Source organism: Pezoporus wallicus, unplaced genomic scaffold (genome assembly GCF_028554395.1).
Source record: "Pezoporus wallicus isolate ANWC-B61680 ecotype Strahan unplaced genomic scaffold, APGP_CSIRO_Pwel_v1 contig_4055, whole genome shotgun sequence".
Lineage (NCBI taxonomy): Eukaryota > Metazoa > Chordata > Aves > Psittaciformes > Psittacidae > Pezoporus > Pezoporus wallicus.
Genome location: NW_026642952.1, coordinates 953,797 through 1,025,885, shown reverse-complemented (window position 1 = coordinate 1,025,885; position 72,089 = coordinate 953,797).

The following is a 72,089-nucleotide window of genomic DNA, read 5'->3' as shown; positions in this document are numbered from 1 at the left end:
TTTAGAAAATATAGATTATTGTGGCTCAAGGGATGTATGGGAAGGTAATCCATGGAAGTAAGACTTTTCATATGACACCACCATTGCAACTTTTTCTTCAAATAAACTTAACCATATCCTTTTATTTTGATGCACTGCTGCAAAGGTAAAAGACAACTGTGAACTAACTGAAATGATCAGTGGCAAAATTACAGGCTGAATTACTGTCTGGTTTTTGTTGTACTAAAATTAACAGATGGTACACACATTACAGAGCAGATTTTAGTAAAATGGGGTGCCTAATCAGTTCACTGCTAATAGTACCTGCCTTATAGAGAATATAAAATGTCTGAGTTAGAGATCCCTAGGAAACCAGTAATTTTTACATAAAAATATATTTTATTCCCAGGCTGCTTGTATTTGAACCAGACTGTGCCAAGCTGGAAGAATAAGACACTCAAGCTGCCCGTGACAACCTCATAAATAAGTCTTTCAGATATGACAGGATACAACAAAAGTTCTGATATGTACTGCCAAGTAGTAGTTAAAGCACTAAATTCTTCACTGGCATTTGGCAATGTTTTTTTAACTTCCATATACCTAATTTTAAAACCAGTCAACAGGTTTTTTTTTAATCCAGAACAGAAACATTGCTGACAACTGCATAAGATCAGTACATATATAACAGAAGATCTGGTCTTGCTCTGTCTCAGTCACCTAACTGTCCAGATGTCAAGAATCAAATGCTGGTTTTCTCCACCCACAGACGACCCACAGCAAATTTCTAGAGCATGAGGTCACTAACTGTCAATTTAGTAGTCTTGTCTGTAAGGAAAACACTGAAGATTTTGACACAGAGATGTGTTTTCTTATTTTAGCCTGTGAGAAGAAGCCTGTTCTGTACTCACAGACAGGATTTTCTGGAGCTGTGTGGAGCCACTGTCATGGCTTTACAACAAAGATAGCTAGCAGGTTGGAACTATCCCCCTTCACTCTGCACTCCTTAGGCCATATTTGAGCTCACCAATGCGAGAAAGACTTCAGTGAAACAAAGTGAGCTCTGCAGAAGGCCATCAAGAGGTGGTCGGGGCTGGAGCATTGTCCCTGTGAGGAGAGGGTGAAGGACAGGCCAATTCAGCCTAAAGAAAGCTATTAGTAGAAAAAGGTTAAGCTCTTCTCATATGTATTACACCATAAGAGTTACACAAATATTCAAGATAGGGTCTAGCAATTGAAAAGATACTGTGAAAACTTCTTGTGCATGCCTGAAGGGTCACTGGAAAGCAATAAATGACTGTATTTTTATATGCTTCCCTTTCCCAGAGAGTTTCTTGTTTCATTTCTATAATAACTACATTATCTTATTGTTTAGTTCTCTCGTTATACACATGCACTGAAATCTTATTCTTCCCCATTTTGAAGGTTCCAGTTATTTCTTACAAATTTGCTTGTGTTACCAATGTGCACTCAACTTAACTTGATTTCAGTGATAAAGTTAAGAAAAAATTGCAATTGGAAAAAAAAAATAAAGGAGGAACAAAATTGTTTAATGCATTTTGTCAGGCTATTCTTTGTGAAGAGTACCTTGTCATAGTTTTTGGTTTCATACAAATAAAAAATTTTTTTTTAAAAAATCACTGAAGTAGGATAAATACCTGCTATGGACACATAATGTTTAAAACTATATAATTTTTTTTTTACCCTCTCTGTTCTGGACATACCTATAGAAGTAGTAATTCTATATGGACAGCTAAAATGGTGCAATTTTGTTGATGGAAAGAAAGAGAGAGGCGCAAAGATATTATTTATTCCGAATTATTACTTGTATGAATTTCAGTAGAAAAGGAAGCATATAACTTAAGCTTAATTTTTTGGTTTGGTTTGTGGCAGGGTTTTTTACTCTTTTCTCCTCAGACTAATATTCTACTGTGTTTCTTTAAAGTTCATATCATGGATCATCTCACAAAAATTCAATTCTTGAAATAAAGTAATAAGAAGTAATAAGAAAAATATATCATGAACATCAGCTTGGGAGAGAAAGGGAAATTAGGTCAATACTAATGAAAAATGAAATTAAAAAGACTGATATTTTCTGAAGTACTTCAGTAGAAGTGCTGTGGATTTTATATTAAAAGTACCCTTAAAGTCTCTTCTGTTTCCATTTCACCCAAAAGGGACCTAGTTTGTGCAGTCAAGCCTGCTTTAAAATGTACACAAAATTATGTTTAAAGGTGCACTCGTAATCAAAATTAAAATCTTAATGTATATGAGCTCTTATATACTCTTCCTGAAGTCAGTAGGGTTATTCCTGTGTTTAAAAGCACACTTAAACAGCCCTCTGTACTTTATTAACCCTAGGCTTTATTTTCTGAGGCATCACAGGCAATGAAGGATGAAGACTGAGCTATAACTATTCCTTCTAATTTTTATAAACTCATAAACTCTTTTTTACTAAGCTGGACTTTATCTCAAAGAGAGTATAGGAATAACAATGCAGGAAGACATGATGTGCTAAAACGAATGCAAATGATTTCAAAACTTCTCTAATAACTAACCAGTCCCAGCAATATAGTGGAGAAACACTGTTTCATTTACAGTACTGCTCGAGCAACATTAGCCTCTGAGCAGTCACTGATCATCAGCAGACTTAGCTGTGGTGGACTCCGTTGTGCAGTGTTACAGTGGAGGCTGCTGTTAGACAAATGGAAATCAGATTTCTCTGTACAGCTCTGGCTGCTTTGATAAAGTGTATGGAGTAGTGAAAGACTAGGAAAAACACGTGTGAAGGAGCAGGGACACAAAACATGCCTCAATCATCCGAATGTAGAAAAAAAATAAAATAGAAAAAGAAACGTAAATCCTGTAAGTAAACCATACTTCAAAGGAGTCTCATTTGTCATTCCAATCTTTCAGCAGTAATAGCTCATACATTGTATTTACTTGTGAAACTTGTTTTCTCTTACATATAAAACTTGATTTGTTTCATTTGAGTTATTGATTTATTTATTAACACTTATGTGTAGTCCCACTGTGCTTAGCATGAAAATAAACTCTTAAACTGAGGCGCTGAAGATAGTAAAAACATGCATCCAATAAGCTTTTTATCTAACACACTTTTTCGAAGAAAGCTGAGAATATTGTTAGGCTGATTCATCAGCTGCCGATAAGACCTGACCTGTCAGCTGTGGAAACAGGATTATGAAGATCTTAACAGTAAACCTATATTCACTACTACTATGCCTAACATCACACTAGGGGAAAATAGCTGTAAAAGGCAGTTTTCTGACTAGGTTTGGATGTTTGAAAACTTCAGTGTGGCAGTGGAGAGGGAATATTGGAATATTGGAATATTAGGGGAGCCAAGAATGTCAATTCTGAACAAAATATAATTGTTCTAATCTGTTTGCATAGAGTGTAAAAAATCAATCAGCAGGTCCTATTTTTCCAAGAATAAAATTTTTTAAGACACTCTATTTCATAGCCTCATTTCAATGTTCTCATTTGTTAGCCTACTTAGTCCTCTAAAGTTGCTGCTCATTTGAAAGACAACATTAACAATTTGTTATTCACTTGGAGACCCATCACTAGATTGCTGTAATTCTTTTAGAATTCTCCATGAAAACTGCAGCTGACTGTGTAAAGTAATTTGTAAAGCTCTGGTGACACATTGTTTATTACATAAATTTTAGTGGTAAACAAACTGCCTAAATAATGAGAGTGACAATAAAATTGCATGTAATACTTTAGTACAAATGAGATAATATTCAGAGGAAAAAATGCTGTTTTGAAAGTATATATTTGACAAAAGTATCTTATTTTTAATGCAAATGGATAGAAGATGCTTCTGACTTAGAAGACAGATATAGATACAAATGGGGAAACTTACAGCTATAGAAACAAAGGGACTTCTATATTGTTGTGCTTCACAGCACTGAAACTTATAGTATCTGAGAACTTTGTGCACATTTGGGAAGATAATTTTGGGGGTTGGGTACTAAAGTCCTTCTAGAGCTTTAGGTCTAATGATCAGCTCAAAAACACTTTTGTGACAATCACCTATATTGTAGTCCATATAAAGTAAGAGTAACTGCTTTTATACACATGTAAACATAGCTTATCATTTCATCTTCCCTATAAAGCAAGCTCGTCCTACCAAACAGAGTATCCTCAATCAAAAGGACACACAAGTGTGAAGATTATTGAATACCAAAATTCCTCTGAATATATTGGATAAAAAAATCAAATTGGATTTCAAGGTGAAGCACAAAATGCCCTCTACAAATTTGTAAAATCTAGCTCTTCCTTACAGAATGACATATTTCTTTGTCTCTGTTCCTGAAGGTGAAAGATACACAGGCTACAAACATATGCTTCTTTGTAGAGAATTTATTTTAAATACAACACATAATTATTAAAACCATATCCGCTTAAATAGCTCATACAATACTAGGTTTAAGCTGAAAGAGTGGCAGTAAAATATGTGCATATCTATCAAGGAGATATATAGTATCTTTTCTTTAGGCACATGTAAACATCTGTCTAAAATGAGGACAGCTTGTTTTCAACAGTGGATGGTAATCACCATAAAGCTATGTATGGAAAGAAGTCTCAAGTCCAGAGGGTACCTGTGGAAAGGTCAGAAACAGCTAAAACAGTTAAAGTGATAATATAATGGTATAATTTATGGACACCATTTTCCAAATTTTCTGAAGAATTTGCAAAATTAAACCAGACTGATGTACCATTATCTGAAGTTGCAACAACAAAGTCAAGAATACTATCCCAATTTCCTATATGCATGTTCATGACTGAACTCAAATTCATTATTAATGTTCTCCTAAAGGATATTTTGAGAAGTATTTCAACAATTCAACCTACATTTGAGTTATCTGGGGAATTTTTAAAGGGAAAAGCCTGACTGTTAAATGAGCTTTTGTATATATATATATATATATATATATATATATATATGTACAAGTGAAAAATATGGAGCTTACTCCATTAGCTACTGTTCAATGAACATTATTATATTATATTATAAAAAATTTGTTTTCACATCTGGCAAAACAAGTTGTTTCATTAAATATTCATATATTACCAAGTAAAGGAGAGGAGACACAGCTCCACAACACTCAATAGTGGAGTTCTGTCATTACACTACATATTTACATGAATTAATTTATATATTTGGTTCCTATTAATATCTAAATGCAGCAAATGTTAATTGTGTTCTCAGAAGTATCACTTTCAGGAAAGAAAAACAATCATAAATGCTCCAAAAACATGCTACAAACCCCAGAAACTAATCAATTCTTGGAAAGGTGACATGCTGTATATAACTTATCTTATAGAAACGTAATCACAGTCTCCTCCAATAACATCACAGACATAGCTGGTACTTCTTGCATCTGTGGAATTCACAAACTTAAAAAAACTGATTTGAACAGGTCAATTACCATTAATGTACAGGCCCAATATCAAGTTTTCAGAGGGGCAAGGGGAGAGAAATTCATAAGTAGTAGGCAACCACTTTCAATAACACCTACTCTTTCCTAATAGTCTAGAAATTTCATGTTGGTATGATCCAGTTTCACTTGCACATGGTTGTGGAGAGAGAAAATAAAGCATCTGTTACATTAAAATAGATAGTAATATGGGATCAAATAGAAGTACAGTCTATTACATGATTCAGGTAGCTTGAATAACTAACAGTTACAAAGAATAGTTGTTTCCTTCCTTCTTAAACTAGAACATTTAAATCCTTTCTTTCCTGACTTCCCTTTCAGGCCTTGTGGTAAATGGCCAAAAGCCCTTAAACTGAAACACCAGTGACACTCAAGCAAATGGAACCACATCTGAACAGAAAAACAGGCATTCAAAGCAAAAGGAAAACAGGACCTTTCTAGAAATATATGTGAGGAAATCAGAGTCTCAGATCTAGAAAAGTCAATCATCAGTTGGCAGACAGTTGCGCACTTCAGCTGAGTGTCTTAATGAAAATTCCATCCTTGTCTGACCATCTAAGATATAAATTGCCTGCAAAAGTGTCAAATAATGTGTGCTGAAATATACACAAATTAATATTCTGATTGAAAAAGTGCTCTTCTAAAACACAATGTTCTTGATCATGTTGATCTAATACTTCCTCTGAAATTTCTAGGATGCCTCTCACTACATCTTTTACTGAAATAATACAGTCCACTTATTAGTCTTTTACAGTACAACTTCCTTGTGTTAAAAAAATGCAATATTGAACTAGCATATGTTGTTTCACATGCCTGTGTTAGTAGAGTGAAAAGAAGAATCAAAATAGTGCAATAAGCTAAAAGCAGAGGAAATTTTAAAATGAATTAATTTACAGGGAGAGTTCACCTTTCAGAGTAGCATTGAGTAGCTGTGTACCCATTTGGTATAAATAGCTATCATGTTAAGAAATTCTTTCATAATGTATCTATGATGAAGAAACAACATTAACATGAATAAGTATGTTGCTTTAACTCTCCATTTTATAAATGCATCTCTGTTAACTTCTCTGCTGGAAGAGGCTTTTCTACCACTCATTTAACTAATGCTGAAGAATTTTCTATTTCTTCTGATCTAGGTCTGATGTTGCAAACACATTCTCCAGTAAATTCTGTCTGAAATAACTGTGACAGCTTATGATCTGATTCTTTTTCTAGAGGGACTAGTGAAATGAAGGAGGGTTAGGGAAATAAAGATAATAAATAGGCATTTCTGAACTCAGTGGAGTCAATTGTATTTTTCAACATCTGTTTTAAAATAGGGAAAATTATTCTGGCTTATGTATCTAAAATTTCTGAAGCACAAGTAGTGGGGTAAAGGACTGATACTCTGTGTAAGAAACTAAAATAACCATGGCCTGTGGCATGCAGCTGCAATCTAGAAGACGTGAAGGCACTCTGAGCAAACTGATAAATTAGGAGGTGGCTGCTACTGGCTAGAGTACTTGCTGGCAACTAAATAAATGTCAGGGATGGTCTTTAAAAGATGTGAGGGTTTTTTTTTCTGTTTAATTTTTGTAGGCTATCCAAAAAACAGAGTAATCATAGGATTTTTTCAAAATATAAGTCTGTGTTGGTGTTTTCCAACTAATCTGTGATCAAAACCAGAATCAGTTTTCCATTGAAGACTGGGTTTTTTTCAGTATTGAGTATCAGAATAAAGTTTCATAGTATGACCAATTGCCATTAATTTTAATCTAATATTTTAATGTTGTTCATTTATTTCCCTGTGTATATATAACCTGATATTCTTTAGAGCATGAATACATACTGACTTTTGCACATAGCTTAATGCCCAGGTCCAATTAGCATGATACCTTTTAATAACTACTAAAGGTATGCACAACATATTTTATGTAAAGAACTAGGATACACATTTTAACCCCTCCCTCCCCCCAAATCACCAGTACATACATTTTTAATTCATTTGGCTAATAAAATAATTTGGTTACATTTATTTAAAAGAATTTGGTTACATTTATTAAGACGGTAGGTAATGGACAAGTTTTCAAGGAACATTGATAGGTCAAGCAGTCATGAATAACAGTTTCTATTGGTTCTGTTGCCCAAGGTACAAACCTTAGTGAAAACATGGCTAGAAGTCATTTCTGAATCTAATGTTAGTAGTAGTCTAGTTTAACTCTGCATTTGCCAAGAATACAGGTTCTGCTCTCTACTGTCATACCTTTAAGTTTTATACAGTTGTTTAAATAACAGATTATTAATTATAAATTGCTGAACACAAAGAATAGATCATCTAACATACAATAAAATTAAACAGCATGTGTATCAGAGCTACAAGGAAAACCTAAAAGAAAACACCATTCATACTCAGTTAAGACAAACATCCTAGAATGCAGGCAGCTTTAGTAGTGAGTGGAGTAGGGGGAAGAGAACAAAAAAACCTACAGGTCAAATAGGTACTCTGGGGTTCTGCATTTCTATGAAGCAACTTCAAGTTCTGGTCTTGTTGAACACTTAGAGGAAATTCCACAGGCAAAATAAAACTGTTCTTGATGAAGTTTCAGAATTCATAATTTATAATCTTACATAGACTTTGTCTCACCAGAGCAAGCTGTGTTGTCAGTTTCTGAAATACAGTATGTGAATGGCAGCATCAAATCTATGTTTTGTTTAAATCACAAAGCACAATGTAAAGACCCCCTGAAGTCTCACAAGATATATATATTTATGCAACATGACATGTTCCTATGCTACCTGCTCCAGATTTTTTTCTTTTCTATATCACTATCTCTTAATTTTTCTTCTAAGGCAACAACTATAGCTACATATGTGGTTTGCACTTAAATCTTCTCCAGGTTCTGTTTTCCATGTAGAAGGTAAAAATAGTGAGAAAAAGAAAAAGGAGAGAAGGACAATTTTGTAGTCTGATGTTCTAAACTGTTCCTAAAATACTGTCATATTTGCTTCATGTATCTCAAAAACTTTACCTAGAAAACAATGCTTTTGCATATAAAAAACATTGGTCTACCACATTTTGTGCAACATCACTGTAGAAAATTCAAGAGCAGAGGCCAGCAGTATCTTATTCAGTTGCAGTACTGAAATTTTAGCCCAACATAACCTGCAGGCATTGTGCTTAGAAGCTTTTTGGCACAGTGAGACAATCTGCTGGATGGGTGGAGGTACACAAATATGTGATACACAGATATGTTAAATAAGCTGCTGCCACTGAACACAATATATATGCATGGGAGGACAACTTTCTTCACTGTCCTGTGCGTCATTATCCCCTCTTTCAACGGGACCAAAGCATGTCCTCCACTATTTTGAAATAGAGACAGAAAACCAGTTTCATTCAAATCTTTTTCATAACTGCTACATTTAATACATTTTCAATTGCACATTTTTCTCTTTGTCCAGCAGTATCCTGCAACAACTCTTAGGTAATAAACAAAACCAGTTTTCTTTTAGTCTCTTTTCTTTGGTGTAGTATTTTGTATTGTTGATTTTTTTTTGTTGATTTTTTTAGGGTTGGTTTTATTTTTGGCCTTTTTTTTCTTTGTTTACTTTCCCTGATATTACTTTCTGTGAATTCCATTTCAAATAAGATTTACTGTCTTATAGTTTGGCACATATCTATGCTTTAATAATATATGTGAATTATCATTCAACCCTTGTGATGTAGAATTCCCAAGAGTATTTTGTTATCAGTTTGGATATATATATATTTACACTATATTATGCAACATGGAATACTTAAGATTACATTCAAGTTCTATAAACAACGTTATACAGAAGATTTGTAAAATACAAAATGAAACAGCAAATTACACCTCTGTTTGAGGTTTTCTTTGTCCCACCAAATATCTGAAAAACATTCATTTACAAATACATCAAAAGACTTATGGCTAATCTCAAAGCTGGTGAAATGAGGAATCATCTTTCCACAAGTTTCAAGGTTATTGAATCAAAAAGCCTTATGGTGATGGTCCCTCAGAATAAAAGGAATGTCAAAAAAAAAAAAAAGAAAAGAATGACAGTATATGTTTATAGGTAGCATGTGCCAGGAAATGAGACATGCCAAAATATAACACACTGGCACCTTTTTATGTGTGCAGCATCTGATGGCTACCTTTCCTAGGTTAGCTCTACTTTTAACAGAACAGCAAAAAATTAAGGATCCCCATCTGATTAAAACAAACACACACATTCTATTTCTCTAGTTTCTCCCTAATGAAAAACACACACACAAAGTCATGCTGAGTGAGAAAATCTTATTCATCTTTGCCTCAGATTTTCTCCCATGCTCTTTGTAGTTATTAAAAAAATATATTAAAAGCAGTAATTTCTTGTGTACATCAAAGCAGAATTCACTGCGTGTTACAAAAGAATAGTGTAAGCATAGTTAACTTCAGCATTACAACCCATAAGTAGAATACAAACTTCTCTCTAGGCAGTAAGATGGGTAACTTCACAAGTAAAAACATCTGACTGCAACACTTCAAATCCTGCAGCCTTTAATAGCAGAAAAGTTACACTACAAGACAATCTGTTTAAAATAACAAGCTAAAAGACTGATAAAGCATTCAATTAATGATGAGCTGACATTCTTTACATTGATTCTTTCCTCTCCACTAAACATTTTTGTCTTCAGTGTTTTATTTTCAACCTGATAGCATATGGTTTAAACCAGACTATTTGAGACTGTCTGTCTTGAGATATTTTCCTACTGGTCTGTTTTTCTTAAACTTCTGGGTAGCAATTTAAGATACGTTTTATTTATCATCATCAATGAAAGTACAAAATGCATCCTCTACTCAAGGAAGCACAGCTATGGAAGACAGAAAAAAATAGTAGATGCCTCTTAAAACAGCAAGTTACTTTTGTTGCATTAGTACGCAGAGATCTGTATGTGCTAGAAACCACAGGAATACGAATACAGAGAATCGAAGCAGATGTGGGGAAGCAGCCACACTAACTGTATGACAGCATGAGCAGCTGCAGATCTTTTGATTTCTATGAGTAGCACTTATAACACTCAGATGATTGTTTCTGCACAGTGATCCTTAAGCATTATTTTCCTCTACCCGTGTATAATTCAGTTTTATTGAAGAGAAATAGTTTTTAATTCTCTACTACTCAAGGATATACTGAAATAAAGACACAAATTATCTTTTTTTTTTTTTCACTAGAAACCCTAGACTGTTTCTTCTTTACTTTCTCCCAGTATATATATATATATATATACAATTCTATTTATAGTTTATATAAAAAAAAAAAAAATCTACGAATTTATAATAGAGGGATATGAGACATGGAGAGACAGACAGATCATCCCTATGTGTATGGGGCTGACCAATCAACGCAAGTGATCTAAAAATGACCGAAGTTATAGTCTTGTTTCCTCAATGTCCAAAACCGAACAGCAGACTTCCAGTTAAATATCAGCAGAAATAAAATGTTTTCTTTTTATCTTTTTATATTAATCTATTAAGCAAAGCAAGAGAAAAAGACAACATTTAGAAATACTTGGGGATATTAATAAATGAGTGGTAGTAAATGATAACTTTCATGTTTTCTGAACTCTTTAAGTTCTCAAAGGTCATCATTGCAGATGATAAAGAAAAATTATTTTAAAACCCCAGCAAACTAGAGTTGCTCTATTAAAGCATTGTTAAATAAAATGTCATGTAATGACATTGTATTATTTATAGAAACATAATAACAAATGGAGTTACTAAAAAAAAAAAGCCTTCTGTCAAACAGATATCATCTTTCCTCTTGTAACACAATTAATAAAACTGAAAATACAAGAAAAATTTTGTTCCGTATTAGTTTCCTGGTATTAGGAATTTGGGGTTGATCTAGATTGAAATAAAATCAGAGCTTTATGAATGATGTCACTGTAAAAGACTTATAAGAGAATGGCCATTTTTTTGATCAAAACCGCAGCTTTTCCTTTTGGAAAGGTTGAGAAGATAGAGAAGGGTGTTGTTTCAGCCTGGCTGGCTGAATCTGACAAATAAAGTGACTTGACTCAAGTATTCCCACAGCTCCCAGTCTGAAGAGCACGTTTTGAACCCAGATGTTCCAGAATGAGAAAATTCTGACCAACTGGTAATTTTGTAATTCCATTCTAACTATTCAAATTAAGTTGCTTTTTAAGCATATGTGTTTATATCACAGATTTTTTTCTCACAGATTTTTGCTCTATTTTGAAGTCTTCCTCTGTGAAATATTTTACCAGTCTGTTTCTTTCTTTCTCTAACCAATTGTACAATATAAAACCAAGAATTTGGCATCTTCATCTTAAATAATCCTTGAGTTGTTGCATGTGCCCTCTGCTGAAAGAATTCCTTTTTAAAGCTGAATTAGAATTTATATTTAAGTCCTTACGGTTAGCAGACTCCTAATCATCTAAATGCTATATAGTTTAGCCTCTTCTACTTAATGGAGTAGAGTAAGTGTAATCTCCTAGTGTGGGGTGGGGGAGGAAGGGCAGGAAGAAGGAAGAATCCCTAAGCACCAGAACCACTAAAATCTGTTTTCTGACAGATTAGTTTTGTGGATAATGGTCTTTTCTGAATTATACGAGTGTAGAATTAGCTTATTACATCCCAGCAATCACAAGAAATGTTCTGCATGAAATAATACTGAAAAGTTTATGATTCATTAAGACCTAGAGTATCCAAGCAAAAGAAAATGTTGTCTTTTGATGCCTCAAAAGGCAAGAGCTACATTTGCAGGTGTTTCTGCTGTGTTTATAACACCATTCTCTGTGTATGCATCCTTTGATGTCTTTTAGTGAAAAGTAAATTGATGAGAATTTAATGTCCTATGATGTGTGTTGGGTTGAAACGGGACAATTTTGCACAAACGTTTAGTCCCGTTCTGCTGTCTTTTTAAATATGTTTTGATAAGTTTTCACAATCCTCATTTTAATTTCCACATTATCTTGCCACAGTTTCAACTTCTGTGCCCATTTTTCCTTCTTATAATTCTTTTTATTGCTGTGAAGTAGGAAAGTTTTCTTGTGGATAAAAGGCATTGTACTAGGAAAATCATAGCATCATAGAATAGTTAGGGTTGGAAAGGACCTTAAGATCATCTAGTTAAGACCCCCCTGCCATGGGCAGGGACATGTCGCACTAAACCATCTCACCCAAGACTCCATCCACCCTGGTCTTGAACACTGCCAGGGATGGAGCATTCACAACTACCTTGAGCAACCCATTCAAGTGCCTCACCACCCTCACAGTAAAGAACTTCTTCCTTATATATAACCTAAACTTCAAACAAACAAACAAACAAAATTCTTTACATCTATTAGGGAAATGAAAATGAAAATAATTTTCCCTGGGTGTTACAAGAACAGGAGATAAACCAGAGTCTCTGCAGGAGCAAGACATTACTGATGCAACTTTATTTCATCTTGTTGTAAAAAACATATGATTTAACTGAAGTCTCTGTGATGTTTATACATGGAATGAATCAGTGCAGACTAGGTGCACCTCCAAACGCTGGCCTGGGGGAAATTCAGAATATGGTAGCTGATTGCCACATTAGAAAAATTAAATGATTTATTTTCTAAAGTGTTAGATACAATATGGTAATGCTATAGAGATATAAAATGTCCTTTCATGAATCATAAATTAACTATGAAATTTTTAAAATCTGATCTCCACACTATTTTTAAATTGTCTCCAGGAATAAAAACCTATACTTGAAGCTCAGATTTTTTGAAAGGGTTGCTTGATTGGCTTTCTTATAAACCAAGAGCTGAATTTTCCCTTGTTCTCCAGGCTCCATTTTCAGGCAACAGCCAGGCCCAGGGCAGGTTCAGTGTAGAGAATCCAGCCAGATCTTTAGATGGTAAGTACTACACCTTAATATTGCTGCTTTTAGTATCTTTAGTCTCAAAGAACTTGTCTTGGAACATAACATTCATTGCTATTTCTATGATGAAAATTAAAGGTATATTTACAGTGAATGTATTTACATACTGCATATTTCCAGAGAAATTCATCTTCAAGCTAAGTATTTTCAACACTACCTCCAGAAACATGCTTAAAAGGTCAGGAAAAGAATCACACTTTCTTATTACGAGGCATGGAACTGTTTAATTTTTAATATCATTCAGGATTGCAGCTATGTTATGGAATAGAGGCAATGTTATATACTTTGTCATGTGCAAGTGACTGTGTGGGAGCGTAACAGTCTGTCAAAGACAGAAGTATCTCATACTTCCGAAAATATATTTATGAAAATGAAAAAAAAGTCTTTGCTTTATGGTAGCTAAATAAAACTCTATTGTTGTTGTTTCAAAAAAAATCATTGGGATACAATTGATGATTTTAATTAATGTGAAATGAGTACACAACTTTCCTTTACACTGCTGAAGTAGATTAACATGTCCAAATTTCAGTGTTAATGTTATTTTCTTTTAAATAGGATGATACCTCGTTTCAGTCTTCTGCTGCTTTTCCAGAAAATAGCAAATAGTGTTTTTTTAACTAAAGCAATATTTTCAATTTCAAATCTACTCAAAAAAGAGCTTAAAGAAATAAGAATGGACAGATAATAATATATAGATTGCTTTTACTTATACTGCATTTTGTGAGTTGCAAGTACCTGATCAATAAAGAGACATTAGTGAAAAGTATAGTAATGACGCATTTCTGTCATTCTCAGTTGATTTCCTATTTCCTTTACACAGGCAATGTGAAGGAAAGGTGAAAGTAGAATTTTTATTTTGCTTCAGAACAACCCCACATGTACAAGATCTTCCTGATGAGACAGTTAGATCTCCTCACAGGAAGATGTAAAATGATGAGGCAATATAGTGCAGCTTTGTCTCTATATGCCAAGAGCACTGTCTATGTGTGAGTGAAAGAAACATTTACGAGGAGACCTACAGGGACAAAGGTCTCCCAGTTCATAAATGGTAAAATCATTTTTCAAAGTAGGCCAAATGGGAAACACTGATGTCTTTCAGCCATTGCCACAGTCCCTGAATTCATGTCTCTTCCAAAACTTTCAAGAATTTTATATCGAGATATAGTGCAACTCATATGAAGTTCTGTATCTATAGTGACGTTCTTCCCTCTGCCTGCCCAGAAACTGTTGAAATGGTCATGCCACTTTTTAAATTATTAAAATGTTTTCCATTAGTTATTTCATGTTCTTTACCAGAAGAACAGGAAAAATATATTTTCAAGTTAAAAGTCAAAAGTTTTAAGTCAAAAGATTCTCAGCTTCTTGGAACAGTTTTATAAGCATCAAATCATAGAATCATAGAATCATAGAAGATAGAATAGAATCATAGAATAGTCAGGGTTGGAAAGGGACCGTAAGACCATCTAGTTCCAAACCGCCTGCCATGGGCAGGGACACCTCACACTAAACCATGCCCCCAACAGCTTTGTCCAGCCTGGTCTTGAACACCACCAGCGATGGAGCATTCACAACCTCCCTGGGCAACCTGTTCCAGTGCCTCACCACCCTAACAGGAAAGAATTTCTTCTTTATATACAATCTAAACTTCCCCTGTTTAAATTTTAACCCATTACCCCTTGTCCTGTCACTATAGTCCCTAGTGAAGAGTCCCTCCCCAGCATCCCTATAGGCCCCCTTCAGATACTGGAAGGCTGCTATGAGGTCTCCACACAGCCTTCTCTTCTCCAGGCTGAACAGTCCCAACTTTCTCAGCCTATCTTCATACGGGAGGTGCTCCAGTCCCCTGATCATCCTCGTGGCCCTCCTCCGGACTTGTTCCAACAGTTCCATGTCCTTTTTATGTTGAGGACACCAGAACTGCACACAATACTCCAGGTGAGGTCTCACGAGAGCAGAGTAGAGGGGCAGGATCACCTCCTTTGACCTGCTGGTCACACTCCATTTGGTGCAGCCCAGGATAAGGTTGGCTTTCTAAATCAAGACAGTTTTGTCCCCTTCCTGTGCAACAAATTCTTAAGGAATCTCAGTGAAGATCAGAACTGGAGCAGAATTTCTCATCAGTTAATTCTGTTTTCAGCCCACAAGTCACCAGACTTTTCTATCCTGAGATGGAGATTTGAGAAGGGCAGAATAACTGTCAGAATTTAAGACTAAAGGAAGTACTCAGATACCAGCTTTAATTTTATCTTTGGTTCCTTTTGCAATAGTATTGTTTCTCACTAAATACAGTTTATTTGCCTAAACAAGAAAGCATACAGGATTTATGGGCTGTGGGTTCACCACTAGGAGTTTATTCCTGTTTAGGCAAATCTACACAGTAAAATTCTACTTACTACTTGACATAGCATCACTGCTTCCTGAGGTTATAATCCTGATAATCCTCAGCATATTCCTTCACAAGCTCTGCTTATAGGGAGTTGTAATTTGTAACAATGATTGTCCAAATAAGACACACTTACATATATTCTAATATTTAGAGGCACAAGACAACATGTGCAATCACAGTGGACTTTGTTTTTTCTGAAAATTGAGCAGTCAGTATGTCATATTTTGACAAGCAGAGTTTAGCAATGGGATAACAATCATGAGCATCATGGAATTCAGCATTGATTTGCTTTTCATTTCATGATAGCATATTGAGAGGCTGAATGACATGATTGCCATGAGAGAGAGTTAATTGTGTATTATTGAAAAGTAGATAACCAATATGAAGAAGAAGTGAGTTAAAGAACTCTTGTGCCTTATTAGTGATCCAGACTAGGGGGATCCAAGGGAAAAGTTGTTTTGGCATAAGTTAAATGAGTTAAAACACCCTAGATGGAACACTAATATAAAAGTAATTTAGTCCAAGATATCAGTGCTACAAAGATATTCTGAGAAACGTACTCTAGCTCTAGAGTTAAAAAAATGTTTATACAACATACAATACCATCAAATGTACAAGTCTATGTTTTTTTTAAGGATCTGTGATTTCAGCTGCGCCAGGGAGCTGTGTATGTATACCCAGTAGTTAGTTTTCCCATTACCAGTCACCTCATATAGCAAGACATTTGTCCCTGCACATGGAGGTACATGCATCTACTTCACACAAGTTGTGCACAAACTCTAAAAGCCTCTGAGTGGCGCATATCATCAATAGCCGCAATAGATTACCATTGTTCTATGAATTTCATGTCTAATGGCCATTCTCAAATTTATGCAATGAAAAAAAAAAAAAGGTTGGGAAGCTAAGTAAGTTAGCCCAAGTAACTGTGAATAGCACTAACCCTAAGTTAAGGACTTTTCAGTCTCTCATGCTTTGCCAGTGAGGAGGAGCACAAGAAGCTAGAAGGAAGCAGAGACAGGACACCTGACCCAAACTAGACAAAGGGGTATTCCATGCCACAGCATGTCATGCCCAGTATATGAACTGGGGGGAGTTACCTGGAAGGGATAGATCACTGGTTGGATCAGGCTGGGCATCAATCAGTGGGTGGTGAAGCAACTGCATTGGGCATCACTTGTGTTTACCGAGTTTTATGTCTCTCTCTCTTTTTTCTTAATATTACTGTTGTTGGCATTAGTATGTTTTATTTCATTTCAATTATTAAACTGTTCTTATCTCAACCTGTGGGCTTTACATTCTTTCGATTCTTATCCATCCATCCAACTGGGGGTGGAGGAGCGAGGCAGGAGGAGCGAGGCAGAAGGAGCGAGGCAGAAGGATCAAGTGATTGTGTGGTACTTAATTGCCAGCTGGGGTAAAACAACAACATGCATGTGTAACCCAAATAGTCACATCTTTTACAACTCAATCCATGTTAGAGGAGTAACACCTTTAGGACAACCATTATTCTTAATCTCTTGTTCAAGAAATTCTGAATCAAGAATCAGGACTGATTCAGAATTTCAGAAATCAAAGACAGGCTTTGGAGCTCTAGCAGCCCCAACTCTTAGTAGCATCATGATCCATGTGAGAAAGAGGTGAATCACTGATGTTTAGCTCCTTTGGCAGGATTTACAGCTTTTGACATTTACTGTGACAACAACATTCATCCGCACACATTTTTACTTCTGCTAGACGAAATGTTAAGAGATATCTTTTTCATGTTAAAAAATATTTGGAAAGATTTCAGAAAAATATTTTCTATATTTATTCTTACTAATGCTATGTGGTAAAAAAGATCCTCAGAAATAAATGAAAAGTCTTGTGTGTATTCTGGAAAGGTTGTTTATGTTTTTAAGAGAACATATCAGAAAGAAAAGCAGAATTATTTATCTGGGTAGCAAAACTGTGAGTGTCCTATACAGCTGTGTTCTTTTTCCTTCAGGCTGTGTAGTAGATTTTTTCAAAAGTTCAACAGCTCAATTTTTTTAACCTAATGTTCAAAATAATGTATTAATTTTGAAATACATCACCTCTTGTTCACCTTTGTATAACTTATATATATTAACATTTATCAAGTTTTCAGATCCAGATCTTGCTTAAAAGGTCTTTGTATAATCACTTTGATGCCATAGCCTATCGCCCCCAAATATTCCAGATCAGATGGGTACAGCTGTTACCTGTTCACAACCACATTCCTTTTAAACCTGTCCTCCATTTTCCATGAATTTAGAATTAATTCATTTGCTCAACCTGTAAATTTTGTATTCCTGATTCCCTTTCTCAAGCCTTTATTTTTTCTTAGAATTTAAAATCACTCAACTTGGATGCTGTAGAAACCCAAAAGAATGAACTCCCACACTAAACAAATAAAAAAAGCCTTTTTTTTTTTTTTTTTTTTTTTTTTTTAAGGTATACTAGTCAAGCTTACAGGAAAATCTGAATTCTGTGTCTTGTTTGTATAATGTAAGGAACAGTTTAAAAGCTTCATCACATAACTGAATTTCCTTATGATGTTCTCAGTTTGTGGTGGGGAGTGCTTTTTATTTATAGTTTGCAGTTTTTTTATTTTGTGTGGTCAAACTTTTTAGAACTCATTTATCTTAAAATGAAAACTTGCACAGCTCCTGCAAGCCAGATGTGAGTTAATGTGTGAGAAGCTGAATGCAGCATTATGAAGTGGGAAGTGAAGAATAATGCTGCAAAATATTGCTACATCCAATTACTAATCGTTTCCTGATGATTTCAACAGCTGCTTGATACAAGATAATAGAGCCTACACACTCCGTTATGTTCTAGATTTATTACTAATTCTATTCAATCAATGAGCTTTTACTCTTTTTGAGAGTTGCTTTTATTGCTATGAAAATTGTTGCTCTGAGTTCTATTGTTCCAATTATTATATTAAATATGTATGGAAATAAACACGACTTATTTATGGTCCTGATTGCATTGGACAAATTTAGTACTAGTAAGAGAGATGTTTCCTTAAATGGAAATAAAAACACATTCCTGAGAATGCACAGAAGAGAGATCACTATTCAACTGCAATGTGCTGGATCCAATTTTTTCCATTTTGTTTTTTTAACAATTGCCCTGCATATCCAATGTAGTAAGAGAGCAAACTGCATCCATGTACTTAGTTATATTTTATTTTCTTAGCTGCCCTGATGCAAATTCTCTTATCTAGATAGGTCCTCCCATGAGTGTTGATAGTTTTTTGTGCGTTTCTGCTGGAGTACAGTTTTTAGTAATTCTTACTTACTAATACTAATGTCCAAGTCAATATTTAATTATGTTCTGTTATTGCTTGCAGTACTCCATTAAACAATTACTACTGAAAGTTTCCAAAATGAACACTACAAAAGCATATATAAACATACATTTTCAGAAACCATTGCATGGAAGATTCATTGCTTATTTACTATGACTTACTAACTGCTGAAGACAATATAGGATATGTTAATAGCATTTGTCATTCAAGTGATGCGTATATACACTATAGTCAAGGAAAGCAATGCAATATGTGCTATGTGGCAAAAATCTGAGTGGCAATGATTCAACATTTGCCTATTCTGCACCTCCATTCTGTCTATGACCACATCTGAGAATTCTTCTCTCCGATGCTTCTGAAGTTATGCAGCTTTCTCAGATTCTCCTGTTGTAATAAACCAGAAAAGAATAGTTACAGATCTCACTAAGATCATCTGTTTTGCCAGTATGACAGTTCTTGCTCAAAGTTTATACATGGACAGAATAATGTTGTTCTCATACATTAACTTTGACTGTTTCAATATTTATCACTCATCCACAACTATAACAGTATAAAGGTACCTACATAGGTTCATAGACACTGACATATTCAGAAACTGTAAAATTTCTAGCCCATGGTATTATTAAAGCAGCTGTCTAGCCACAAAGAAACTGAATTTCAAGCACTGGCCTTCCTTTTCTTCTTAAAGGAGATAGACTTGGTATATTAAGCCAACTTTTCTTATTACCAAATGATTTTGTAATCAAAGGCTACTTATCCATCTGGCAGATGGATGATTGACACGCTTCAATTTGGAATTTAATTTTGGTACACTAAGCATTCCAATTAGCATTTACCTCTTTGTGATTTTGCAGGTTCTACTTAGCAACGACTATGTTGCATATATTATTTTTAACCTAGTAATAATTGGAATCTCCAGGGATACTTGTGTTACGAACCATAATCTGCAACATTTTCTTAATTACTTGCTATGGACATCTGTCTATAGTTCACAGTGTATTTTTTATTCTCAATCAAATGCAGAGACTTAGATGTTGTTTCTAAATGAAGCCTGAGGATAAGTAATTTTATAATTTCAGGCTAACACTCTTGCACAGCTCTCATTCACAAAAAGGAGAAATACAAAAAACAAAAAACAAAGAAATTATGATGTCAGCATATTACAGACTTGGAGAAAATGCTTCTGTATGCATTACAGGCAATTTATTGATTTTAAGTTTGCCTGTGTAAGTAATTCATGAGCTCTGATTTTTTTTTTTTTGTATGAGTAATTCATGAAGCCAAATTTCTTTTTTTTTCTGACATAAAATTAAAGCTGAATCCATTGCAATCAGTTTTAAAAAAGTTTTTGTGAAATAGCATGCAAAAAAAGTTGTTTTAACTTTCATTTACTTTTAGTTTTGTCACCCACAGAGAAGAGGTAATGAACGTGCCAGCTATGTTAAGACCATTTTATAATGGGTCTTTCATGCTGCCTTATGAAGTCATGTTCATATGATAAGACAATTTTTAGAAATTATTAAAAAAATAATTAAATCATAAACAACTTTGCTATGTCATGATAATGTAGTTATCTACCATAACATGAAACAGCCCAAGTTTGCATGAAGGATGATACCATAGAACCTGAAATATAAACTGTTATTAAAAATGTTTTGGTTATTTTTTAAACAAGGAGTTCAAAAACCATATGCTCCACAGAAAGAAACTAACATGAGGCACACACAGCAGTTTGCTCTGGAGATGAACAAAGGGAATTGGCACATATTCTCATGTTGTCCTTGGGAACTACAGGCATACACCACACTTTATGGACTGTACTCAGCACATCTAGTCTAGAATTTTGTTGAGTCTCCTTGTGCTTTACCTCTTCCCCAGCCTTTTGTTTAGAAACAAAAATGTATGAAATTATCCTATTCTGCTTTTCTTAGAGCTCAGAATGTTTATGTTTTGGCCCTGTTACATTTCTCAGCCTTCCAGTGACAGACCAGCTCTTCTTTCCACTGTCTCCTTGTGATTCATTTGGTTGATTAAGGTTCCAAAGGCACAAGTTAAGTTTAACTGTGTGGAAGATTTCTCAGACTGGAATTTAACATCATTCTTCACTGGATTTTTGAGAACATTTGAGACAGAATTTCAGTAAGCAGAAATCTGTTGACAATATTTTCCTTCTAAATTATTTTCTGTACAGTTAATTTTGAATGTTTTTTCCATAACTTTTCAAGGAAACAAATAATTTTCAAATTCCACCATTACTCATTTCTGGAAATCAATAAATTATTTGACCTTCCTTAGTATCTCAGCACTTGTCGGAAAATTATTGGAAAATATGTATACATACTAGAAGTAGTCCTTTGCTGCTGGTATTACTGGCAGATGGACCATTTGTTTTTTCAAATGTTTTGGGAGTTAATTAAAAAAAAAACCAAAACCCACATTATTTTTGAATAATGAATTTTGCCCTGAAGTTTTTAATAGGGCAGTCGTGTGGTGAAAGCTGGAAAACCAGAAAGAAGGATGGGATGCTCAGAAACATTTTTAGAAACAAAAATAAGGTTCTCAAAACTTTTGGGGAGGTTTCTTCACTGGCCTTGCTCTTCTGAATTTACTTCAAACATTTCCAAAGATTTACCCTTCTTCAAGAAAAGATTGCAGAAATGGCACAATTCATATAGTCCAGGGATTATTACCGTCAATAAATCTGATTCTAGAGGCTGTATTTTAACATCTTGCTTTAAAAATAACATTGCTTTTTGTTTCAAATTTTTATTTTTATGCTGCTACACTAGCATATATTTTGCTGAATTAATTTTCTGCTGAAAATTCAAAAAGATTACATGAGCAAATCTAGACCTTAAATATCTGATTAGGCAGTTTAAGTATTTCATTTTTTCACTTATCACTTTCAATATAGATGTATTCAGGCAGGTGTCTGACTTACTTACGAAATAAATAAGTCGTGTCAAGTGGAACAACCCTGAGAGACAAGGCATGTATTTGGGAAGAGAAGGTTGATGGATAACAGTGGCTATCGCTTCTTGTATAAGTCCTTTTGTTTAATGCAAAACATTTTCTAAAACACTGCAAAATTCAGGCATAAAGCAAAATTATTGTCGCTTGTTATGCCACAATTTGGTGTTGGTTTGAGCTATACATTACGACCAAGAACAAATAAAATAACAGGTTGAAAAGCTTCTTAAGCCCACTAAAGGAAAACCATAGAAAAATTATTTTCTTCGGCTTCTGTGACAGTAAAATTCAAGTCCAAATAACCCATAATCTGATGAAAGAAAGCCAAACCACTGGAAAGAGCATCATCAGCATTCCTTAACCAACCCTACACAGGAAACATGCAATGAAAAATGAGGGCACTGCTGGTATCCACTATCCTCCTTGTTTTAAAATACCAGCTCTATACATTTTTTTAAATGGTAAGCTTTTTCTGCTTTTCCACAAAAACATTCATGCTAGAACCACATCATTTTCCCTTATTATGGCTAACACCCTGCTTAATTGGAAAAGGTTGTTGTGTTATTCATTTTGTCACTGACATTTGTTATGAAATTTCTCTAATATTCAGTCCATTTTTTGTGATTAGGCTTACATTTGTTAAAATTTTCCTTCTTTTTCTATAGCTTTCTACTGAAGGTTTAAACTCTCCCTTCCCCGCTCCCGGAGGAACGGGGAGGAGGATCAAGAGAGTGCAACTCCCACGGGTTGAGACAAGAACAGTCCAGCAACACAATCACCACCGCTACTATCAACTAAAACAATGATAAGAGAAAATAACAAGGGAAGAGAATACGATACCAGCGGCCAAGAAACAAGTCCCACCCGGAAGCCCCTGTCCTTCCGGCTAACTCCCAGTTACCCCCCACCCCGGGCATGACGGGCTGTGGTATGGAATACCTCCTTGGCTAGCCTGGGTCAGGTGCCCCATCTCTGCTTCCTCCCGGCTTCCTCTCCTCCCTGGCAGAACATGAGCCTCACAAAGTCCTTGGTCAGGGCAAACATCACTTAGCAACAACTGAAAACATCGGTTTCACCAACATTGTTCCCAGGTTGGAAGTCAAAACACAGCACTGCACCAGCTAACACAAAGGAAAAAACATGACTGCTACTGCTGAACCCAGGACATTATCCACCCCTTATTCCATACCATTCACGTCGTGCTCAGATCCCACATTTTCAATACACCATCGCTCTCCCACATATATACATCCATATACATACAGACCAAGAGAAAAAAATCATTTTCTTAGTGCATGGACCAATCCCTATAATGCTGCCGAGTCCATTCGGTCCATGATGTTCAAAGTTCATTCTCTGTTGGGATGATGGCTGGAGGGAAGTCAGGGCCAGTCGCTGGTGACCTGGAGACATCTAGTTGATGGGCTATAAAAGCATTACACAGCAGGCAACAGCATACAATTGAGTTCACTGGCTGTTTTCCCTTAAAATCAAATCCCCTTGAGGTATACATTGGACTTCCTCATCTTCCCGCATTACCCACCAAGTATATCCAGGTCCCTGAGCAAAAACAATCCCACGAGTGGGTTTGCCTTTACCTGAAGCAGGAATAACCCAGACTGTCTTCCCCAGCAAGCTCTTCATATGCACCACAGGAACTCTGTCCGTGTCGCCACAAAATCTGTTTCTCAAGGCCCAGGATAGTGTTCCGGGCAGTGGCATGGGGCACAGCGTATGTTTCACACTCATGAATAACCTGGGCAATAGTGTCCATTGTTAAGTCCACCCCTCGATCACGGGCCCACCTGTATGTTGCATCTCTGCCCTGATGGCCTGAAGTGTCATGGGCCCACCGGGCCAAAAATAATTCACCTTTATGTTGCCAATCTAAATCCATCTGAGCCACTTCAATCTTAGCCACTTTATCCACTTGTTGGTTGTTCTGGTGTTCCTCAGTGCCCCGACTCTTGGGTACATGGGCATCTCCATGACGTATCTTCACCACCAGGTTCTGCACCCTGGCAGCAATATCTTTCCACAGTGCAGCAGCCCAGATGGATTTACCTCTGCGTTGCCAGTTGCTCTGCTTCCATTGCTTCAACCACCCCCACAGGGTATTTGCCACCATCCATGAGTCAGTATAGAGGTAAAGTACTGGCCACTTTTCTCATTCAGCAATGTCCAGGGCCAGCTGGATGGCTTTCACATCGGCAAACTGACTCGATTCACCCTCTCCTTCAGTAGTTTCTGCAACTTGTCGTCCAGGACTCCATACAGCTGCCTTCCATCTCCGATGCTTTCCCACAGTACGGCAAGAGCCATCAGTAAACAAGGCATACTGCTTTTCACTTTCTGACAGTTTATTATATGGTGGGGCCTCTTCAGCACGCACCACCTCCTCCTCTGGTGACATTCCGAAATCTTTGCCCTCTGGCCAGTCCATGATGACTTCTAGAATGCCTGGACGACTGGGATTTCCTATTCGAGTTCATTGTGTAATTAGTGCAGCCCATTTACTCCATGTAGCATCAGTTGCATGATGTGTAGAGGAGACCCTGCCTTTGAACATCCAGCCCAGCACGGGCAACTGGGGTGCCAGGAGGAGCTGTGCTTCAGTGCCAATCACTTCCGAAGCAGCTCGAACCCCTTCATAGGCTGCCAGTATCTCTTTCTCAGTTGGGGTATAGCTGGCCTCAGATCCTTTGTATCCCTGACTCCAAAAGCCGAGGGGTCGACCTCGAGTCTCCCCTGGAGCTTTCTGCCAGAGGCTCCAGGTAGGACCGTTCTCCCCAGCTGCAGTGTACAGCACATTTTTTACATCTGGTCCGGTCCGGACTGATCCAAGGGCTACTGCATGAACTATCTCGTGTTTAATTTGCTCAAAGGCTTGCTGTTGCTCAGGGCCCCACTTAAAATCATTCTTCTTTCGGGTCACATGATAGAGAGGGCTTACAATCGAACTGTAATTTGGGATGTGCATTCTCCAGAACCCCACTGCACCCAAGAAAGCTTGCGTTTCTTTCTTATTAGTTGGTGGAGACATTGCTGTTATCTTGTTGATCACATCTGTGGGGATCTGGCAACGTCCATCTTGCCATTTTATTCCCAAAAATTGAATCTCCTGTGCAGGTCCCTTGACCTTACTCCGTTTTATGGCAAAACCGGCTTTCAGCAGGATTTGGATTATTTTCCTCCCTTTCTCAAAGACTTCTTCCGCTGTATCGCCCCACACAATAATGTCATCAATGTATTGCAGGTGTTCTGGAGCTTGCCCCTGTTCCAGTGCAGTCTGGATCAGTCCATGGCAAATGGTAGGGCTGTGTTTCCACCCCTGGGGCAGTGGGTTCCAAGTGAACTGGACACCCCTTCAAGTAAAAGCAAACTGTGGCCTGCACTCTGCTGCCAAATGAATTGAGAAAAATGCATTGGCAATATCAATCGTGGCATACCACTTGGCTGCCTTTGACTCCAGTTCATACTGAAGTTCTAGCATGTCCGGTACGGCAGCACTCAATGGTGGTGTGACTTCATTCAGGCCACGATAGTCTACTGTTAGTCTCCATTCTCCATTAGACTGGAGAGAAGGAGAAACATGACTGCTACTGCTGAACCCAGGACAGCAAGAAAACTCTGCCATGGGCTTTAACTTTCCAAATAAAGCCTCAGAAGAATTCATAAGCCCATAGACTGAGAGGGGTTTCAGCACCAGGAAAGCTTTTTTGCAAAGATCTGCTGGTGTTTTCAGAGCTTCACAAAATCTTCATGAGCATATATAGTGCAACTAGAAATGCACACAGAAATTCTCAGAGGCGAAAATGAAGACAGGAAAAAATTACAGAGGAGAACTGAAGTTAAATATGGTCTTTGATCTGTCACTGAGGGCACAACTTGGTTACAGAAGAACTTGGCCATGAAAAGTAAAAAGTAGAAACTTACTACATAGATTGGCAATCATGACATTAGTCACTACCCACAGTTTTTGCACTCCATGAAGCTAACTGAGCACCATTGTCAAAACAGAAAGTAATTGTTAATGTACAATTATAACAGCTCACATAAAAGGAATTTATTCATTGCTCAGTGCAGACTATCAAATATAAAAACAAGAAGTGGGGCTGGACAAGATAATTCCGATATGGTATCTATGAACAAGAAATACTGGCTGTCAGAGAAGCTATAGAAGCATACAGTAATAGTAGGTATAACAATGATACCAGGATTGATGTAACAACATCAGAGTGACTAATATAACATAGCTGTCATAGTAATGAGGTGGATTACTAGACTGTGTCAGCAAATTAAATAGCACTGTTTTCCAGGATTCCATATTTTAGCTAAAATGAAATACTGAAAAAAAAATAAAGCTTTGAATTTTGCCATGTACCAGTACCACTTTCAATTGAGAAAACAATTAGAGATGTTTGTAAAGATTGTGGCCCTGAGACTTCAGAAACATGAACACATTGTAATAATTCCAATAATTCTGAAAGGGAAATTAGCCATTCGCTGCTTGATTTCTTCCAAGGCAGTAATGAAATTTTATACAGAGTTAAACAAAAGTGTAAAAGTATATAAATTAAATCAAACATTTTGAAATTTGCTTTTACATAGCAAAACATCGTGTCACTACTTTTTAAAAATACTAATCCATCTACAGGTTATCAACAGACAATATGAATATTATTTAATGGGTATTTGTATGTCTCGTATATTATGTAATGAAGAAAAAATATACTATAAGCAATCAGGTTGTAATTTCTTTTTTTTTATTATAAAAGCTCCAAAATCAAGATCTTAACATCCAAAATTTCAGAATTGAGAGGCATAGTCCTCTTTATCAAATTCAAACATTCAGTGTTGAGGCATGATCTGGACCCATAATGACTATTGGGAAAATAAAGGCAGTGTATGACATGCAGGCATAGGGAAAAGGGAGGAACAACGGAAACCGATTAGCACTGAGGCTAGCCATAAAAAATTCACTAGCAAAATCCATGTCTACAGGTCCTCTCAAGGCCCAGATAAAACCACAATCACAGCAACCTCTCCATCACTGGGATATTGCTTATAAGCTCTTGGCAGACGTACCACTCACAGGGACTGCTCTGTCTCAATGGAGGCATGTTTCAACAAAGTACTTTTAACAATGAACTGTGTCCTACTTCTAGGTAGGCATGCTAAATGAAAGAAAGGAAAAGCACTCAGTAAGAAGCAACTCTACAGTACTTAACACCTACGTTCAGCTGAGGCCAAAACTAACAGAAGGTCAGCCTCTCACCCATGGACATTTTGATAAGAAGAAATAAGAGAGAAAATGTTGCTCCTATGTAATTTCCCACCAGTCAAGTTCTCAGCAGGTTTATTCTTTCCAAGTGACTTCGTATTGCCTCAATAAGAAGCAATTATATAAGATAACAGCATCATCCCAAATGTGTTCAGTCTGAACAGATGCACTTATCAGAATTTAAATAAGTACCACCAAATCTGCAGACAGAAATTATGGAAAACATACTAAACCCAGTTCTCAACTCTTGCTTATACAGTTTTGTTTTTCTTGTCATCATTGATAGACACAAAGGTGAGCAGACTTGACACTTTATAACCTTCCAGAAAAGTGGTTTAAGAATCACAACATTGCTAAATATTTCTCTGTGGAGAAGGAATTATTTTAAGACTGTTAGGTTCATCTTTTTAACAGCTGATGAAAAAACTGACATCTTTAAAGCACATCAAAATTCTACATGTCATAGAGAAACAGGATGGTTTAGGAGATAATCACAAGGGAACTGCTGTCACCTGGTCATGGTAATGTTTTTTTTTTTCTATCAGGACCTAATAAAAAACTCAGTGGCTGAGTGATAACACAAAGAATCAGAAGCCAATTATTTTCTTTATGAAGAAAGCAAGCATTCACAAATGTGCATTCTTGAAAGCATGAGTTTTTAAAGCTCAGGTATGCCAAATAGCACCACTGGGCAGAGCACAACAAAGTAAATCTTTAAAAACTACTACCAGACTATAGAAAAAATCCTATAGAAGTTCATCAATATAGTTTAAGGGACAAATCACTATGTTTTTTTATTTCCCCTGTCTATATCCTGAAATGGGATACCGACCGGGGAAGAAATACTTTTAAATGACTACAGTGGAATGCCAGTTATGTAAAGAACACACATATAGAGATGAAACATGAATTATGCAAATACAGAGTAAAGGCACACATGTAATTCCACTGATACAGGAACCCAGTTAAAATTCTATAAATGTATTAGCCCACCACATTTTAGTAACCTTCTGTTTTACAGTTTGGATTTGTTTGAGTGTATATTTTTGCAACAGAAACAACAACCTAAGACTCTGTTCCATTAGCCAATTCAATGTAACTGAGAAAAGAGCAAGCCGTTTTTTGTTCTTTCAAAATATGCTATATACCAGCATACTTATTTAAATTACATTGGGGAACAGGAAAAGAAACAGGTGCCAAACGATATTTTAGTTCTCTTATTGGCAGTTTTACACAGAAGGTTAAGAAATAACTTTGTGAAATTACACTGACCTATAAAAAATGTTTTTCTGAAAGATGGATATGTAAAAAAGAATGTATGTTCCTGCTTCAAAGACAAAAGGAAAAAAAAAATGGACAAGAAAAAGCTAACTTTTTTCTTTGATTGGTGAAGACTGTAAGCATATTTTCTCCATGAACTTCTTGGAGTCCATTTTTAACCTTATGAAAAACAGGGTTATGTAATTAGTGGTTTTTTGTGTGCCTACAAAGATACATGTCAGCTTTGGGTCCCCTGGTGAATTCAACCAAATTAAGCACTCTAGCTCAACAAATAAGTGCATTCCTAAAAGATTTCTGAGAAATTTATGGATGCATCAACAAAAATCCAATGAATTGGCTGATGTTGTTGCTAGCCACCCTCAGTTGTATTTCAGCTGGCACTCAAACGAAGTCCCCACTGGCTGAAAAAAGGGAAACTTCATGCCATTTTAAAAAAAAAAGAAAAAAAATTAAAACAGAGGACCCTGAGAACTACCGATCAGTCAGCCTCCCCTCTGTGCCTGGTATGATCATGGCACAGATCCTCCTAAAATTTATGCTGAAGCATATGGAAGACAGGGCCAAAATTAGAGACTGTGAATAAGGCTTCAACTAGGGCAGCTAACCTAGTGGTCTTCTGCAATGGAGTAACTGCACCAGTGGAGAGAGGAAGACTTACAGATGTTGTCTACTTCGACCTATCCAAGGCCACTAAATTGGAGAGGTATGTGTGTGACAGATGGACAAATGGACAAGAAACTGGCTGATCACATCCAGAGAATTATGATCAATGGCTAAACGTCCAAGTGGAAACCACTAATGAGTGGTGTCCTTCAAGGTCCTAACTGGGACCAGTACTGTTTAACCTCTTAATCAGTGATATAGGCAATTACGAAAAGCAAGCCTTTATATCAGCCATTGAGTGGTAAAACACCACTCAACAAACTCAATTTGTTTCTGCTACACTGCCATACTCCTCACTTAGTAAGTTTCATTTTTAACGGATTTGTGTCATTGTCCATACGAACATTGGTCAATCAGTCAATTAGCACTTATATTAAAATTTTCAGAAAGTTGAACATAAAGGTCAACATTGCTGAGGTGAGTAGCTCGAGACTGGACGCCTTCAACACCGGAGCGGGGGCTGAGATCAGCGTCCAGGAGCCTCAACTCAGAGCGGCGAGAGCCACCGAGGGAGCCTCAAGCCCTCGACAGGACCTGCCCAGGAGCCGGCAGCTCAGCTGACGAGAGCGAGCAGCTGACTCACAGGGGGCGGAGCCAGGAGGAGCGGCACCAGCCCTGAGCGGGTGAAAACCTGACCCAGGGAGCGCGGGCGAGCAGGGGTGCGGGTGATCAGGGCGGGTTGAGGCAGGTCATGCGGGCGGGATGGTGAGCACTCGTCGTATGACCAGGGCCCGGTCTGGGAGCTCTGCTCTGGCTGCCCCGGCGGTGGCCAGCGTAGGCACCCAGGCAGAGCCGATGAGAGGGGAGGCTGCAGCGCAGAGCTCGGGGTGTAGAGAGTGCCTGCACTGGTCTGGTGAGGGGAGGGTGCACAATGGGCAGGGCTGCACTCGGTGCTCCCTGGTGGAGGTCCTCCTGCAGCAGGGGCTGAGCTGCGGGATGCTGTTAATAGGCTGCGAGATGTCAGGGAAGCTGAGAGGAAGCAGGAATGCTTGCTCCCGGCCCAAACTGTGCAGGGGCCTCAAGCTTCCCCTCTAGCTCATGAAGGAAAGAAGGAGGCCGTTAACCCAGGAAGATGGGAAACAGCAACAACAACAAAAAACAAACAGGAGGAAGAGGACAATTAAAAGCAAGGGGCTTCCTCCTAAATCTGATGTCCCCACTCAGAACCACTTTGTTGTCCTGCAGGGGGCTAATGAAGAAACACACTCACACCAGAAACAGCCGGCTGATGCGCTGGTAGAGAAGATCTCTACTGGTGCTGCCAGGAAAAAGTGGTGGGTCATAGTAGTAGGGGCCTGTACTTTGAAAGGAACAGAAGCACTCATCTGTCGGCCTGACCCAGTCTCAAAGGAGGTGTGCTGCCTACCGGGGGCACGGATCAGAGATGTTGCAGAGAGGCTGCCTGATCTGGTAAGCCCCACTATTACCCAATTCCAGTGATCCATGTAGGTGCTAGGGACATAGACAGCAGTAGCCTGGAGAACATAAAAAAGGACTACAGAGGCCTGGGAGAGGTGGTTAGGGGCTCTGGAGCTCAGACAGTCTTTTTGTCAATTCTCCAGGATACAGGGGAGGACCATAAAAAGGCTAGGAGGATTAACCAGGTTAATAAATGGTTAGAAGGGTGGTGTCACAGTCAGGGGTTTGGGTATCTTGAACACAGGACCCAAGTTAGTGGGCCACGTGTACTGGAGGCTGGTGGAGCTGGTCTAGGAAAGAAGGTGAAGGGCGGTTTTGGTAGGAGGCTTGCAGGACTGGTGGAGGATGCTTTAAACTAGATGTGTTGGGGGAGGGGGGCATCATTCCATCCCAACACACCCAGTCAGTTGCCAGCACCTATAATAAATGCTTGGAGAAATGTAGAGATATCCCAGCTGCTCCAGCCAATGAGCCGGCTTCATTTGGAGCTCGGCTCAGATGCCTCAATACAAATGCCCGTAGCATGGGGAACAAACAAGAGGAATTAGAGATGTGGGCACGTCTACGGGGGTATGATATAATAGGCATCACAGAAACATGGCGGGATGGCTTCTATGACTGGAGTGTTGGAATGGAAAGTTACAGGCTCTTTTGAGAAAAGACAGGCCTGGCAGGCGGGGAGGGGGAGTTGTCCTTATGTTAGGGATAGGCTGGAGAGTATGGAACTCTGTCTGGGGACAGGTGAGCAGTGAACAGAGACTTTGTGGGTCAGGGTTAAAGGGAGAACAGCTATGGGAGACATTACTGTGGGGATCTGTTACAGACTGCCTGATCAAGGAGAACCTGCGGATGAAGCACTCTACAGAGAGATAGGAAAAGCCTCACAGTTGCAGGCCCTTGTCCTCATGGGGAACTTCAACCACCCAGATATTTGTTAGAGGGACAGTATGGCTCTGTGCAAGCAATCCAGGAGATTGCTCAATTGTGTGGAAGACAACTTCCTTCTGCAAGTAATAGAGGAGCCGACAAGGAGAGGTGCCATGCTTGACCTTGTGCTCATCAACAGGGAAGGGCTCGTTGGAAATGTGATGCTCCAGGGCAGCCTTGGATGCAGCAATCATGAGATGGTCGAGTTCGAGATCCTCAGGACAGTGAGAAGAGCATGCAACAAGCTCACTGCCCTGGACTTCAAAAGAGCAGACTTTGGCCTCTTCAGGAACCTGCTTCAGAAGGTTCCATGGGATACAGCCCTAGAGGGCAGGGGGGGCCAAGACTCTTGCTTGATATTCAAGGTTCACCTGCTACAAGCTCAGGAGTGTTGCATCCCAACTAGAAGGAAGTGCAGCAGGAGGGCCAGGAGACCTCCTTGGATGGATAAGGAGCTCCTGAGAAAAATTCAGAGTTAAAGAGAGGCTTATAAAAAGTAGAAGCAAGGACAGGAAGCCTGGAAAGAGTGCAAGGATATTGTCCAGGAAGCTAGGGACCAGGTTAGGAAAGCTAAGGCCCAGTGAGAATTAAACTTGGCTAGGGATGTTAAGGATAACAGGAAGGGATTCTACAGGTACGTAGCAAATAAAAAACAGACTAGGGACAAAGTAGGCCCCCTCAGGAAGCTACCAGGAGAACCGGCTACCCTGGGTTTGGAGAAGGCTGAGGTTCTTAATGACTTCTTTGCCTCCGTCTTCACTGGCAAATGCTCTAACCACACCATCCAAGTCTTCAAGGCAGACACAGTGACTAAGAATGAAGACCTTGAGCCCACTGTAGGAGAGGATCTGGCTTAAGACCATCTTAAGAACCTGAACAAGTCCATGGGAACTCATGAAGTCCATCTGTGAGTTCTGAAGGAGCTGGCAAATGAAGTTGCTAAGCCACTGTCCATCATATTTGAAAAGTCATGGCAGTCAGGTGAAGTTCCCGATGACTGGAAAAAGGGAAATATACCCTCTATTTTCAAGAAGGGGAAAATGCATGATCCAGGAAATTACAGACCAGTCAGTCTCATTCTGTGCCTGGCAAAATCTTGGAACAGATTCTCCTGGAAGGCATGCAAAGGCACATGAAAACAACAAGGTGCTTGGTGACAGCCAGCATGGCTTCACTAAGGGGAAATCCTGCCTGACCAGTTTGGTGGCCTTCTATGATGGGGCTACAGAACTGATGGACAGGGGTAGAGCTGTTGATGTCATCTACCTGGACTTCTGCAAAGCATTCAACACCGTCCCACAAGAGATCCTTGTCTCTAAATTGGAGAGACATCAACTTGATAGGTGGAGCAGTCGGTGGATAAAGAACTGTCTGGATGGCCACACAAACAGAGTTGTGGTCAATGGCTCAGTGTCCAGCTGGAGACAGGTGATGAGTGGTGTCCCTCAGGGATCGGTGTTGGGACCGGTCTTATTCAACATCTTTGTCGCTGACATGGACAGTGGGATTGAGTGTGCCCTCAGCAAGTTTGCCGATGACACCAAGCTGTGTGGTTCGGTTGATACCCTGGAGGGAAGGGATGCCATCCAGAGGGACCTTGACACACTTGTGAGGTGGGCTTATGCCAACCTCATGAAGTTTAACCATGCCAAGTGCAAGGTCCTACACCTGGGTCAGAGCAATCCCAGGCCCAGCTACAGGTTGGGCAGAGATGAGATTCAGAGCAGCCCTGCAGAGAAGGACTTGGGGGTGCTGGTTGATGAGAAAATGAATGAGCCAGCTTCAGTGTGCGCTCGCAGCTCAGAAAGCCAACCGTATCCTGGGCTGCATCAAAAGAAGCATGACCAGCACGTCAAAGGAGGTGATCCTGCCCTCTACTCTGCTCTCCTGAGACCTCACCTGGAGTATTATGCACAGTTCTGGTGTCCTCAACATAAAAAGGACACGGAACTGTTGGAAGAAGTCCAGAGAAGGGCCACGAGGATGATCAGGGGACTGGAGCACCTCTGTATGAAGACAGGCTGAGAAAGCTGGGGCTGTTCAGCCTGGAGAAGAGAAGGCTGCGTGGTGACCTCATAGCAGCCTTCCAGTATCTGAAGGGGGCCTATAGGGATGCTGGGGAGGAACTCTTCATTAGGGACTGTGGTGATAGGATAAGGGGTACTGGGTTAAAACTTAAACAGAGGAAGTTTAGATTGGTTATAAGGAAGAAATTCTTTCCTGTTAGGGTGGTGAGGCACTGGAGGGGGTTGCCCAGAAAGGTTGTGAATGCTCCATCCCTGGCAGTGTTCAAGACCAGGTTTAACAGAGCCTTGGGTGGCATGGTTTATTGTGAGGTGTCCCTGCCCATGGCAGGCGGGTTAGAGCTAGATGATCTTACGGTCCTTTTCCAACCCTAACTATTCTATGGTTCTAGCAACATCCTATTAAACTCTACTCTGATGCACCCAAATTGGTTGGTCAAAATATCTGTGTGAGTATCATTCAGCTAACTGCAAAACAGAGTAATTCAAAAGTACATGCTGAGAAATTCTACTGTGTCAGAAGTACGTGTTCTGATTAGTACAAGTCTTAATTTGCAGCTGCTGTTAACATTTACATGAATCTTTGGGATTCTCTCATTTAATTTTTAAATTATTCGTTGTAACTTTTTGAAGTCTTGTCTAAAATAGTTAAGCTAGTGTTCAGATAAAAGATTTTATTTGCCACTTTCATCTTCTATTTTTTCTATTTGTTTTGAGAAATGTTATCCTATATACACAAAATCAAGAACACTGATTAAATACTGATTTTAACATATCTGGGGGGAAGTAAAATGTAAAGTATAAAGGAAGATATTTTACCTACAGGCAATGTAAAAATCTGAATTCAGACAGTAGATAGAATGCAATTTGTGTGTGCATTTAAATGCAAGTTTCTGGTCCATACGTATGATTTTATTAAAGAAAGCTGTCTTTTGAACCAGAGGATGCTGATGGTATTGAAACACCTAGTTTCGATAACAACAGTCATTAAACTTCCAAATAACTTTGGGAATTTGTGCTTACAGGCAGTGGCAGAGATAAGCTTCCATTGTTTGGAAATATCCAGCCCAAACTGAAAGCAATATGCCAGGCCATGAAAGTCATGACATCTTCTACGAGTTCTGCTGAAAAGAAAATCAAAAGCGTAAGTAACAATTTCATACTTATTTTTTATGACTTTGAAAATGTCCTATATCTGCAAAATTATTTTAGTAATATGGGTATAGGTCATTTTTAGGGAAGAACAGTCAGGAGAAAATAAGTGGTGGAATTTCTTCATGCATTTTTGAACAGTTTAAACACAGTAAAATATGGAAATACTAATTTACAGTAGTGCTTCTTAAGTGGGCACAAGATTTACATGGGATTCATTTATGCAGTCTTCTAATCCATAGAGATTACAGTCAATTAAATATCATTTAAGATTACTTTATTTTGTTCTTTTAACTGTGGCTAAACTTGTATTTCTTTTCAGTGAGAAGATCTAATCTCTACGGTTCTAAACTATTTAATGCTAAGAGTGGGATCTGGCTCCCTCTGCAGGACCCTTTTTCTAAGACCCATTTGAAGCCAACATATGGTGAAGAGTTATCATCAGTAAAGATTTCAACATGATTTGTTATCAAGCCTACAAAGTATTTCCTGTTCTACCCCTTTCTAAAAAATTATTTTCAAGGGGTAATTACTTGGCCAAGTCATTACTTCAGCCTCCATAGTGAATATTTTCACAGAAATTATCTATCTCAGGTGAATTTCAGAGAAAGTTTTAGACACAATTATTTAACCATTCTCAATTACATAAAAAGCTGGAGCATCACGTCTGCATACAAGATGAGAAAACTGGAATTTCATGGATAAGCTACCTTGGTTTTCCTAATTTTCAAGTGGGAGAACTTCTGTCTAAAGTAGTTTTGTGCAACTACATAGAAGCCATCATCATATTTGTCACTGGTATTTTTTGCCAAACATGCAGCATAGTTACTTTAGTTGCAGAATCCTTGAAGGACTGTTAACTGTCTTTATTAATGATCTCATGATAAATTCAGCAATTGATTGGGGAAAAAAAAAACCAAAACAACACACTTCCTGAAAAAAAAAAAAAACAAAGCAAAAAAAAACAAAAAAATAACCCCCCCCCCCCCCCCCCCCCCCCCCCCCCCAAAAAAAAAGCAAAAAAATAGCCAAGAAAGAAAACAACTGATGCCTTTTCACAGGATTTGTGGATGACAGAAGATTTTTCAAATTAAATCAGAAATCTCTGAGATAAAAAATGGTAGTGAACTCAAGAACTGCCTCAGAAAGTATTTAATTATCTGTTAGCCAAGAATTATGGGAATTTAATATCATAACAATTTTTAATGTATGAATGGTAGCAGAAACTTTGACTAGTGCTACTTAAAATAGATTGGGCACTGTTCTCAGAAGCAGCCTGCCTGCTACTCCTAGTTTGCATGCAGAAGTGTTACTGCTCTAGTACTATGGTGTTAGGATATACTGTGTACCGTGTACCAAAAGCTTATGCAAGTTCAAATCAAACTTCCAGGCAGGACACACGTATTATCAGTAAGAAGAAACTGACATCCTTCCTATGTTATTGCCCCCAGAGCTGGGCACCGGCCTGCAAGGTGCTGTCTCACAAGAGTGGAGTTCAGGGGCAGAATACTCTCCCTTGATCTTCTGGTCGCACTCCTTTTGATGCAGCCCAGGATACAGTTGGTTTCTGGGCTGTGAACGCATACTGAAGCCAGCTCATGTTGAGCTTCTCATCAACCAACACCCCCAGTCCTTCTCTGCAAGGCTGCTCTGAATCTTTTCTCCACCCAACCTGTAGCTGTGCCTGGGATTGCTCCAGCCCAGGTGTAGGACCTTGCACTTGGCTTAGTTGAACTTCATGAGGTTGGCACTGGCCCAGCTCCCTAGCATGTCAAGGTCCCTCTTGATGGCATTCTTTTTCTGCAATGTATCAACTGAACCACACAGCTTGGTGTCATCGGCAGACTTGCTGAGGGTGCTCTCAATCCCCAAAACAAATCTTCATTTCTTTAATTGAGAATAATAACACAGGCTTTCTTTAGAAGCATAATTTAGTAAATAAACCTGAAATTCTCGGGCTAATCAGATCAGTTTCAGAACGATTGGTTAGTAGTTAATTCTAGCAGCAAAAGTTCAATCAGTGGAATATAGATCTGGTTCTTCAGAGATTTAGATCCAGCAAGGTTTATATCTATATTGAACAGACTAAGTTTCTCTTTTCTTGTGGCACTCAGTAGAATTCTGTCCTGTTCTTGCCTACAGAACAGTTATTACATAAAACACTGACAAATTAAGGGGTATCACCTTATCTCTGGTATTTTTTTAGCATTTTCAGCACCTCCAAGTGGTATATTGGTAGACAGCAGCCACAGGATGATGGCATCTGGAGAGTTCATGCAAACAGTTCTATTGTAAATACCATGTCAACACCAAATTACTTTTCACATATAGCCTTTTCTTCAATTTCATCACTCCTACGCTCTCCATAAAAATTCTAAAAGCTACCGCTAGGTGTACTATCAACCCAGAAAAAAACTGGACCAAAGCAAAAGCAAACTGATCTCTTACTTTGTAAAACAGAGAACAAAATCAGTAAAATCATTAATATAATTACATTAAAGAACAAATAACACTAATAACAAGAGCTCAGTACTAGAAAGAGTGAAAACTAGTTTCATTTTCATGCAAGGGCATATAAGTATTCTTTGCATAATACAGGGTGAAAAATAAACTAAATCTTGCCGCTTTCAGTACAAGATCGTATGCCTAATAAATAGTCTGGCTATGTAACAGCAGATGGGTGAATACATGCATGCAGTGATAGACACAGAGTATCTATAACCAGCTGAGTAAAACATACTGGGCTCAGTAGGTTAAGCAGAGACAGATCCTCCTACTGCCATTGTACACTTTAGAAAACATGTCACCTCAAAATAATTGCTCCAGTCAGGTCTATGACTAGTTCTTTGCTTAATGAAGTGCCAGCAGTAAGATGCATGAATTTCTATGATAACCCACAGATGAATACAGAATAAAAGTGTAGTGCTGTGGATTTTTCTGAGACATTAAGTAAATAACAAAGAGGAGTGTGATATGGAGGATTTTATGTTTGTTGAAGTAAAAAGATGTCAATTACCAAGTCAAATGCAGAAAATGACACTTAAAGATTTGCAAAGGGCTTATGTACCCATAAGCTTGGCTGATTTTTCTAGCTATATCACGTGCCTATTTAAAAGAAATTACCTTTACTTACAAACTATGCATCATCTAACGAAGTGTTTTTTAAATATACAGAGAAGTGAAATGGTGCTTATTTTCATTTAAGAAGAAAGGTTCCAAAATTAAACATAATATATCAATATGACACATGGAAAATGATACCAAGAACCAACATTTTTATAGAACCATAGAAAGTTTGGGGTTGGAATGGACCTTTAAAGCCCGCAGTCTGTATTGATTGTAGGGATTGCCCCAACAATCAGGACCTTGTATTTTTCCTTGTTAAACTTCATGAAGAGCATGTGGGCCCACTCCTCCAGCCTAACCAGGATCCTTCTAGTGAACCAACTGCACCACTCATCTTGACATCATCTGCAAATCTGCTGAAGGTGCACTCAATTCCACTATATACATTGCTGATTAAGAAATTAAACATTAGTGGTTCCAGTACAGGCTCTTGAGGGACACCACTCAGAACTCATTTCCACTTGGACATTCATGGACAGGACCATCCATAATTTCTTATCCAACAGCCTATCCATCAAACCTGTAAATCTCCAATTTAGCTGCAAGAATTCTCTCTGTTTCACCATTGTCACGCTATGTGACACTCTGAGCTCATTCAGCAGATTATAAGTAAATTTAAGTATCTTTAGCATTTCATATATCCAAACTTCAGAACAATTTATTTCCTTCCCTGAGTATTTCCGAAATGTCTGTGAATATTTTGTTTTTTACAGTTAGCAGTGTTTTGTTGTGGGTGTACTGCAAGTAATAGATAAGTATTGAAAGCCTGCTCAGGTAAGTCAAATTACTATAAAGGGAGCACTGACATGCATTTTGCCTTTATCAGACCAACCTTCTGAAAATAAAATCCATTAACACAGAAATATATATATATATGTTTAAATAACTTATTCTAACATGTTGAGGTTTTCAAGATTGTTCATTCTTCATGATATGTACAAGACATAGTTCAACATGTGATGTGAACTTTAAGGTTTTTTTCAATTATTCCACTTCCTTTCTCATCCTATAATTCTGAGGAGTAATATCCCTGTTTCTCCAGATCAGTTCTGAGGTGTGCCTCATAATTTCTTCAGCCATATGCCCACAGCTGTCCAGATGTGCTCTAAAAGAATCACTTGAGGAAGCCTAGCTGCACACAGTATGTACAGTGTTTGCAGTGTCAGAGGAACTGTTACCTCAGATGCAGGAGGTTGCTCATGTAAAAAGAGAGACAGAAGATTAAAAGGCAACCGCTTTTTTCAAGTAAAGAGCAGGACAGATTTTCATTTCCATGCCTGAGTTTCCAGTCATTGTCAACAACATTGGGGTACTGTATGTTTTGACTTAATTTTCAATTAGTAACTTTCCATTTTTGAAGGTTTAGTTCATTTTTACAAAATAAGTTCTCAAACTATTTTGAATCACATTATTTACTGGCATGTAATCAACCATGGATATAAAAATTAACCTTCTGAGCTAGCAATTACTGACTAAAATGCAATCTTCACAATAATTACAGCCACCAAAATGGAAACAGCATTCTGGGAAAGAGAAGTCATTAAAGCTATAATGTCTAGAAAAGAGAGGTATATTAGACTGTGTTATTATAATATTTATTCTTTCAGTAATTGAAGTGATGTGGAAGAATGAATACAGAAACTGGATAATAATCAGTTCTACACAAAGTTTAGCTTAGCATCAAAATGATCAAGATTAGAATGGGGAAGAAAGCTTTTGTTATATCAGCAGTCAGGTGTCGCATCTAATCATTCAGGTCACTTGTTTTCAGCACAGTATTACCTATATCCTGGAAAACATCACAAGACTTAGGCATGACAGTCATTTATGTTTTACAGTGTTTATTTATGAATATTAATGTGCATATATAATCATTCACAGATATATAAAAATGCAAAACCTAAGGTAGGAATCATTGTGACACTTTACTTGCATTTTTGTTGTGCAGCATTCAGCCAGAAAAAACTTCTTGATAAAGAAGTCAAGCCAGATGCACCCTAACATCACAAGGGTAACACCACAGTCTTTGTTATGTCTATAATGTTGTAACATGAGCAACATTTGTTTTCTGCCAAAAATCACCAACACTATGTCTCTGTAAATATTTTCTCACAGCAATGTTGAGCAGACTTAATTCTGTTGCTTTCCTCTTCTGAACTGATCTTTTTCACCGTATTTGCCACTCAGATCACAGACATTTAAGTTGCTGTCAGAGTCAACTGAAGCAACCACAAGTCGAATTCTTACCTGTGCAATTCTGATACTATAAAAATAGTTGGACCTAGATCACAGCCCCACAAAACTACACATCGATCAGTGGTGCAAGACAAGTCAGTCACTACTATCAAATATCTACAAATTAAATCTGCAGCTCTGCCCAATTTCCCATGTAACCTTTTAAAAACAGATGGAAACCCAAAGTTCAAGTGCTTTTGCTGGAAGACAATCATTCCAGTGTTATTTATTTTTTCTATTTGTCCCATCCAGCCAGCTCGTTCACTCACTCCCCCCCCTTTTCCTCCTTTCTTTCCTTCCCCCCACCCCTTCCCCACTCCCAGAGGGATGGGAAGGAGAATCGAAACAATGCAACTCCCACGGGTTGAGACAAGAACAGTCCAGCAACCAATGTACAACACAAATCACCACCGCTACCACCAACTACAACAATGATAAGAGAAAATAACAAGGGAAGAGAATACGATACCACCTGCTGAAAAAAACAAGTCTGACCCAGAAGACCCCGTGTCCTTCCAGGTAACTCCCAGTTACCCCCCTGGGCATGACGTGCTGTGGTATGGAATACCTCTTTGGTTAGTTTGGGTCAGGTGTCCTGTCTCTGCTTCCTTCTGGCTTCCCCTCTTTCCTGGCAGAGCATGAGACTCAAAAAGTCCTTGGTCAGGGTAAACATTACTTAGCAACAACTGAAAACATCAGTGTTATCAGCACTGTTCCCAGGCTGAAAGTCAAAACAGAACGCTGCACCAGCTACCAAGAAGGAGAAAAAATGACTGCTACTGCTAAACCCAGGACAGTATTTTCATTTATTTTTTAATCCCTTGAAGAGAAAGCTTCCTCTAAGAAAACTATGAAGTTCAAGGCAACGGTTTCAAAATTTGAAGGTATTGAAATCTAAGAAAAGAGATGGGCTTTTTTAATTTTCTTTTAGAGAAACTAACAAGCCAATCAGATCTAGGTAGCTAAAGAGGTTGCTACATTTAACAACATTGAATGGATTCCTGGAAACACCAGAAAAAAAAACCAAACCTGCTCTCAAACTGTAACAAAACATTAATGATGATATGAATTTCATTATATGTATCACATATAAATATATGCTGTAAGAATAAGTGCTTAAAGAATTCCTTACACTTGATTAAAAATTCTATGCATAACATTTTAAAATTCCAAAACTAAACTTGAAAAATTCGTATTATATGAATTTTTTGCTTCATATTAAAAAAATAAAATGAAATTAATATATAAAATCAAGAAATTACTTGAGTCTGAGATCTCGTATAATCTAGATTTTTTAAAAAGCTTTCATCTCCATATTTTCTTTATTTTGTATGTGATCTGTATGGGATGGAGTTGACTTTCCCAATAGCAGTCTTCATAGTGCAGTGCTTTTTATCTGTGGCTAGAACTGATAACACACCAGTCAGTGTTTGAGCTACTGGCATGCTTGCACAGGATCAAGACTGTCTTTTCAGCCTCTACTCCCCAGCGCCCAAAGGCTGGGGATGAGCAAGAAGCTGGAAGAGGATGCAACCAGGACAGCTGACCCAAGCTGAGAAAAGGGACATTCCATACTATATGGCATCTGTTCAGCCATAAAAACCAAGAGTAGGGGGTAGGGGAGAACTTTTTAAGGTGTTTTCTGAAGCAACTGCTGAGCATGCTATGGCCCTACTTCCCAGGAAATGGCTGGAATTCGCCTGCTGATGGGAAGTAGAATAAAAATCTTTTTGCTTTGCTTTGCTTCCACATGTGGGATTTGCTGTTCTTCTTTCAACTTCCTTTATCTAAACACATGAGCTGATCATCTTACTTCTCCCTCTGTCCTTCTGAGGATCAGCATTGTGGGTACCTGGTGGCCAGCCAAGGCCAGCCCTTGTTTTATTAATAAACAAATGGTTTATTTTCTAGACCATTTCCTAAATCAATTTTGACTAATCTGCAAAATATTTCATCATGAGAAAATTTGACTTTCCCGTGTGAAAAAGATGCATCGCGATGCTTTAACAATATACAATTTTTTAAAACATGAGATATCTTCAGAAGTTCATTAACTAAAAGCCCTTAACTAAAATTCACATTAAATGTTAAGACACATAATTTTCATACTAGACTATTGCAAGTCTTCACTCAAGTTGTCCATATCTGCCATAAAAAAAATTACAGCAGATGTGGTGAGAGCACCACTGTGGAGCAAGTATTCAGCCTCTGCAAAAATTCAAATGGACAGTAATTACATAAATGTACTTATTTTCAAGGTTTTCTTTATAGACTTAACAGACAGGTGCTTTAAAAACCAAGCCAGAATAGACTCTGGAGTACTGGGTGACTTGATCTTCTGATTCAATGGATACTTTTTGTGACTTTCTTGTTCCTTAAGCCCTCATTTCATATCCTGCACTTTGAATAATATTACTGAGAGGTCTTCTTTCAAGAGGTTTTACCAATTAATTTCTATGACAGGAAGCTAAAGTAAGTTTTTTAAGCAGATTTCATTGGACAATGTATATCACAAAGAAGGCTGAAAGGAACAGTAACCTCTTTGACAGTTTAATGATGTTAGAAATAATGAATATGCTACTAATATTGTCTCTGTAGAGGTCAGATTTTAAATATTAGCATTTGGCATTATAGGGTGTTGATTGATGTAAGCAGTTCTTACAGAGCCCAGAATGTTTCATACCTTTTTAAGAACAAAAGCAGTATGAGCTGCCTGGGAGAAGATAGAATTTAATTAAAGAAAAAAAGACAGAGTATAACACAAAATAAAGAAATAGTGCTTTCTCTTTAAAGCCAGCCAGCCACACACACACACACAGAAAAAAAAAACACAACCCCAAAAATGCCCACAAATTTCTGGATACAAGCACACTACATTTACATTAAAAGGACCTTTAAATATTCTTTTATCCAAATAAAATAGGTAGGACTTCAGCACTGTTGTATCGTATTAGAACATGGAGACTTTTAAAGGAAGGGGAAGTATGAAGTGCCAAAATATGCTTGGTGGCAAACTACTATAAACATTTCATAAAAAGGTTAATGAACATATGGGAAACTTGTGTTATACAGGTGACAGTGCAGAGATATCAAAAAAGTTCTCTTCATGGCATATTCTCCTATATACTACTATTCTGCGACAACTTTTCACAAGTATAGTTTTTAATGGTGATTGTGTGCCTGTTGGTAAACAATAGAATGATAAAAAATATTGAGTAAAGCTTTATTTATGCCCTTCAGCTTGTGGTAATTTAATTTGTGTGAATATTTACCCCAGAAGTCAATAAAGACTTCTATGAACATTTGCTCCAGGATAAACCGATCCTTTTCAGCTTAATTTACAATAACTGACAGGAAATTCTGCTTCATCAAAAGAGCCACTTTTATACTAGAAGAGTGTCCCGATGGCACAGTGGGAGATTGCCTCAGTGGAGTAATGCTACTGTAGTTAGAACCATTGTTAAGTGTATTGGTGAAATTTTTGGTTAAGTTCCAGCATGTGGCAAAAGTCAACAATAAGGGCTGTGTGAAGCTAATTATAGCTGATACATCTAATTCACATTATGAATTTTGTATAGCACATTTTAACTGAAGTAGGCTGTGGAACAGACTTTATTACCAGGTCAAAAGACAAATTTTGTATAGTAAAAAAAGTGAAACCTCATATTCTTTCAATTATTTTATAGTTAAGATGATATTCAAAATATTGCAATGCACAAGATTCTTAAATAATCTTCTTGATGAAGAACCTAGATTTAAAAATAATCAAAGTACAGTACATCAAAAGGAGAGTACAGGAGAACATTATATATTCAACTTTGTGTTAATCTAGAGCAGCATATTCATCTGAACACTCCCATGACTAGGATCAGGGTTTACTGTTTAAATTAAAGAAACAGATGTTGCGCCCATCTTCATGCTAGTTTACAAGCAGACAAAAGCTCATCCATTTGACTTCATAGCAGAAATGAAGACAGATGAAAGCAGAAGTTTCAGAACAAAACCAGAGTTTGCAACTATGCAGCTATCTATACTTAATGTGTCTAAACAGGGCTCCATGTACAAAATGTATGTGGTGTCAAATGCATATGAATCTAATCCACCTCGAATTAAGCAGACCAAGCTGTGTCTGCTGGCAAACTAATGTGAAGAGATCTACATTCTTAAAAAAGTGCGATCTGGCAGAGAAGAGCTGGTTGATTGTCAGCTCACATAGGTATAACCTTTCGGAGGCAAAATCAGAGCAAAGAAAAGGATTCTAGAAGGGACTGTGTTAATATATTCATGTGGGGGTATATATCTGCCAATTTTTGTGCAAATTCACTGTGTGACATTGCTGGACAGTCGTTCTATAGGCAACAATATATTTTTAAATCTCATGCTGGGTCAAAGATCTTTCTGATATGACCATTTATGCTCTTGCCACCCCAGCATTGAACTCTGCTTCCTACTCTCACCATGCCCTCGGTCTGAAGTTTCACTCTATAAATTAATGAAGCTAAAGGCAGTACAGAAGTTGTTGGCAGCTGCTCAGTTATTAAGCACTGTTTCACAGAGGAAGTCCATTATTTCCCAGAGGTCTGCTGACTGTACTGGCCCAGAGTTAACTAAAGGATGTTGATTCCAACTTGTAAAATGCAAGTAAAAATGCAAATTCCAACCACTCCTGAGACTTCGTGGCAGATGTTCTTATTAAAATGTGAGCAGGATTCTGAAAAGATACTTTTGAAAAGTATACAAATAATGAAATCAGCCATTTGCACTTGAAATACATTTCACTTGTCCCACCAGTGACCAAGTTTAATGGTCCTCAGAACATATTTTTATAGACATATAGAGAGATAGATTTTCAGGTAAAATCTATCTTTGATATGGCTATGAGATTAAACAAGTTACAAGCATAACTCACAAGGTCAGACAGTTTTAGTATAATTTGAAAGGGAAAATTATCCATTTGTCCAAATACAAAATTTAACACATGATCACCTAACGTGGTATTTAGTTGAAAATTCCTTTCAGTATTGATTGGACAGTGGGAGCCCACCTTTTAATTCTCACTGAGAACTCATCAACCAGATTGAAATGGCCTGCTATGGGCTGCAGAGAACTGACTACTGAGAAGCAGTTGCAACAGTGAAGGGAGAAACATTTTTAGCTAATTCTCTTGGATTTTGAGTGAAGTCATCTGCACAAAAATTATACCTCCCTCAGGATTTAGTATGTCTCATGAATCCACTCTCCTCTATCTCTCCAGCATACAGAAGCATGCCTCAGGAATTTCTGTCTATAGATCACTCTAAATATATCGATACAAATAATCTGTAAATGAAGGAAGGGTGAAAGAGATTGGAAACCGGCATGTTCTCTAATGTTTAATATAACCTCTTCTTATAGATGGTTTTCAAAGATAAATATATGCTCACATTTATGAAATGGAATTGACACAGCTGCACTTGGAGCTGTAGTCACAGCTACAACTCGTTCTCTTCTCAAGGACAAATATAAAAAGGAGTCAGTGATGTTGTGCTTTCTATTGCAGTTTCTTAAAAAGTCCACACAAGATGTTTTTACTGACCAAAAAACCCACCCTAAAACAAATCAAAAAAAGGCATATGCTAGTTTATCTGAGTGCTGGTTCATTTATTATGATTGGTAGGGTTGGAAATATCTGTGAAGTACAGAAAAAGGACAAAGGGGCAGTGGTAAACCAACAGAAACAAACTGCAAAAAGCATTCGAGAGTACAAACACTCAGCTCTTTTGAATAAGAATGATGTAAGAATTGTCATTCCTTGAACAAGAGAGTTATGACTCAAGGCTAATTATATCTGTGGACTTTAAAAGGCCTATCACATGCCTCACAATGTGTTTATAATCTCTTGATCTAATAAACTTAAATCATAATCTCCTTCATGACAGAAAAAAAAAACAAACATGTTTTATACAGAAACCAATTATTCTGAAATAGAGATGTTATTTCTCTTGGTTTTCCTTTTTTTAGTACATCTGTAATACTAATAAATAGGTAAAATTACCAATCTAATTTCTTCAAAAGAGAGGAGAATCCTTTGAAGAGTGATACACGACTGAAAACAGTTTCTCAAATATCATAGAATCATAGAATAGTTAGGGTTGGAAAGGACCTTTAGATCATCTAGTTCCAACCCCCCTACTATGGGCAGGGACACCTCACACTAAACCATGTCACCCAAGGCTCTGTCCAACCTGGTCTTGAACACTGCCAGGGATGGAGCATTCACAACCTTTCTGGGCAACCCCCTCCAGTGCCTCACCACCCTAACAGGAAAGAATTTCTTCCTTATAACCAATCTAAACTTCCCCTATTTTAACCCAGTACCCCTTGTCCTAGCACTACAGTCCCTAATGAGTTCCTCCCCAGCCATCCCTATAGGCCCCCTTCAGATACTGGAAGGCTGCTATGAGGTCTCCACGCAGCCTTCTCTTCTCCAGGCTGAACAGCCCCAGCTTTCTCAGCCTGTCTTCATACAGAGGTGCTCCAGTCCCCTGATCATCCTCGTGGCCCTCCTCTGGACTTGTTCCAACAGTTCCGTGTCCTTTTTATGTTGAGGACACCAGAACTGTGCATAATACTCCAGGTGAGGTCTCAGGAGAGCAGAGTAAAAGGGCAGGATGACTTCCTTCGACCTGCTGGTCACAGTCCTTTTAATGCAGCCCAGGATACGGTTGGCTTTCTGGGCTACGAGCGCACACTGAAGCCGGCTCATGTTCATTTTCTCATCTACCAGCACCCCCAAGTCCTTCTCCACAGGGCTGCTCTGAATCTCATCTCTGCCCAACCTGTAGCTGGGCCTGGGATTGCTCTGACCCAGGTGTAGGACCTTGCACTTGGCATGGTTAAACTTCATGAGGTTGGCATCAGCCCACCTCACAAGTGTGTCAGGGTCCCTCTGGATGGCATTCCTTCCCTCCAGGGTATCAACTGAACCACACAGCTTGGTGTCATCGGCAAACTTGCTGAGGGCACACTCTATCCCACTGTCCATGTCAGCGACAAAGATGTTGAATAAGACCGGTCCCAACACCGATCCCTGAGGGACACCACTCATCATCTGTCTCCAGCTGGACACTGAGCCATTGACCACAACTCTGTTTGTGTGGCCATCCACCGACTGCTCCACCTATCAAGTTGATGTCTCTCCAATTTAGAGACAAGGATCTCTTGTGGGACAGTGTTGAATGCTTTGCAGAAGTCCAGATAGATGACATCAACAGCTCTACCCCTGTCCATCAGTTCTGTAGCCCCATCATAGAAGGCCACCAAACTGGTCAGGCAGGATTTCCCCAAGATTTCGCCAGGCACAGAAATGAGACTGACTGGTCTGTAATTTCCTGGGTCATCCATTTTCCCCTTCTTGAAAATGGGGGTTATATTTCCCTTTTTCCAGTCATCGGGAACTTCACCTGACTGCCATGATTTCTCAAATATGAAGGCCAGCGGCTTAGCAGCTTCATTTTCCAGCTCCTTCAGGACCCACAGATGGATTTCATCAGGTCCCATGGACTTGTGCACGTTCAGGTGCTTAAGATGTTCTTGAACCAAATACTATCCTACAGTGGGCTCAAGGTCTTCGTTCGCACAGTCCCTGCGTCTGCCTTCCAGGACTGGGTGGTGTGCTCAGAGCATTTGCCAGTGAAGACGGAGGCAAAGAAGTCATTCAGAACCTCAGCCTTCTCCAAACCCAGGGTAGCCAGTTCTCCCAAGAGCTTCCTGAGGGGGCCTACATTCTCCCTAGTCTGTTTTTTATTTGTTACGTGTCTATAGAATCCCTTCCTGTTATCCTTAATACCATTAGCCAAGTTTAATTCTCACTGGGCCTTAGCTTTCCTAACCTGGTCCCTAGCTTCCTGGACAGCATCCCTGTACTCTTCCCATGCCGCCTGTCCTTGCTTCCACTTATTATAAGCCTCTTTTTTCATTTGAATTTTCTTCAGGAGCTCGTTATCCATCCAAGGAGGTCTCCTGGCCCTCCTGCTGCACTTCCTTCTAGTTGGGATGCAACACTCCTGAGCTTGTAGCAGGTGATCCTTGAATATCAAGCAAGAGTCTTGGACCCCCCTGCCCTCTAGGGCTGTATCCCATGGAACCTTCTGAAGCAGGTTCCTGAAGAGGCCAAAGCCTGCTCTTTTGAAGTCCAGGTGTCGTGGTTTAAACCCAGGCAGGCAACTTGCTCACTCACTCCCAGTGAGTGGTGCCAGGCTGACAACAATCGAGGGCCCCCCAAGCCCCCCCACCGGGGCTCTCCCCTTCCCCGCTCCCGGAGGAACGGGGAGGAGGATCAAAAGAGTGCAACTCCCACAGGTTGAGACAAGAACAGTCCAGCAACCAATGTACAACACAAATCACCACCGCTACCACCAACGACAACGACAAGAGAAAATAACAAGGGAAGGGAATACAATACCACCGGCCAAGAAACAAGTCCCACCCGGAAGCCCCTGTCCTTCCGGGTAACTCCCAGTTACCCCCCACCCCGGGCATGACGTGCTGTGGTATGGAATACCTCCTTGGCTAGCCTGGGTCAGGCGCCCCATCTCTGCTTACTCACGGCTTCCCCTCCTCCCTGGCAGAACATGAGCCTCACAAAGTCCTTGGTCAGGGCAAACATCACTTAGCAACAACCGAAAACATCGGTATCACCAGCACTGTTCCCAGGCTGGAAGTCAAAACACAGCACTGCACCAGCTACCAAGGAGGAGAAACATGACTGCTACCGCTGAACCCAGGACACCAGGGCAGTGAGCTTGTTGCACGCTCTTCTCACTGTCCTGAGGATCTCAAATTTGACTATCTCATGATCGCTGCATCCAAGGTTGCCCTGGAGCATCACATTTCCAACGAGCTCTTTCCTGTTGGTGAGCACAAGGTCAAGCATGGCATCTCTCCTTGTCGGCTCCTCTATTACTTGCAGAAGGAAGTTGTCTTCCACACAATTGAGCAATCTCCTGGATTGCTTGCACAGAGCCATACCATCCCTCTAACAAATATCTGGGTGGTTGAAGTTCCCCATGAGGACAAGGGCCTGCGAGCGTGAGGCTTTTCCTATCTGTCTATAGAGAGCTTCATCCGCAGGTTCTCCTTGATCAGGCAGTCTGTAACAGATCCTCACAGTAATGTCTCCCATAGCTATATTCCCTTTAACCCTGACCCACAAACTCTGTTCACTGCTCACCTGTCCCCAGACAGAGTTCCATACACTCCAGCCCATCCCTAGCATAAAACCCCCCCTCCCTGCCTGCCAGGCCTGTCTTTTCTCAAAAGAGCCTGTAACCTTCCATTCCAACACCCAGTCATAGGATCCATCCCACCATGTTTCTGTGATGCCTATTATATCATACCCCTATAGATGTGCCCACATCTCTAATTCCTCTTGTTTGTTCCCCATGCTATGGGCATTTGTATAGAGGCATCTGAGCCGAGCTCCAGATGAAGCCGGCTCATTGGCTGGAGCAGCTGGTATATCTCTGCATTGCTCCAAGCATTTATTATAGGTTCTGGCAACTGGCTGGGTGTGTTGGGATGGAATGATGCCCCCTTCCCCCAACACATCTAGTTTAAAGCCTCCTTGACCAGTCTGGCAAGCCTCCTACCAAAACTGTTCTTTCCCTTATCAGACCAGCTCCACCAGCCCCCACTAGACCTGGCCTACAAACTTGGGTCCCATGTTCAGGACACCCAAACCCCTGACTATGACACCACCCTTTTAACCATTTATTAACCTGGTTAATCCTCCTAGCTTTTTTTAGGTCCTCCCCTGTATCCTGGAGAATTGATGAAAAGACTATCTGAGCTAAATATAGATAGTAAAAGCAGATAGAAGTGATAAGATCACAGGATCCTTGAATATTCAGTATTCCATTAATATTAATTCAGCTGATTATGTGCATAAGTGCAGTTTTAGATAACAGTATGAGATAGCAAGTCTTACAAAAATAACCCCAGACTTCATACAGCACCCAAATGTATATATTTATTGCATAGTTTCATAGTGTCCTGGGTTTGGCTGAGACAGAGTTCATTTTCTTTCTAGTAGCTGGTATAGTATTGTGTTTTGGATTTAGGATAAGAATAATGTTGGTAACACATTGATGTTTTAATGGTTGCTGAGCAGTGCTTACACTAAGTCAGGGATTCTTCAGCTTCCCATGCCTTGCTAGCAGGCAGGCTGGGAGTGCACAGGAAGCTTGCGAGGGGATGTAGCTGGGACAGCTGACCCCAACTCACCAAAGGGACATCCCACATCATATAGTGTCATGCTGAACAGTAGAACTGGGGGCGGGGGGTGGAATTGGTCAGCAAGTTGCAGCCTACTGCTCAAAGGTGGGTATTAGACAGTGGGTGGTGAGTAATTGCATTAAGCATCACGTGTTTTGTATATTCTTTTGCCATTAGTATTATTTTGTCTTCGTTTTCCATGTTATTGAACTGTGTTTATCTCAACCCACGAGTTTTACCTTTTTCGAATTCTCCATCCCACTGCATGGGAATGAGCAAGCAGCTGGGGGGTGTTCAGCTGCAGGTTAAACCACAACACACAGTTAAAAAAAACTATGTTCTTTCTCTTTAGTTATGTTTATTAAGTGGCTTAGGAAAAAGTAAAAGGTCTGAAAATCCTCATGACATTGTAGTCAATAGAACGCTACATACACTCATCTGGTACATTTTAGCTGATGTTTCTTACTGGGTAACTTTGACTTCACAGCTTTCCAGTGAACTAAAAAAAAATCCAATATTTGCTTTTCTCCATGCATGTTTCTTTCTCTACGTGGACCTGTATAACAAGACTTCTACAGGTAATCAAAATATGTTACTGAGCATTATTCCACCTAACACTTCTGACAGTGCAGTCACCTTCTTTGGTCAAAGCTTAGGTTTCTATCACTCGGCTTAGTCATTATTTTTCCTTGGATTACTAAGTTCTCTAAAATGCACTACATATTGTTGGATGAAGGGGAATGATTTTGCCAATTAACTGTTTCTTCATTAGCAATGAAGTTTTAGATTGGTTAATTCATTTTATTGGCTAGCAATAGGAAAGAAATACTTTTGCAACTTAATCCTTCTCTAATTTTCAGCATATTTACAAGAAAAACTAATATTTTCCATGTATGCGCTGTATTTCTTAATAAATATATTACTGTTACAAAAGACTGTAGGGCTGCACGCTGTTCAACAGGCATCTGATTGTCATAGATATGAACTTATCTGCATTCATAATTCTATATACGCTATAAGCTTACTGGTATGTTGACAATTTGAGGTCTTAAAAAGTTAGATTTTTACCTACTGCAGAATTCGATGCAAAGATCCAGTGCTATTTGCAAATAGAAAGAAATACATCAGTCTGTTGGGAAATAAAACCAGCAACAATGAAACCAGAATTCACTAAAACACAAATACGTTTTACAAAAAGAAACAGACACCCACAAAAACACCCCCACTTTCTGAAACTGCAGAGATTTTTATGATGTATCATTTCCTTACCATCACAGGAAATGGAAGTTTAAAAGAACGTTTTTTTAAATACAAGTACTTGAATTATACCTATACTGTTCATTACTATAGCTGTACTGTTCATTAGTATAACTGGACATTAATTATTTTGATTTACTCATATCAAATATTGTTAAAATAACATCTGTGACCAAAAAAACTACCCATTTATTTATATTAAGTTCTTCTGTATTTGTATTCTTTGTTTTTGTATGCTGCAAATACTTTGATGCTAATTAGAACACTCTTAGTTTCTCTTTTTCAAAGAGTTGTTTCCAAGAAATAAATATCTGGTGCTGGATTCATCCAGCTTCTAAGCCTGGTCAGATTTAAAACTAAAATAACAGTATTGACTGGCCATATGTTTCCTAATAAAAGCTTCAGGAAATTTCTAAGTCACACTTGGGTGTCCAGCATCATATACTTTCTGGACAGACCTTAAAATAAAGGCAAATCCACCCTTGGTTGTTTCCATGTAAAATGTTATACAAGCTAAGCAGGCAGGATTGGACAAACTGAACAATCACGATCTTTATTTTTAGGAGTTAGTATTTTTAGACACCTATCTGGTGCAGTATTTTATTTTCCACTTCTTGTTTAAAGGTATGTTGTAGCATGGGTAAAGAATATGTTACCAAAGAAAGCTCTAAAATTATATAATAAATGCACAGATAAACAGAAAATGAGTAGTGCCATGGTAATCTTGCATGCAGACTTACAGTCTTGTCCCTCCCTACTTCACCCTTGCTCCTACAATTCTTGAATGATATTTGTGTCTCATTTTTAGGCAAGTTTCCTTTCCTGGAAGCCAGTGTGATCAATATATCTATCTTTCTGTGTAGAGGGAAAGACTTGTCTGCAAAAATAGTGGGAATGGATAATGATTAATTGAAGAAAATTTAAAATCTACTCAAATTTCAAGTGGACCAGCCACCAGAATAACAACAAAATGGTCCCTATGCCTGCAACCTGCTTTTCCTCAGAACACATACCAAAATAATTTTGTTGTCTACCGACTCTGTGGTAGCAGCTCTAGAGCTGCTTTACACGCACCCTGTTATTTTCTTCCTTGTTCATTTAGTATCTGTGAATCCTTAAGTTTCTCAGGCATTTAGTAGTTTAGGCTCTAGCAAAATGTGACCTTACATTTAATTTATCTTCATGTGGGAAAGCTAGAATCAGAAACATTCATTCGTGCAGATTTTTATGTAGATATATTTCCCACAAGCATTGCTCAAAATTTGTCCTTTCTATTTAAATTTGCATGTCTAACAGTTCAAAAACCCTAAAAAATATGAATTTAGTCTGTTCTTACAGACACCTCAAAAAATTATGGAATAAACCAACCAAGTGACAGCTGACTCTACATAAGGCACAGAGCATGTTATTCTATTTATGGCTATGGCTAAATGTGGTGAATTTTAGTCAGATTAAAATATTCTTCTGTTTATGCTCGAGCTTTTATACTAACATTATGTCCTTTTACAGTGAGACAAACAGAATATATGCACAACAGTAAGAAACAGAATCCCTTTAAATGATTGTTTGAATATCCTGACCAACATCTGATTAGTTTTGCTTAGCATTTTGTTTGTATGGTTGGTTGGTTTGGTTTGTTGCTGGAGGGGTGGGGGTAAGTCATGGGACTTTTTTTTTAGTGCTGTGAGTGAATCAAGAAGCAAAGACAGAAAGCATTCTTGTTTAGGTTAATTTGACAATTTAGTTATGAGTTATAACTGATCTATCCATCAAAGAAATTGACTGGGCCTCAGTAAAAAGTAGTTGCAAGTTCGAGCAAACCTGAATCAAAATTCAGTAGTAAGGTCAGCTTTCCATAGGACAGTACAAGGATGCCATAGGTGGATCAGTGGTATAACAAAAGTAAAAACATGTCCATTACGTTACTGGATGTAGTTAATCACTTATGCGTTCCTGCACCAGTTGTGTTGTGCAGTTCTTCACATCTACTGTAGTTAAGGTTGAATTATTCAAGAATCAAATTATTTGAAAGCCATTTAATAACACAGAGTTTATAGTTACTGAATAAAACAACACAAAATAAAATCAATTGTTAAACACTTGACTGCCCCAATTGTTTCATGCAATGGGGAAAGTGATGAAAAACAAAGAATTTATTAAATTATTCTTTTTTTTTAATAGTCTTTAAATACTTTAAAGCAAAAAGGGAATGCAGGAATTACAAACTTTCTCTTTTGGAAGAAAATTGAACTAATGAATATGCTAGCCTGGAGTGGACTGTAAGACCAGACCCATTCATAAAGCCAGTTCAGTTAACGTGATGTAACATTTAACAAAGGCCAATGAAATTTGATTTACACCCACTGAAAGTGCAAACATCCCAAAAATTATCACCTGACTGGCAAGCTCAGCTGGTCTAGTAATTTCATACAAGTCAAGCTACTGTTTGAGCAATAGAAATTTATTGGCACCAATAATTTCATACAAGAACTCAAGTAATGGTTTGAACAATAGAAATTTGTGGCACTAAATACTTCATCTTTTAAATCTCAACATATCATTTCCAATAAAAGTTAAATTCATTGAGCTAAGCTATGATAATTAGCATCTTATTGATCAAGCGAGAGAAATTTGTAGTCTTACTGACTAGTCATCTTTCTCCTGCTGCATCCATTAATTTGCTGTGAGTAGAAATTCAGAAAACAATCGCCTGCCCTGCTTGCCTCCTTTCATGTGATACAGAGGCTGTATGCTGCAAATCTAATCTCAAACCCTTTATTTACCAGTAGCTGGTTTTCATGTTGATGTCACTATTGAATGCAGAATATTTTAGGAAGACAGGCAAATGGAAAAGATATGGAAAGAGAAAAGTATTGAAAAGCTTTTGTGTTTTGTATAATTCCTCTAATGAAAGAGCTACTTTTCCTTTACTATCTATTCAGCTGCAGCACCTTAAACCATACAAACTTTGGTGAAGAACGGACATAATTTCCAGCAGTAAAGGGCTAGTTTAGGTAAGTTTACCCAGCAAACTATTCAGCTAATGGAGTTTAGCAAAAAATATTTTTTCCCTCACACATTATGAATGGGATAACTTTCTCTGGTCATATATTTTGTCAGAACTTGAAATTAAAGTAAGTATGCTTCAGCAAAAGCTGAAGCACTGACAGACGTCTAGACTTCCACTACTTGACTGTTCATTCCCCACTTATTGCTGACTGAATTCACAAGTGGAGGATGTTGAAATGCCATGATGAAAGCATAAATTGAAGGTAATCTTTGTTGTGCTGCTTCTGCACTGACAAAAAGGAAGGTAAATGAAAAGTCAATAGTTTTCTGCTTGAATGTGTGCTAGTAAATGAGTTTTCTTGCCCAAAAATCAGTGCGTCATACAAAAAAAAAAATCAGCTAGATAATTTAACAGGAAAGATCATACTTAGTCTCAGGTGCTGTAAATTAAAGGTGATTGTTAGCCTACTTCAAGATAAGCTATTTTGGGTGAACACTGGAAAACAAGCTGTCTACCTGAAATGCTTAATAACCCCCTATTTTCTTGAAGTGAAGCTTTGCTATTAGACTTCTTGACATTTTAGCAGATGCAAATCAGCCACATGGTATTGGACATTATGAAAGGCAGCTCCTTGGCATTATGCATCACTGCAAATGTTTCCCAAAAGCCCGCACTATCAAGAATCTTTATCATCAAATGCAGCTTTCTATTGAGATGCAAATTTTAAGATGGAATATGCCAGTATTTCAAACAATTTTGACAATAGTCTATTTAGTTTTAAACCTTTTATCCTAATCCAGAGGGCAAATATACATACACATTACAGTGTAGCTCTGCCCCTATGCAATTTAATTTGACAGAACTAAGTTAAGTATATCTACAGTTTTTAAGTCTCAATATATTAGAACAGCTAGCTATAATACAGTAACAAAACATCAACAGTCCCATGCTAACGTTAAATAAAACTGAGAATTTATAAACATTCACCACAGGTGACTTTGTGGAATTTTCTTTGATAAACTGTAGATATTCATATTAAGAACATAACTACACTATGTTGATACATGAAAGAGTAAATTTCACTCTATCTCAACATCCTGAGGCATTTGCTTCAAAGCTGTTGCACATTTGCCACAAGTGACTATGTAGTAGAGGCTGGCCTATTATATCTGTCATGTTGTCTTTTCAGAAAGCATTGAACATGTAGCTTCTACTATAGCTCTACAAATAATTATCTCTTCACTAAACTAGCTGTCCAGCTGGCTTGTTGCCAAACTTTAGAGAGGAATTTCAAAAGTCAGATCAGTTTGAGAATAACTGGATCAGGAGTTTGGAATTAAAAAAAAAAAGAAAAAAAAAGAAAAATCCCTGCCTTATCCTTGAAATTTAAATAGACTTGACTTTTACTGCTCACTAGAAAAAAAAAAAATCAGGATTTTGCAAGCCTTCCCTGACATTACTACCTAAACCAATCTGTTGTTTTGTCTACACCATCAAGAAATGAAGAGGTGAATCGTGGCACATGTTGTAAGTGCCTTTCACTATGGAGTACCAAACCCAAGTAACAATTAATTGACAGAGGAGCTGGGTAGCAATGCACTGTAAATTTAGTTAAGAAGTGAAACAATGGAACACAGGCCAAGCATGATCTGAGTCTACATTGCTTTGCTTATGGCCAGGCTAGAATAGGTATAAGTTAATAGTGAAAAAAGTACTGAAACTGTATGAGTGTATAATATGGAAACCACTGAAACAGGATGAAAGAAAAGGTGGCAAGGGTCTTTAGTGTAATATTTTTGTGGAATGGGCAGAATAATAAGGGAAGAAGAGAGAAAAAGGCAGACCACTTTTCAGGTGGATCCTGGCTGTCATTTGGTGATTAGGTTCAGACTCATGCTCAGAAGTATAGGACTGTTACAATAAAAACTCAGAAAGGATTTGTTTTCAAGACTTGAACATGTGTTGATTCAACTCTTCACTTGAATAAGTATTCTGAATTCATCTGTTTAGCCTGATATGCTTGATATCTCCTATTTTCCTAAGGAGAGGCTTTGCTATTATATTTGGTAACTTTTCATGTGATGTGACTCAACCAAGTGGATGGTACATAATACAAGTCTGGCCTCATGCATCACTGCAAATATGTTTCCAATAAGCTTTCACCCTAAAGAAAAATTAACACGACTTTGGCTCAGTTCTTTGGTCAGATAGATTTTCTACACTTACCTGATCTCTTTGCCTGTAGATAATAGACAACCTCAAATACTGTTTTATCTGAGAACATCTTGATAAGACATAAACTAGAATACCAGTCAATTAGTAATAATATAATATAAAGCGACATAATGTGGAGCTGCAGAAAATCAGGAGTCACTCTTAATTCATGTGTGATTTTCAAGCCCTTGGAAGTTACTTGTTTTGCTTTTACTAAACCCCCAAAATCTTATCCAGCAAACAGAAGCCCCCTGTCTGCTTTAAGAATTTCAAACTCAACTGCCTGTTTCCTGAGAGATTTCTGAAAAATTAAGAATCTGTCCCTGACTGGTATGCTTATGAACAGCTGATGTACAACATCCTTAAGATTTCATTATTGCCTAGCTATAGACAGCTGCACACTGAGCAGTCCTTTGTATGCAACCTCTTTTTTTACTCATTATAATGGCCAGTCACTTAGATGTTAGCTCCTTCCTTTAAAATCCAGGCTCTGAAATCTTCTGAGTTGTGCACACAGGCATACTGCAAGATTCACAGATAATATGCAACCAATTTGAGATCTCATTTGCTTTAAACCAAGCTATTTTAAATCAATTAAAGAAATGAAAGCCCAGGCTTAATAGCTGGTCCGCCTAATTTTACGTAGTACTTTTTCCTCCCTCTGCCCCATTGATCCTGATAAAAAGGCAAAAATTTTTACTCCTATTATTCATAAAGGAAAACAAAAAAAAAAGAAATCGCCACCTTATACGATAGGTTTTCACGTGGAACTTAAAAGGACCTCTCACCATCATGTCTTGGGAATCTCATAAAAACTAAATGTGACTTATTCTCAGCTTATTAGCCCTACCAATAAAATCCAGATGTGCTAGAAAAAGAAACCAGTGCTATGTTGTGGGTATTAGATTAGGAAAATTCTCAGAAACTCAGAAGCATGGAGTAATCTAGAGAACATACCTGGCCAATATATAGCCAAGAACTGAGCTCTCAGATTGCCATCAGGAGAAAATCCCAAAATATGTAAAATAGACTATTTTTATATGTGCCTCAGTAATCTTCCATCATTTTGGGCTGGCTGGCCAAATAATGCATTCTCATTTTATTTTTCTGGTTAAAGTCTTCATTACTATAAAGTAGTTGTTAGCAGTAACAAAGTTAACTAAGAAGGCATTACTATTAAAAGTAAATTAGTGATCTCACACAGTTTGTATTCCAAGGTTAATTATGTCTGTTTCCTGAGGTGCTCTTGATTCAGAAAAAAAAAAATAGAAGAGCTACAGTTAAATACTGCTACACATAAACTGTAGAACTCTACAGCTTTACATTAAATGCAAAATAAGAAAATCTTACACTCAAAACAATCCATGTTGCAGTTCATTAAGTTACTTTGGTGATCACACTTTTTATTTCTCTTGCATGTAGATCAGTAGTAAACACAAAATCCAAGGAACATAGCAGTTTCAAGTGCTCAAGCAATATTTCATATGTAATTTGCAGTTTACTACAGCTCAGTGCATAGTTTCATACCAGCAGAAACAACCCTGAGAATCTACTGGATGTAACTGCTGATGCCCACTAGTTCCACCGGAAGGATGATCATTTGTTTTCAGTGTGCAAAGGATGAAGCTTCTGGTGCAAGATTTCATAGGCGCAGTTGATGCAAGACTTCACAGATGCACGTAGACTCAGTGTGTGCTGCAGGAATATTGGCTGTCTCTTAACCTGTCTTTGTGCAGAGCTGAATACTGTTTATTTCTGAGCTAGTCAGGCTTTTACAGCATTACATAATATAAGAAGACATACTGGAGATTTAAGATCAAGTGTTAAAGAAGAAAGCTATTTAAGCATGTTCATTTATATAGGACATGACCCATGGTCTATTCAATAGAATATAATTGTCAAGCACTTTATTTCTTTCTGGGATATTACAATTCAGAAGTATTGCTTAGAATGCCTTGTGGGTCTAATTTAATTACGGTAGCACTGACCTTTTTATACTATTAACAAATAATCTTTTGTCTCTCTAGACTAGGTAGTTTATTACATTTTCTGCCTAGAGCTTAAAGCACATTGATTCCCAATTACCGGTTGATAAAACTACCAAGTTGTCTTTGTCACATGACTTTTTCACCACCCTGGAGCAGTTTTAAATGTATACAGTTCAAAAGAGGTAACAACAGCATTAATTAAAAGTTACACATGGGAAGAAACAAATTCAAAAAAAATAAAACTATTTTCAATTACTTCAACAAGGTCTCTGTGTTTCTTACATACTTCTTTTGCTTAAAGACAGTTTCTTACCATAAAAGGTTTATTTTTTACACTGAGGATATTATTTGTCATGAATAATGTATGAGAATGACAAAATCACATTAGAATGGGATCATGCTATAGATGCAATATTTAAAAGGAAATTGAAATAAGAATTTCTGTTGTTCCAAAATGTAATGACTTGATACTGCAGTGTAATGTAAATTTGCAGTTATGATTTCTAAGCAAATACTCTCTCCCCATGTACCATCTATCCATAATCTTCATTATAAGCCAAAAGGATCATGCCTGAGAACATGTTCTGAATCCCTTCATAGGATGAGTGTCTCTAAAATCCTCCAGTCAACATGGCAAGGTTGAGGTTGCCAAATGACCTTTTTTTATGTTTACTATCAGGTTGGGGGGGGTTGGTAAAATATAGGTTTACACCTTGATTCATATTTAAGCACTACATAATTGTCTTGTGTGTGCAATAACAATCACATTTTAAAACAAGAATTCAGATAAGATTTCAGCAAGAATTCGACATCTAGACATAAAAGCAGTCTTCACCTTCACACACTACGGACTGAGAAGGATAGCTTCCTGATGGAACATCACCAGCCTACAGTTCCTTGTCACTTCAACAATTTTAAGGCAGCATGAGTTGCTGCCCCCATAAGCAATAGACCAACTTTGTCTCCATTTCTTCATGCTCACGCTGGTTTCCATCTCCCTTCCCTTTCTGTGACAGCATGAGTATTTTTTAGGCCAAACAGGCAAAAATTAGCTGGACTAAAATAACTTAAAAGTATGGGAGGATTAGCTGTTATCCTCTTAATGTGCCCTGCTTCCTTCATATGGTTTAAATAAACACTGAGTTGTGCAAGCATAGGGAAAGGTCTGTGCAGAGGGGAGAATTGATCCCCTGTAAGCAGTGAAAGATCAGGATTATAACTTTCAGCAATAGTATTGACTTTAAGTGGTTGTGAGACTACAAGGTAACTAGATTATCTAATTCTTTGAAGCAAGATTCATTTTAAATAAGTTTTCATTTTAAGTGCAGAATGAATTTACTGTTGACATTTATTCCCATGACTTTCCAAGGACAGTCAGAAGTCAAAACCACAGTAAGTTTATACAACTGAATAATTTTAAAAATGATTGTATTTCAACATTAGCAGGACAATTGATTTCTAGCAATGGGAAACAAGTTGTTTCTTTGAATCTTAGGACAAACAAAAGCAATTAAACCCTAGGCAATAAAACAGCTTGTGAAAGCTTTCCAGTAATTTCAAAATATTAACTATATTTCCTTTCATCACAGAAACAAATGCAGAATAAATTGAAACAAAGCCATTGTTAAAGATCAATCACTTTTTGCAGGTTTGGGAGAAAAGCCTACTGTACATCACAGCACTCTGTGATTAAGGAGGTGCAGGCTTCATCACAGAAGCAGGAGAAGAGGTTCTCTGGCTTCACTCTTTGGTGAGGCAGGGCAGCTCTGCAGAGGGCCCAGAAAAACCTACAGCACCCCAAGGGAAGTTTTTCTTATTGTTAACACAGAATATCATTGTGTCGTGGTTTAAACCCAGTCAGGTAATTCGTTCGCTCACTTCCCCCCCTTTCTTGCCCTCCCCCTGCTCTCGGAGGGACGGAGAGGAGAATCAAAAGAATGCAACTCCCACGGGTTGAGATAAGAACAGTTTAGTAACTAAGGTATAACACAAATCACTACTGCTACCACCAATGATAATAATGATAAAGGAAATAACAAGGGAACAGAATACAACACCTCACCACCCGCTGACCGATAACTCGCCCCCCAAGCCCGACCAAGCTCCGACCGATACCTCCTCCAACCCTGCAGTCTCCCAGCCTTCCGGCTAACTCCCAGTTACATCCTGGGCATGACGTGCTGTGGTATGGAATAGCTCTTTGGTCAGTTTGGGTCAGGTGTCCTGTCTCTGCTTCCTCCCAGCTTCCCCTCCTCCCTGGCAGAGCATGAGGCTCACAAAGTCCTTGGCCAAACCAAAACATCTCTATCAGCTCTGTTCCCAAGCTGAAAGTCAAAACACTGCACTGCACCAGCTACCAAGGAGGAGAAACATGACTGCTACTGCTGAACCCAGGACACATTGCAATAGAATAATTTAAGGCAGCATTTTACAGGCTAACAGCAGAATCTGGTTCAAAATGTTGTTACAGTCCTCAGCTGCCTTGCTCACCAGTTCATTGATTACCAGCAGCCACACTGGTACAGTGCTATTTTAGTCACAGCCAAAATGTGACAACCTAAGAGATGACTTCATCCCTAGAATTACATTTGCCTACATTATATAAAAGCAATGGGCTGGGAGAGGGGGTCTTTTGCTTTACCCTATATGTGAGGTTACCTTTCATGTGAGGTTTCATATACCTCCAGAGAAAATAGGAGGAGAGGGGTTGTGGAGTTGAAAGCTAGATAATATCACATTATAAGAGCACTGATACATGCAAAAGCCTTAGAAATCAACTGCACAAAAAGACACATCTACTGACCAAGGGAATGGACATTTCAGGTTCAGGACCCTAACTGCAATGCAAAACCAAACCTGAGTAAGACCAACCAATGCTCCCTGGCTCACAAAAAAGAAACAAATGGAAAACAGAATAACCACAGCCGCCCACATCTCCTCAGCTTCACGTCAGGTGAAATATCAATTAGTATGTCTCTCCTGCACTTTTTTTCACACCTCAGGGCAGAAGTGGCTTTATGACAGATATGTCAAGCTTTAACAGCTGACATATGTCAGCATCTCAGCTTGGATTACTTTAGAAAGAAGCAGAAGGGAGAGCTGCAGGGTCCTACTACAGCTGTATGTCATTCAATATAAGCTAATTTTCTCTGCTTCTCTGACGACAGTAGTAATGACCCTTTAAAGGGATGCCAGATTAAAAACTGAATACGATGCATGGAGTTTCTAATCATGTATTTCTCTAAGAGTTGGGACATTTTAATTTTAAAAAATATTAAAAAAAAACCATGCAGCTTAAGAAGAAAATACCGTACAATCAAACTACATCAAAGATCATAGATCAATGGATTGATTTTTTCTGACGCAATGACAAGATCGACAAATTATTCTCAGACACAAACAATGCTAAATGCCTAAAGGTACACACAAAGTGTACTTATTACATGGTTAGGGGACATTTTCTAGCTATACAGGGTTTGGTTTTTGATTCTGTATTTAATTTGACCTCTCTGCTAAACCCAAGGTAACATTAATGAGTAAGGAAGCCTTTCCTTTTATTTTTTAATGACCTCAAAATTGAAGAAGCAGGGATTAGATCAAGAGCAAGAATCAGCGATAACACAGTAAACTGCTGGAAAAGATAATGCAGCAGTTCATTTCAGCATTGAACAAGAAACAAAAAATAGTGAAGAAATAAAAGAGATTTATTGCACATAGGAACATCAAAATGGAGGACAAGCTCTCCACATTAGTAATAATAAACAATTTGCTCTGCCTGTCTTGCATCATACATGTATTATTAAATATCAGTGTGACAATTCAAAGGCAGGAAAACTCAGCATTTTTCCAAATTTTGTATCTTCAGGCTTTTTCTCACCTCTAAGCAGTTTCAATATTACACATATTGTGTGTAAGTCTATCATTCAAGGCCTAACCCTTAGAGTTGGGATCTGATTCACAGAGTTGTGGGGAAAGCAAGGCATTAAGGGGTCTCTGGTGTGTAATACATACAAAAATGTTAAATATACTATTTCAAAGTTTTCCACCACTAATACAAGAATATTGTAATCCATTCTAACTGCAGTCTACTGCTGTTATCCTGTTGTGCTTTCCCAGATGCTCCATGTGTCCTGACATACAATAGATGATTTTTCAGAGGTGACATATTGTTGACAAGAGGTGACAGAGGTAAAAGAAAAGTTCCGAGGCAGGTTAGCATTTGCTCTGTGGTAAGATTTAAATGTGAGATTACAGAAGCACTAAGACTAAAGCTGAGAACACTTGCATGAAACCATAGACAGGGGAAATATACATCCCACTGGTCAAACCTGACTTCTTTTCCAAAATGAGTACTGTAATTATTGATTATCTTGACCAAGTTTTACACTTTCTTGAGAATGAAAGTAATCTCTTGGAAAAATGTTAAATATTTTTGCTTTACTTAAAACAAACCAGGTCTGTCTCACCTTCTAAATTCAAGTAGGAGAGCTAAAATACTAAAACGTGATTAATATTTATTTTGTAGTGTTTAGTGGACAATTATAAAAAAGTCCCATAGAGAATCTGATGCATAGACTAAATTGATCACTGGAGGAATGCCTTCTTCATTATAATATTAAGTTGTATTTCAAGACTAACTCTTTTTTCTCAGTTCCTGCTTTGGGGTATTTTAATGGATTATTTACCTTGAGAAAAAAAAATCCATTTTAATCTGAGATTACAAATAATCAAATAATAATTTTACACGTTAAAAGTAGCAACATGTTGATGTGAAATTACCTACAGAAGGTCAAGAATGAAAAAGCAGTAAGACTCTTTCTCTAAATGATATTTGACAACTATTTATATGAATGTAATTTGAACCCAATCTACTAAAAACCTTTAACTTCCTACTGTATAGCTCTGTAAGACAGCATTTCCAGATTTTGCTTACTGATCCAACAAAGACATCAGTAATGAACAAAAGTCTTAAAGGGCAAAAAACTCAACTCCCTGATTTCCCTAAATAATAAGAAACTTGCAAACTGAGCATTAAAATGTCTGGAAGTTGGAAAAGAATGATATATTAAGGGCCAAAAGCCTAGCATTATTCAGAAAGATGAGCAAAAATGCATGAGACTCCACGAAAAAGCAACCCTTTTTGTTAATAAGTCTCATAGTAATGCTATTTTAATATATTTAAATTAATATCAAAACCATTTTCACAAAGCAATTATTTCCAGTAAATGGTTTAGCTTTCTTCTACATAAAGTGAAACAGCAGATAATATTGTGGCCTCTTTCTCTGAGAGTGAATTAACAGCAAAATTGCCTAGCTTGTATTGGAACATTTCTATCATTACTGAATATTTTCATGAAGAAAAGTCCTTGTTCAGCATGGGAAGATTTAGAGACCTGCATGTGTATTTGAGAATGGGGAAAGTAATGCAGAAGGGCCTTGAAAGCAGCAGCTAAGTAGGAGTATTATATTATTTCCTCCTATAGTTTGGGAGTTGTTCGTACAATAATTTCAGCAGCACCAAAATGAACTGGACAGCACTGTATATGTGTTAGATGTCTCTGCTTTTACATTTGAAGAAAATACCAGAACAGCAAGAGCAACACAAACCCTAGTGCTCCTGCATAAATCGTACACTCACAGAAACCCACTCCTGACGTAAACGATGACTTGCTCTTTTGCAGACGTAGCTAGATACTGAACAGGGTAAATGGCACAACCTGAGCTTAGTCTGTTCTCATGTGCTCAGGTTCCTCTGGAGGCAAGCCAGCCACTCTGTAAATCATATACATATGCACAGAGCTTGGACTCCAGAACAATTGTTTTTAAATACTCCATATTTCCATACAAATGAAAAAAAAACCCAAACCACTGAAAGCACTTGAAGCAGTTTCAGCCTCTCAGTAACTTATTTTCAGAAGTAACACAACAACAGTATGCTCTGTTCCTGGACTTGCCCAGTTGTTGCAGAATGACTCTAAGAGCAGAACCATAGAGTTCTGGAGGACTGTGCAAGCAAGGCAGGGGGTGGCCCCCACAGGTGGCTGGAGACCGGACCTGGGAGGAGAATGTGGAGGAAGCTGTGGGGGCTAACCAATACTGTTATGCCAAGAAGGAGTGGCTGAATACCACTCCTATATATGTGTGAACTGCGTCACAAATAAAGTAGAAGTTGCTTATCACCCATATTGGGTTGGCCTGTCTGCTTCTCCTCGCCGCTTACACCCAGTCACTCAACCATGCCCTTGTCCTTGCCATAACCTCTGCCAAGAAAGCCTATCTCCTCATCTAGTGCTCCTCTTAATAAACCACATCAGAAAAGCCCAGTAATGGCTGCAGCATTACGTGCTATTCTTCAGTACCTGCTGGTTTAGGGACTGGAAACCAGAAAGGGGGAAGGATAGATGTCCAGATGGAAGACAAGGCATGTTAGCTTAACTGTTTATTTGTTTGGTTTTATTTCTCAGCACTAGAATCAGTAAAGTCTGTCAGTTGTCAATAAATTAAATCAAGCTAAATTCCACCACCTGGAATTATTTTATTTCTTTTTTTATGTCTATGGCATGACTATTAACTTCCCCTCACCCCCGTTCTTGTTAGGCAAACAGATTGTTGGCCTTCTGGCCCCTTTGCAACAAACTGAAAAAAGGACTCCTCTGAAATAGCTTAATGATATGGGTTTGACAGTTTAGGAATGTTTTTTTTTGTGAAGCATCATCTCCTTTAGTTCATTTTGCATTTACCACCACTTCATTTACTTGTTCACTTCAAGTTCGTATATTGGAAGAACAAAAAAAAAAAAAAAAAAAGTAAATCATTAGCCTGTTCAATAAAAATATAACTTGAAAATGTAAGTTAATGTAAAATTGTTAGTGTTGCTGCTAGATGTAGATGTAGCTTCCAAGAATATCTTGTCTCTAAAGCCCATCAGACTTTTCTGCAAGATTTAACAAAATACTTATTCAGGGGGAATTTGCTGAGCATTTGAACTTCTTTTGAGAAATGTTTGTATAAGAAGCTAACAAAGAAAAACTGGTGTTTTCTGTCATGAAGTAAAATTTCATGAGACTATTTGAAAGTTAAGCAAAAAATACTCAGTGTTCATCCTGAAAGGAAATAAATGGCAGCGGTAATTTCAAAAGCAAACAATTTTTATGATAACTTTTGGATTACAGAAAGACAATTTCTGAGGTATTGAAGAAGAGCTAAACATTATTAATTGATTGCAACCTACTAGATAAAATTAAGCAGAGTTAACAGAATAATTAATTTAGCAGTTCAGAGCTGAACCTTCTGTTATTGAAATAATTGTAATTCATCTCGCACTGATAGAAGAATTATTTTAATAAAAACTATTCTATCATTTCCATAAGAAAGCTTCCCATATGCATCTAGTGAAGCGTCAATACAGGCCATGATTCTGAATATAAAATGGAAAGGGGAAAGTAACAGAATTAGGTAACTGCCATCTTCCTTCAAGTGATTGACAAGGACAGGAGAAATCACAGATCCACAATAGAAATACAATAATTTTCAAAGGAATGGGTGTATTCCAGCTAAGCATTTCATGTGCATGGGTCCTACTTTACTAATTGGACACTGGGTCACTGCTGTAAAGAAAACCTGTTTAGTTCTGAGGCCTTCTAAGTGAATTTTGGCAGTACTAAGTCAGTGATGGCAGCAGAAACTTAATTACCCAGATGGCTGAGGCAATGGGACACTAGAAATCAAACTGTTGTCTGCTTGACTTTCTAATGGATTGCTAAATATGGCTGGGGGTGCACATTAACTTTGGTGTGCATGGGGTAGCAACATGAGATCACAAAAAAGGTTGCTAGACGGATCTGCCAGGACCCTCCCATGCATTGAGACCACAAGCAGGAAGAACTGGCAGCTGGACAGCTGAGCTTCAAGTTTGAAGCCATCTGCTTTCTCCAGGAGATTAAATAGGGCATGCTGTGTGACCAGATGAGGCCCCTTCTTGACTCAGAAAGAGGCCAAACTAGACAACTAGAGTCATGAACAAGCTTGTACTGAATTTAAAAGGGTTAGAATCCAAAATACATATTGTTGATGAATCAGGTCTCATCACGAGTGCACATGAGATTATTATGTTAGTTGCGAAGTAACTTCCAGGAATTACAAAATGGGATAAAATGGAAAATAGACCTCTTTTTACCTGCAACTTGATTTTTCCAATTTGATGGAACACATTTACCAGTTTAAGCAGAAAACAGGTACTAAGAAATGATGGGAGAGGGCAGAGTTTGATCATGCTGATTATCAACATGAAAGGAAATGCATTAAGGCTTGAATAAGAGCTGGCGTTTTGCTGGTGGAAATTTTCTCTGTATGGGTGGACTAAAAAAATAAATGCATGAAATGAAAATCCAATGGTTTACAATTGAAGGAGAAAAATGGAGAGACCTTTGAAGCCCTTTAAGGTGGTCTCTGAAGTTGGACCTTTGCTCATTTATAGATGAGTCAAACTGAAAGTTAATTAGTCCATTGATCAGAAACAAGCCATGTCTGAAAATGAAAGCAGAACGCAGACAACATTCATCAATCCAAATGATTTATAGTATGAATAATAACCTTGATTTCAACTGGAAACACATTTTTAAAGTTTATTTCTTCTTTAGATTTCTATTACAAGAAACAGTCTAATAGCTAGAGATATAATACAGAGCCACCATACATTAAAATTGATTGTGATTTGAAAATTTCTGGAAAACAAAAAAGTTTTATTATCTACTATCTGGCAAGTAAAAGTGATAAGGGTAATTACACATTAATGTGTCCTGAAAGCCAGTTTAATATACACATTTTACCCATATGAATAATTTTCTCAAATACGTGTCAGCTCTGGAGGGCTTATGTTTTACATAAAGAAGGGAAAAAAACTGAATTTATCCATCTGTGTGTAAAATACTTTAATATTTTAATTTTTTTTTTCTTTCATATTTTCTTCCTAAAAGAGAATTTGACTAAAATGCTACTTTTGTAGTGGGCACGAAAGATCAGAACTAGAAGATAGGCAAACAGCATTATTGCCTGCAGCACTGTATATGGATTTCTTCTACACCTAAGAAGGAAGGGATGATGTAGAGTAGGGAAGGAATAGATCTCTGAGAAAATAGGAAAAAAAAAAAAACTAAGAAGAAAGTGCAAGAGATGCATGGGTCTCCACTCTTGTAAATTCTGGAGAGAATTTATGCCAGTAGCATGAATTAAAACTAATAATCTGTGACAGAAGGACCAACAGCCTTCCAGCAAAGCATTTTAAACAGTTTCCAGACATTTCTACCTCTTTGCAGAGAGGCTTATATTTAAATTGGATTTATATTTATTTTACATCTAGGATCATACTAGTGTCCAGAAAAAGTGCAGTGCAGTAAACTGAATTTGACAGAGTTGAACTTATCATACTTTGTCACTAAATGCACCTTCTCTACCTTTCCACTCCACTGAATACTTGTTTCTACATAGAAATATGAAAAGACCGCAATGACTATTATTAACTAAGCTGCAAACATATTTCTGTGGCCAGAAAACTCAACTCAACTCAAAGCTGAGGGGAATCCCTAACAACACTTGCAGGCTAATACTCCCCATAAGTACCAGCCTGAACTCAAACTTGCATCTTTTAATACTTTACCTGCAAGCATTTCTCAGCAATGTTCTTTATCACACACTCAGCCGAGTAAACAGGCTACTGAACACCATAACATTTTAACCTTGGCTTACAGAAAAGATTTGGACAACAACCAAGTATTGCCAGACTTTCTTGAATTCTGAGGTTTAGAACATGGTTGCAGTAATTTTGAATTACTGCTTTCAGGAATGAGAGAGCTAAGTGAAGCAAAACTGAAAGCACATGGAGATAAACATTCTCACAGAAATAGCTGGGTTCAGCTGGCATAGTATTAGGATAAGCCTGACTTTTAGTACACACATGGATTATCTACCATATTAATTCACAGTTTTGTACATGACAGAAGTCAGGTTGGGTGGGTTTTGGTTTTGGTTACTTTTCTGTATTATAATTCCTAAATTACAAAAATGGTATACAATTGCAGTGCACCTTTATTTGATCACATATCTTCCGTACTTCAAACACTTTCGTTCCACTCAATTAAGTCAGTGAAGCCTCAGCAGAATGTAGAAAATATTGCAAGAGACAGCTGCAAAAAAAGAGCACCTTGTCTTTCATGCAAACATACAAAATCAGTGAGACCAGAGTCCCACTGCACACGTAATTTTCCTGGTATCTCATTTTAACTAGCAATCACACACCACCCATTTTAATTACACCACTGATCTGCTAGACAAAACGTGATTCTGCCATATGATTTTATATCTTCAACTGAAAATAGGAATACTAAGAGACAGTTTTCATGTTAAAGATTTTATAATGTAAATAGGCAAGACAGGCACACTGTGAAAGCTGGAACAGAAATGAGTTATCAAGCCTCTAAATTAAAAAAGAGTCATTCTGAGCCATCTTACCATGCTTTACACATTGAACTGTGCTGTCTAAAACCAGTCTTGAGTACCAGGCCTTCCAACCTATCCAAATGATACCTTAAAAGACAAAACATTTTAAAACTTCGACTCTAACACATGAATAGACTATATATACTCCTGCAATTCTAAATATATACATACTCCCTTAAAATCTTTGCATAGGTTGAATCATCAAATAAGCGTAACATCCCATACAGGTTTGTATCAAACACAAACTGTCACAATAATACAATTAAAAAATAAGGGGGCTTTCTTGGGAGGGGTTTTTTTTGTTGTTTTTTTTTTTTTTGAGCACCTTTTTCTTTGCGCTAATGCCATACTATAGCCATACTATAGTTGAAACAATTCCAATGAGTTTGACAGCGTTCACTTTTAAATAAGAAATAAAGGACAACCAAATCTAACTTTATGATATTAAGACAGGTTTCTTATGATGTAGACTAAAAGTGACAGGTTCTCTTTTAAAGATTTATCAAATCTGTACACCTATGGATGAGTATATCCTTCAGACAAAGAAGGAACCCCTCTGTTGTGCTCTTGTGAGACCTAACCTGGAGTACTGCTTTCAGCTCTGGAGTCTTCAGAGCATAAAAGGCATGGACATGTTGGAAAGGGTCCACAGGGGGGGCCAAAAATCATCAGAAGGCTGGAGCACCTCTCTTATGAGAAAAGGCTGAGATAGTTCTGTTATAAGCCCTCATTAGGTACTGGAAGGCTGCAATAAGGTCTCTCTACAGCCTTCTCTTCTCCAGGCTGAACAATCCCAACTCTCTCAGTCTGTCTTCATACGGGAGGTGCTCCAGCCCTAGGAGCATCTTTGTACCGCTCCTCTGGTCTTGCTCCAACAGGTCATGTCATTCTTGTGCTGCAGCCTCCAGAGCTGGACCCAGTACTCACATGAACATCTCTCCTACCCACAATCATATTTTCCATTTCAAATCAAGAAAGATTTGAAATTGTTTTCCTGAATAAAAAGGGGATGGAATTGGCTGGGACTGTTGATACCTATCTTGTAACTGTCTTCCCCAATATGGGTAAACTGGAGGTTGGTTTTTACCATACCATGTTTTTGTTTTCCATCTACTAGACTTTTTCCATCTCCTATCCTTATGCACATTTGTGGCTAATTCCAATTTTTTATTTTTCTGTATTGCATAATGTATAAATCTAGTTGTAGATCAGGGAATAAAAAAAGGAAGTCTGTGTATAATACAATGTTGCTATTGTTCCCACAGACTCTGTCCCTACTGTACATACTATAATCGGTTCACCTGCTCCTTATAGAATTTTCCTGTTTATTCAAAAAGGGAGAAAGACAACCTTTCACATTCATCATTAGCATGTGCCAAGAATACAACAGATGAAATAACATGCTTCGCTGACTTAAAATTGGCTGATGAACTGGAAAAATACCAAGAGCATCTCCAAGTTAGAATTAAGGTTTGTAGTTAGCATGGTATGCACACTTCTTAGTCTGGTATTTCTAAGAAATTTTGAGCACACAGAATTGCACTGTGAATGGATTATTGTAATAGGCCTTCACAAAAGAAAGCAAATTATGCAATTGTTGTTATCAATTTGACAAACCCAAGTTGTTTCTGCTATTACATTAAGTCATTTGATACTTACAAAAGGTAAATGACATTATGATTCTGAGACTGTGCTCTCAAGAAAAATCTCAAGAAATTACAGGCATCTGTTTTATATTATTTGCATGCCCATACTACTCACAATTTAAGGACAGTGTATTTTACAGTTGTTGAAGTATTTCTTGGGGACATTAGGTTTGTTTGGTTTTGTAAATATGCATTACAAAGCCCACAATCACTTAAATATTGCAATTTACCATGTGACACCACAAAGGACATCTGAATAACTTTAGAATTTAAATCTTATTTAATGAGTTATTTGCCCTTGGCATCTAGGCTTTATAGCTTCAAATGCACTGAAGAAAGTTTATAAAGAAAGCAGCTAATTGATAGGACAGTACGTAAGTGGCGTGAGTTAAAGTAGATAAAGTGGAGCTCACAGAACTGTCAGGCTGTTGTTTGCTCTCCAAACCGTCACTTTTAAAGTCACTATTTTCTACAGCAATTAAAAGTAATTGAAATTGTAAATGTTCATCATTTCCAGAAATATATTCACAAATGGCTCATCTGTCTCATAATATTTGTGACTGCCTTTGTTTCCCATGTTAAGGTGCCATTAAAGTGTATTTCACAACTACTGCCATCCTAAAAACAGCAAGAGAGCAAAACCAGATTTCTAACCTGTGCTTTCAGTCACAGTTCTCTGTGTTACCAGCAGCAGCTGCAGTAGCCCATTTCATTTCTTGACAGTGAACAGGGTATGAATTGTGCAATGAAAGGCACAAGATGAGTGTGTAAGGGGAACGTTATAGTTGCAATGGAAGTCCAGGACAAAATGCATTCATGCAAAATGGATAGAGCAAAATATGAAAACAGCCTGAAGGTAACAGCGTATTTGCTGGTGAGGGAGGGTAGAAGCAGGAAGCAGGCATTCTAATTGCAGTGCCTCTGAGCTACTGTGTTCCTTTCTTATCTCCTACAGTATAAAACAAAATTTAGATTTGGAATTTACATTTAGAGAGTTACCCAGCTGAAATTTAATCTAAACCACCTGATTTTCTTCTGAGGCATATTAGCCTCATCCCAAAAGCACTTCAATAATAAGTTAGATC